The sequence below is a fragment of the Buteo buteo genome, unplaced genomic scaffold (assembly GCF_964188355.1).
Source record: "Buteo buteo unplaced genomic scaffold, bButBut1.hap1.1 HAP1_SCAFFOLD_50, whole genome shotgun sequence".
NCBI lineage: Eukaryota > Metazoa > Chordata > Aves > Accipitriformes > Accipitridae > Buteo > Buteo buteo.
In genome coordinates this window covers 398,864-470,045 of record NW_027439216.1, presented here as the reverse complement: position 1 = coordinate 470,045, position 71,182 = coordinate 398,864, and the positions used below count along the sequence as shown (strand labels likewise).

At 48.7% G+C, this 71,182-nt stretch overlaps 1 protein-coding gene and 1 pseudogene across 1 annotated transcript; both read right to left on the bottom strand.

Moving 5' to 3' along the window:
* Nucleotides 1-19,602: 19,602 nt before the first annotated feature.
* LOC142027666 (olfactory receptor 2A2-like) lies at nt 19,603-20,861 on the bottom strand (annotated as a pseudogene).
* Nucleotides 20,862-25,382: 4,521 nt separating this feature from the next.
* On the bottom strand, nt 25,383-52,336 carry LOC142027656 (electroneutral sodium bicarbonate exchanger 1-like). The gene is made up of 22 exons (XM_075021949.1): nt 52,230-52,336; nt 44,871-44,916; nt 37,296-37,491; nt 36,442-36,588; nt 35,851-35,986; nt 35,475-35,635; nt 34,275-34,540; nt 33,868-34,025; nt 33,402-33,489; nt 32,750-32,896; nt 32,501-32,592; nt 31,994-32,168; nt 31,724-31,857; nt 30,936-31,181; nt 30,726-30,831; nt 29,630-29,791; nt 28,797-28,910; nt 28,297-28,458; nt 27,427-27,678; nt 26,552-26,620; nt 25,836-26,009; nt 25,383-25,736 (listed from the first exon to the last, which is right to left on the bottom strand). The coding sequence occupies exons 1-22, from the start codon at nt 52,334-52,336 to the stop codon at nt 25,551-25,553; spliced, it is 3,324 nt and encodes a 1,107-aa protein (XP_074878050.1). The 3' UTR covers nt 25,383-25,550.
* Between the last annotated feature and the right edge of the window lie 18,846 nt (nt 52,337-71,182).

Below are 71,182 nucleotides of genomic sequence, written 5' to 3'. Positions count from 1 at the left end.
GGCTCCCCTCGGCTGGGCTGGGCTCGGCTCCCTTCGGCTGGGCTGGGCTCGGCTCCCTTCGGCTGGGGTGGGCTCGGCTCCCCTCGGCTGGGCTCGGCTCCCTTCGGCTGGGCTGGGCTCGGCTCCCTTCGGCTGGGCTCGGCTCGGCTCATCTCGGCTGGGCTCGGCTCCCTTCGGCTGGGCTGGGCTCGGCTCCCCTCGGCTGGGCTGGGGGCTGGGCTCGGCTCCCTTCGGCTGGGCTGGGCTCGGCTCCCTTCGGCTGGGCTGGGCTCGGCTCGGCTCCCTTCGGCTGGGCTGGGCTCGGCTCCCTTCGGCTGGGCTGGGCTCGGCTCCCCTCGGCTGGGCTGGGCTCGGCTCATCTCGGCTGGGCTGGGCTCGGCTCGGCTCCCTTCGGCTGGGCTGGGCTCGGCTCATCTCGGCTGGGCTCGGCTCGGCTCATCTCGCTTGGGCTCGGCTCCCCTCGGCTGGGCTGGGCTCGGCTCCCCTCGGCTGGGCTGGGCTCGGCTCCCCTCGGCTGGGCTGGGCTCGGCTCCCTTCGGCTGGGCTGGGCTGGGCTCCCTTCGGCTGGGCTGGGCTCGGCTCCCCTCGGCTGGGCTGGGCTCGGCTCCCTTCGGCTGGGTGGGCTCGGCTCCCTTCGGCTGGGCTCGGCTCCCTTCGGCTGGGCTGGGCTCGGCTCATCTCGGCTGGGCTCGGCTCCCTTCGGCTGGGCTGGGCTCGGCTCATCTCGGCTGGGCTCGGCTCCCTTCGGCTGGGCTGGGCTCGGCTCATCTCGGCTGGGCTCGGCTCCCCTCGGCTCGGTTCGGCTCATGTCGTTTCGGCGGCGCTCGCCTCCCCTCGGCTTCCCTCGGCTCGGTTCGGCTCATGTCGTTTCGGCGGCGCTCGCCTCCCCTCGGCTCCCCTCGGCTCGGTTCGGCTCATGTCGTTTCGGCGGCGCTCGCCTCCCCTCGGCTTCCCTCGGCTCGGTTCGGCTCATGTCGTTTCGGCGGCGCTCGCCTCCCCTCGGCTTCCCTCGGCTCGTTTCGGCTCATGTCGTTGCGGCGGCGCTCGCCTCCCCTCGGCTCCGCTCGGCTCGGTTCGGCTCATCTCGTTTGGGCTCGGCTGCCCTCGGCTCCGCTCCGGCCGCAGCCCCGGCCCGGCCCCGCCTGAGGCAAGGGCGGGCGGCGGGCGCGGCGGGGCCGGTGGCCGTGGCGGGGGCTCCTCCCCGTCCGTGGAGCGGTGGGCTGCCCGGCGGTCGCCAGCGCCGGGGCTGCCCGGGGGCCTCGCAGGCCGGCAGCGGGGCTGAGGCGGCGGCGGCGGCGGCGGCGGCGGTGGCGGCATCTCCCCTCGCGGCAGGCCGGGGCGCCGGGACCCGGCCTTCCCCCCGCAGGCCCGGCCAGCCCCGGCCCCTCCCTGCCGCCCCCGGGGCTGCGGGGGCAGCAGGGGACTGCCTGCCGCTGGTGGCTGTCCGGCGGAGGCCGGCGGGCACCGCGGAGACGTGCGGCTGTGGAGAGAAAGGGGTTTCTGCCGGCTGTCCCCGCGGGGACCCGCAGCCGGCGGGGGTGTCCGTCCCTCCCTCACAGCCTGGCGTCGGTGGCGGGCTGCGACGCAGTCCTGCCCGGGCGTTCTTGGCAGCCCCCGGGGCAAGAGGCCTGTCAAGCTTCAGGGAGGTCGGCAGCGGCGTTTCCAGAGCAGTCGCGTCCCGTTGGCTCTCCTGCTTCCTTCCCTAGGCCGGGAGAAAGGAGGACGTCCTCGAAAGCAGGTACCTGTCGGTCGCCTGAAACCAGGTTTCTTCATGCAGGCAGGCGTGTGTACGGACTTAAAATCGGCAGGTGAGCGTGTTGAAGCTACAGCCTGCGGTTTGGTGCCTGCCGGTAGCAGTGAGTTCCTAGGAGACCCTAAATTCGGACGGGGGGGGCTGCTCTTTTCCTGCCTTCTTTCACTGACCGTGAAAGCGGTCACTTCCGAGGGGCTACTGCGCTTGCACGGGCTGAGCATCGAGTAATGGGAGCTGTAAAAAGCGCTCCTGTTTCACTGCCGCGCGTGGATTTCGTGCTTCAGTGGGAAAAGAGGCTGGTTTTACTGACGGTAGTTTGAAATTTTGCTTCAAGCGTTCAGCTGAGAAGCTCTAGAGCCTTTGTGTGTGAAGCCAGGACTGTTTTTCCCCACGTGCGCCACTTTGTACCTCTCTGCCATTTTATTGCTCCACGACCGAGTCTTGTAAGACCTTTCTATGGTTCTTTGCTACCTGCCCTTCTCCCTGTGTCAGTAATCTTGTAGGATTTGCAAGCTTTCTCACCTTGCTGCTCATGCCCCTTTCCCTGTCACGTCACGCTGTTTTTCTCTTTAACTGCTTGTTGGGCTTCCTAGAAAAGCAGAAAGCCTAATACTGGAGTGAGTGCCTATTGTCATTTTTTAGATGAGACTTTGAAACGTGAGTACAAATACAGATTAAGGGTACCTGTCTTGTTGGCTTAGAGGGAGGTACTAAAACCCTGCTTTCTAATGAAATACTTGAGCAGCCATTTACAAGATTGCTTCCTTTTTGTGACTTTTGGTAAACTCAGTTCTTACCCGTTTGACTTATTTTCAGAACTGGAGCCGAGCGCGTTTGCCATACGAGTAAAGCAAAGCATGGATTTGAAACGATAAGCTACAGAATATTCAGAGACAACAGCATCTGTTTAGTCCTAGGTTCTTAAAGTGGCAAGCATAAAAATGCCTTCAGGTAACTTTTTTTCCCTTTTCACCTGCATCACCTGCATGGAGACATTTGTGATTCCTGCTCATCAAACTTAGCCACGGGATGAGTTTTACCGGGAACCAACACAGGCTTTTCTGACTGTGAAGCTACAAGCTCTAGGGGTGAACTTAGCCTCTCGCAGCTGAACCTGAAGGTTGCCCTGCCTTGTCCTCAAGAGACTCCAGTCCTCTTTTACCTCACATGCTCCTTTGTGCAGAACTCCATGAAGGGCCAACAGTGGGTGCTGACAGCTTGACGCTGGCTTCGGTGCGAGTACTTGCCACTCCTCAGCAGTGTCCTTTCTCTGTGCAGATGGCCTTGCAGGCATCTCCCTCTTCTTGAAACAGTGTCATGTTTTTTTCTCGCTATGTCCTCAGAAGGCAGATTTACGACAGGATTGTCCCAGAGGGATTGGCAGTTGCTTTCTAAACCCACTGTTCTCCAGAGCCCTTGTCAGGAGGGCAAGATTCTTTCTCTTGTAGCCCACAAGCTAAAAGGCTGCTCTGACAGAGCTGCTGTTAGGCACACCCTTTAGGTAAGAGGGTCTTCCCTCACCCCCCTGTTCTCCTCCTCTTGGCTGTTGCCCATCCTCCCAGTGCATTTCATCCATTTTCTGGATCCTGATAGCCATTCTGCATTTAATTCAAACCCCTGCCACACTATTGCCTTCCTGGCCACCTTACCTCTCCAGCTCTTTGGAGAGAGTCTTCTCAAAGGAGGCAAACTCATTCCTCTTGGGGTTGTCCACAAAGGAAGTTGCCTGGTGGTATAAAAGGAACAGCTTCTTCTCCCACTGTTCCTTGGGAGGGGAAGAGTTGCATCAGATGCCCAGGTTTCTGCGTGTTTCTGCATGATGACGTGCTGCCCCCATTTCAGAAACCTTTTGGACCTCTCCACAACTGGCTGAGCCTTTACGCAAATATCGTCTGTGGGCTTGGTGCCTGCTGGCCAGGGCATGCTGCCTGCTTGCTGCTGTAGGACTAGTTTCAAAGGGCCAATCTTTGGGGCATAATTGCTCAGCAGGGATCCCCTGCATGTACAGTGGCCTGCAATTTCAGGTGCTGCTAGCTGCATGGTTACCTTCAGCCTGCCCAGGTAAACTCCTGTATTGAAAGAGCCCTCACCTTGTTGTAAGCCCAAAACTTTCTTTCAGAAGAGGGGTTTTTGACAGGTTTGTTGGATTTTCAAGATAGGAAGGAGACTGTCTGGTAACTCCTCAGGAGCCTTCAGTACAGAACTTCTCTAAAACAAGTAGGCTGATTTGTCTCCAAAACCTGTATCCCTTTTTTTCCCTTCAGCTTACCTTTGCAGGATTAGCGACAGGTCTCTCTACGCGTGCCCTTTCTGGCTTCTTTCCTCAGGTGCTCCAAACACTCTGTTGGTGGGATAAGGGTCATCCTCTGAAAGATGCTTTTTTTTATTCCCCGCTTTGCCATAACTGCTGTCCCCAGAATGCCTCCGCTCCTTGTACAGTGGCTGAATTTCCCAAACATTAGGGTCCTTGGAAGCTGGAGCTCCGGGTTAGCATGTTGGACCCTGAGAAATGATGTGGTAGGTGGCAGACATCACCGTAACCTCCTGTTATGTTAACTGATGTGGGAGGACATGTCCTGAGCTCTTTCCAGGTAATCTGGAACTATGATGAGTGAATCATCAAGTCGGCAAATACCAGTTCAGGTGAGAAGAACCTTCTCCAGAAGAGATGCTTGTGCCACCATGACTCGTACCTGCAATTTGCAGTAGTCAGGGCACTGTTACACTGAGAGGGAGCTCCAGACACAAACTGGTGTCTTTATGAATACCAGACCAGATGTCAGGAGCACCGCATGGAATCCTGAGCAGATGACCTCTCCCTCGTGTGCTTTCTTAGGAGATCAGGGCCAGGTGCTTCTGTGACACGCCTTCCGTTTGGTTTGCTTTCCATTTGTTTTCTTTTGGTATTCAGGATGAGAAGAAAGATCAGGTTTAGGAAAAACCATCTCAGTAGCGCCTGTGCTTTCTCAGGATTCTTCTGGTCATTCCTCCAGGGCTCTTGTTCAGTTTATGAGCAGTGTATGACTTTGGATCCAAATCCAGCTGGTGTTTTAGAGTGCATCTCGAAAAGGGAAGGCTCTCGTTAAAACATGAAGGAAATCTGTCTGCTTAGTACGCGTAGGACTGACTTTACAGCATCGGCAGTCGATTCAGAAGGAGGAGCGTGGGAGTGCTGCAGTTGCATGGCTTTTAAACAGATTGCGTTTTCAGCTCTCATCCCAATGCCTTCCAGGCCTGTGATTTTGACAGGAGGCTGTCTGGTCAGGGTGACTGGAGTTGAGCCTGTGCATCTTTCTGCTTACCAAGAGCACCAGTAGAAGTCCAAGGAAGAAAGAACTGGGAGACGCTCAGCCTGTCACTGCAGATAATTTTCCTACCTTAGTTAATGCTCTGAGACTAAACTGCAAAGATCTCTGGCCATCTAAAGTCTGGAATTTCAGGTGAACCTGAGCTTAGTGCAAGAGAAGCACCATCAGGGAGGGATCTATTCTTTGCTTATCTTATCTCTGTGACAGAGTTGTTTCACTTTCTCCTAAAGAAGCTTACGGGGTGGTTTTGTTGTTTGTGGTCCTTTGTATTGCTGACAGCCTTGTGAATGGGTATTCCTGGCTCACCTCTTGCTTCTGGCACTTTTCACTTTTGTCCCTGCCCTGTTACTCTGCTTCCTATGAGTGTGTCTTAGCAGGGCTGATGTCTAGGGGCCTGTATTGTCCAGCGGCTTTTATTTCCCACAGCACCTCTGTCGATGTTTTTTAAAATGTCTGTCTGTGCCGTAGCTGGTGTCCCGCTTTCACTATCTGCTATATTAAAGTCTAGTCAATGAATTCCAGCTTTATGTTAGGCCTGGGAACGTCCTGAGGAGGGAGGGGCAGAAAGATATTGGTGAAGAAGGTCCTCATAGTAGCAGGAAAGAAAATACAGTCACAGAACAAGAGAGCAGACCCTGCCTTTTAGTTCTTCAAGCAAGCAAGCAAAGAAACAAAGATCTCCTGTAGAATAGAATTTTACATGGTGTGAAAGTTCTTGGGTTCCTTTTCCTTTCAGAATTCCTCCAAAGAAGATGAGCGTGAGTTTAGTCCAGCATCCCTTACTGTGGGCTGTAACCGGGTGAGTTTGTGTAAGTAAGGAATTCCTGGCTTGTTTCATTCGAATTGGTCATATGAAGTCAAAAGCCGCAAGGATGACATTGGTAATAGTTTTCCTTTAAAAGTGGTGTTTGGTATTTTCCAGCACGTGAGACTAGGAATTAGAACCACCAAAGAGCAGTAGGTCAGCAATGATTTTGGCTGTAAGCAATTCCCACCCACAGAGCCAGGCTACGTAGCTCTTTCAGAGCCGGGCTGTGAGATGGGAGCCTACCTCCAACCAGTCTGCACTGTGATTGCTTTGAAAGCTCCCAGGCGTGATGTCAGTCAGAGTCTGGACCGACCTCTCGGTTTCAGGGTCTGCCGTTGGGTGTGCAGGGAGTGTGGAGAGAGCGAGCTTGTGTTTTTGTTCTTGCTGCTGTTTCTGACAGGGGCGCCTGTGGGATCGAACCTTGAACAAAGAACAGGAACCGGTCAGGCTGAGGGTGCGGTGCAGCTACTGCAGCAACTGGACCAAACGGTAAACAAAGGAAACGTGGAGTCAGAAGGAAGGGGTCTGTCCAGGTTCTGGAGAAGGTACGAATACTGCAGCTACGAGCAGATGCAGTCCTGGCTCTGTCCGAGGCTGTGCCTGATTCTGGCAGTTCAGGTGATTCTACGTTCTCTTGAAGAGTGGGTCCCTCTTTTCTGTGGTTAAACAAAAAAGTCTGCCAAGGCAAAGGAGCATTCAGGGGTGTCCTTTTGTCTTGTGGTAAGGTGCAGCATTCCCAGGAAACGTTCCTCTTCTGGGCTGTCTTTGGGGAAAAAACTCCTCATGGGGGGTTGGGGTTGGGGAGATGGGGGGGTGTTACTGACCTCAGTCACAGCCCTCATAGGATGTGGCTTTTATCAGCTGCGGAGTGCCGTCTCCAGCCCGGTTTCTAAAGGACTTTTACACACTGCCCCTTCTCGAGGGGCCTTCCTGGGAGGGACCTTCAGTCCCCTTAAGGCAAGTATGGCCTTTATTTGCCCGCTTAGCAACTGTGGCCTTTGTAACTGACTCCCAAAGACACCATTTTAAACTGAAATGAAAGTAGCCCCGCCAGCAGTTGCTGGGCATTGCTGACTAAAGGAGTGCTCTAAAGCTGTCGAAACAAGAGTGGTCTGTTCACTGCACAGCCCGTGTTGAACGTTGGCAGTAACTGTTTGATAGGTGGGTTGGTTTTGGAAGGAATAAAACTCCTTGTTAATCATAATGTATGCCAGTCCCCTTAACTATTGAGACTAGACCGTTATGGCACAGGTTGTTCTCTATGTTTCCTCTACTTTTTTGGTCTTCCTCTGTATTATTTTGTGCTGGGGATGTGTCTTTCTGGTGGACAGAAATTACCTTGTTGTTACAATTGTCAGAGAAGTATTTTAGGTACAGCATGGTGGGGTTTTGTTGTTGTTGTTTCCCCAGCATAATCTTCTCGCCACTACAGTATCTCTTTGTTGGAAAGAACTGACCTGGAAGTACTACTGGTTGTGGAAAGGTAAACTTGTAGCATGAATGTCGGGTTGTATTGTTTCTTTTGTAATTCAGCTTTACACATGGCTTGTCTCCGCTATTAAATGCTTTAAAATGAAATTCTACTTTGTTTACGTTTTCAAATTAACATACTGAAGATGTTGGGTTAGAATGTCTTTTTCTTCACAACCTAGAGGTTTTGGAAAAAAGAGCGACAAGCTTTACGATGTTGATCCTTGAGTGTCATAAATGGGGAATTTTACATTTGAAAATCATTGTATGAGACTCTAATAAAACAAGCATCGGCTTGGCACTGTGTGTTACTTTAATCAGTCTTACCCTGGCAGAAAGCACTCCTTCCCTCCAAGAAGAAGAAGTAGAGGTTTCTCGTCTTGGATGGACTGCTGCCCTATGCTTCACAGCATTAAAAAGGTCAAAATTGGTGAAAATGTTTTGGATTAGCTTTTACCACTCTGCTACAAGTTGTGTAATTATTTATGCCTTTGATAGGTAGTGGGATGAGGCTGGGAGTTAAGATTTCAGACGCGCCTAGGGCATGCTGAGGCAGCTTTTTGCCATCACGCTAGCGCATTTGCAATAAACCGTCATTCTTCAGCCCTCTCCCGAGCTGAGGCACCGTCAGCACCTACACGCACAATGCTGGTCTAACACATAACACCGTGTTACTGGTGGTTACTTTAGCAGTAGCGACGTGTGGCCGTCTGATGGGGTAACGTGTCTGGCAGAATGAGGCGATGTTCTAAAAGAGTCAGATGATAACGCAACACGGGGTCTGTTTGGCTTGTTCCCACCATGATGCACGGATTATCCACCCTATATGCCTCTGTATTCATTCCCGGGCTCCCATCAGCAGTGAAAGAATGCTTTCCCTCCAAGAAGAAATGGGGTTGAGAAACTGGTTCCATTTACGGCGTTCTCCTCAGTCCTGTCCCACAAACCGTGGTACAGGCGGAGTGCACCAGGTTTCGGTCCCTTCTGCTGGGGGGCTGTACAATGAGATGGACAGCGGTGAGGACCAGGGAATGGCTAGAGAGTTGACCAGATGGAGAACAAGCCATAAATAAGGGAAGATATCCATGAGTTGATCTTCTTTAGCACTGGTTCTGTCAGGCGCAGGAGGATGTCCCACTTCCCTGATCTTAGATGCAGCTGCATAAGAAAGGGCCTTTACCCTGCAAGAGCTGGGCTGGCTGAGGCTACAACCTACACACAAAGACATTTTGATGTCTCAGTCCGGAAAATGCCATTACAGAATTACGGGCAAGATGCGCATCCATTTTGGAAAATCATTTTAGACGATAAAGAACATGGGTTAATGAAATCTAAACAAAGATGGTTTTTATTTTAACTGGGATAGGCATTCTTTTAACTTTGAGAAAGCACCTTGTTCTTTAAAGCAGTGGCCGCCTTCTAAAAGGAAAGGGAAAGGTACTTAAAGAAGAACAAGCAGAAACAAGCAAGCTCTTCCCTCTCTTCCCCTTGGCATCCCATAAACCCTGGAAAAAGCCACACGCTTGCTTCTGTTGTCCTAAAAGCGGATTTGGTACACGGTGTGCAAGAGAGCAATCTCACACAGGCGGAAGAGATACTGTTTTATTCTGCGCAGGGTGCTCCGTGGACTTTGCACAAATCAAGCAGGGCGGATTCATCAGTTGTGTCCCTTTTATACGGTAACAATTGCATCTAATTTATTAAACTACTCCTACCTAATACATATTCAAACTATCTGGTGCATGTGCCTAGCATTGTGTAACCCTGACGCATCAGACGCCCTCTCTGCACGCGCGGGGGTCTCGGCTGGCCTTCGGTGGTCTTTTGAGGAGGTGTCCCCTCCTCGCTTTGACCGCTCAGTCGCTCTGTATCGGGTCAGCGGTCCGTTTTCCTGCCAAGAGGGACGCGCCATCCATGAGGAAGAGCAGAAGGGATCGGCACTGGTGCTCCAGGTGAGGCACCGTTAAACAGGAAGACTAGAACCGATCGGACTGGTCTTGGCTAACTGACTGAATTTAAACCAGGACTTTCTCACCTACCACAGGGTTTTCTGTATCTGACATCACTTCCAGCGGTACCTGGGCTGGTGGCACCGGTCCCGTATTGCTGGCACTGGTGACTGTGGACCTTGATGCTCCTAGCTGCTGAAGTCAGCGTGATCAGGCCGGAGAGCTCGTGGGTGAGGAGGGAAGTCGGAACTGGGAAAGGCTTCTCCGTTTTTCCTCCTCCCGCAGGACATTTTTGTGCTACTTACCCGCTCCCTGCCCAAAAGGGGGATCTCCTCTGCCCCGGTGCTCCTCGTCCTGCTGCTGGCTTTGCTTTATTAGCGATTTACTTTCTTGGGGAGGATAAGTTTGTATGAAAATACTACACAGACACCCGGTGCTCCTCCGATTGATGGTTGCTGTTACGGCTTGTTGGCAATTACAGTTGCACTAGAGAGAGGGCGAGAGCTACCTCGCTAGATGCACAGCGTCCGTGTCCCCCCGGTCCCCCCCCCCGCACACACACACAGACACACAGACACACAGACACACACACACACACACCCCTGAGGCAATCCGTGGCAGAGCGGAGCGGTGCAGGGGAGGAAGCCCCCATGGCCGTGTGTCGCAGGGGAGGCGAGGGACCCCCCTTTGTCTGCCGCCTCGCCCCCCCCCCCCGCCGGGGCAGCTCCCCAGGGCTTTGTGCAGCGTGACGCCGCTGTCAGTCAGTCCCCCCCCGCTGTGAGGGCAGCGCTGTCAGTCAGTCCCGGGGCGGACCAAAGGGGGTCCTCCCGTGCCCCCGCCACAGGGGGGTCGCCGCCAGGACAGAGCCGGCCCCGGCCCCGGCCCCGGCCCCGGCCCCGGCCCCGGCCCAGCCCTGGGGCTCTCCCGCTGCCCTTCCCGGGCACCAGCGCAGCCTGCCGGGACAAGGGGACCCGAGGACGGACGGACGGACGGACGGACGGACGGAGCGGCGGGTGGCTCCCGGCGGAGAGAGCTTCCTCCAGAGGAGAGCCCTCGTCTCCGGGAGCTTCCTTGGAGCAGCCTGGGGCCGCTGCCCGGCTGTCACTGCGGCTGGCAGTCGGTCGCCGAGGCGAGCTGCCCCGGAGCCGGCCCGGCCCGCAGCGGAGCGGAGCGGAGCGGAGCGGAGCGGCAGGTCTCGGCCCGGGGGCCGCGCTGTTGCCGAAATCCGGAATAAAACTCCTTGACGGCAATGAGAAGTTAAGAAGCAGGCACTCCTTTATTGCAGCGCTGGGCACACAGGGGATCACTGCACCTCGTGTGTGCACCTGTCTGGTTTGACCATGCAGGTTAAATACACACCTGTTATACATATTCGCTAGATGCCTGGGAAATGTCATACATAATCATCAACTGTCCGACAAATCATTAGCATATGTAAACGTCCCTTTACACAGGCGTGGTGAAGTCTCTGGTGGTCTTCAGGAGCCCTCTGGTGGTCTTCCGTAGTCGTCTTCACTTTGTCCGAGAGTTGACCTCTCTTATGGGATTCTGCGCAGTACGATTTTCGCCATCATGTGTTAGATTGACATAAAAAGGACATTCAATGTTAATTCTTGACTTTAACGTTTCTAGTGATTGGCCCTCAGTCACACCACCTTATCAATATTCTTATACTAAAACATTCATTGGTTAATCTTACTTAATGCCACTAACTGGAACCTTGATCAAAGTGGGGCTTCTAAGCAACAGAACTAAGGTCCACAACGATCTCTCTTAGTTTCTTAGGACAAAACACTACAAACTAACCAATCGGTCGAAGTTTCTATGGTTAACCAATCTTAGACACTACTTACTTCTTATGACTGTATACAGCACATTTTGTACGTTCCTAAGTTTCGACGAGTACATTGCGAGCTTCAAACCCCTATATTCTACAGTCTTCACCTTTTGATCGAACCCACTTTATATAAAATTTTAACTTACCAGATTATTTGTAACAGCGCCACCCCCACCCCTTTCCGAAGCGGCCTGGGGAGCGCCGCGGCCAGAGCGGGCAAAGAGAGCCGGGGGCGGCAGTTGGCGGGGAAGGGCGGCGTGGCCCTGCCCGCTCCAGAGGGGAGTTCGGCCGGGGGAAGGAGCCAGGCGACGGTAGCAGAAAGCCACGTCCTCTGCGCTCGCCAGCAGGGATGTGGCGACCCAGAGAGAGCTCCCACGCAGCCTCAGGGCGTGCCAGAGCCTGGCCCTGGGAAGGGCTGGCAGGAGCGGGACCAGCCCTGAGAGGTGGGACCGAGGGGACGACCTGCTCAGCTCAGCTCAGCCCAGCTCAGCCCAGCTCAGCTCAGCTCAGCTCAGCTCAGCTCAGCCCAGCTCAGCCCAGCTCAGCTCAGCCCAGCTCAGCTCAGCCCAGCTCAGCTCAGCTCAGCCCAGCTCAGCCCAGCTCAGCCCAGCTCAGCTCAGCCCAGCTCAGCCCAGCTCAGCCCAGCTCAGCTCAGCTCAGCCCAGCCCGCCGGCAGAGCTCCGGGAGGCAGCAGGAAGGGGAAGGCGCACCCGGGACTCTGAGAGCCTCTGGCTGCTGGAACCGTGCTCTGCCCTCCCCGAGGCAGAAACGGGCGCCAGAAAGCACCCGAGAGCCGGGGGACCCTGGATCCTCCCGCCGCCGGGGGAAAGGAAAGGGAAGGGGAAAGGGAAAGGGAAAAGGAAAAAAGGGAAAGGGAAAGGAAAAAGGAAAAGGAAAGGGAAAGGGAAAGGGAAAAGGAAAGGAAAAAGGAAAGGGAAATTGAAAGGGGAAAGGGAAAAGGAAAGGGAAAAGGAAAGGGAAAAAAGGGAAAAGGAAAGGGAAAGGAAAAAGGAAAGGGAAAAGGAAAGGGAAAAAAGGGAAAAGGAAAGGGAAAAAAGGGAAAAGGAAAGGAAAGGAAAAAAGAAAAAGGAAAAAGAAAAAGGAGACCAGGCTGGGGGCAGCAGGCAAACCCCCTCCTCACCTTCCCAGGTGCCTCTCAACAAGAGCTGTGAGGCTCCGGAGGTGGAAGGCCAGTCCAGGGAGGATGTGGAGCTCGGGCCAGCTGCGCCAGAGGTGTTGCCACGGTCAGAAAGGCCTACCCCCGTATCACGACCGCCTCCCCGAGGAAGCCAAGACAGCTTAGGGGTGTGGGTGACTCCCTTCTGAGGGGAACAGAGGGGCCGAGATGCCGGACAGAGCCTCCTCTTAGGGAAGCCTGCTGCCTCCCAGGGGCCCAGGTTCAGGGCAGCACTGGGAAACTTCCCAGCCTGGGACAGCCCACGGGCTATTGCCCACTACTGCTCTTCCGCCTGGGTGGTGACGAAGCTGCAATGCGTGGTCCAAGGGCGATCGAAAGAGACTTCGGGGCCTTGGGATGGTTGGGAGGGGAATCTGGAACACGGCTTATTTTTCCCTCTCTCCTTCCAGCTGCAGGCAGCAACACTGGAAGAAAGAGACGGACCCGGTCTGTTAATACGTGGGTCGCGGCTGGTGTCACTGCCAGAGTTTTGGGTTTTTCAATAATGGGGTGGCCGGCACGGCCCCAGGCCTGCTGGTGTCAGATGGGATTCGCCTTTCTCAAAGGGGGAAGGGGGTCTTGGCTCACGAGCTAACGGGGCTCATTGGCAGAGCTTTAACCTACACTCGAAGGGATGTTATGGAGGCACACACAGTCAAATCCAACAGGTGTTAAAGCTCAGCTTTATTCTTTCGTAAAAAGTTAGTTAGAACTCCAGTAACATTTTGTAAACCACAGGCTCAGTGATGTAAGGGGAATTAATACTACACAGCCGACTTAAGAATTTAAAATGATGACTCAAAATGCGCGTATCACTCACCTAAAAGTTGAGGGCTCTCTACCTTGAGGAGTTACCTCGGGCGGCGTCCCGACCCAAGGGGGAGTCCCTGACTGCAGATCCGCTGCTCTTGGGAGGACTGATTCCAAAATGTCCTCCGGCGGGACCCTCTTTACACCCTTGTTGAATCTGATCTGTGATCTCCGGTACTGAAAGCAGAGGTCAAAAGACTGGGAGATGCCTGGGAGTCACAGGTGGATCCCGGAGGGGAGAGCTTCCTCCAAAAAAGAAAAAAACCTCAAGGGTAGCTTACTTGGAGGATTCTGGGGCTGATACCAGAGATCTTAGGTAGGTAAAGCAGAGGACAAAAGCCTCTGGGAGATGACTGGGAGGAGGCTCAGGCAGCTGCCGGAGTTGATGTGTATCTAAAGGAGAAAAAAAATACCTGGAGTAACTTACTTGGAGGAGTCTGGGGCTGCTACCTGGGATCTCTGGTCCTGAAAGCAGAGGTCAAAAGACTCTGGGAGATACCTGGGAGAAGTCTCAGGTGGCTGGCAGAGTTGAGAGATTTATCTAAAGGAGAAAAAAATATTTCGAGTAACTTACTTGGAGGAGTCTGAGGCAGGTAGCTGCAATCTCCGGTACTGAAAGCAGAGGTCGGAAGACTCTGAGAGATAACTGGGAGGAGTCTTGGGTTGATCCCAGAGGAGACAGTTTCCTGCAAAAGAGAAAAATCATCTTGTGTACCTGCCTTGGAGAATCCAGGGCTGCTACCTGGGATCTGAGGTCCCTATAAGAAAAGGCCAAAAGACTCTGGGAGATGCCTCCGGGGAGCCTCAGGTGGACCCTGGAGGAAAGAGCTTCCTCCAAAGGAGAAAAATCATCTTGGGTGGGTGCCTTGGGGAAGTCTGGGGCTGCTACCCGGGATCTCAGGTGCCTAAAAGGGAGGTTAAAAGCCTCTCGTGGTTGCTGGGAGGAGTCACAGGTGGATCCTGGAGGGGAGAGCTTCCTCCGAAAAAGAAAAAAAAATCTCAAGGATATCTTCCTTGGAGGAGGCTGCGGCTGCTACCTAGGATCTGATGTCCCTGTAAGAAAAGGAGAAGGGTGAATGTTAAATTTCCCTGAGCAGAACTAGCACAACAGTTTAGGGGGAAAAAAAAAAAATCAAAACTGGGACTATAATGGTGTAGGAGACTGAGCTGTTTGTCAGACAGGGCTCTGAAATTTAATAGAAGCCATTAGGGCATGTGGAGAACTAGGGGTAAATTGGTAAACTGAACTAAAAGTACAAGAATGCAGGCAGAGACCTGATGAGTGTCCCAGTGATTTTGGGGGACTCAGACAAGCTCTGCTAACAAAATTTTAATGATGCACTTGCAATTAGTGTCCTTGTGGGTCAAATGGCCCCTGATAGCAGAAACAAAACAAACAAAAAAAACAAAAAAAAAAAAACCAAAAAAAAGAAAAAGAAAGAGAGAAAAAAGAAGAGGAGCAAAGCAACAAGAGGCTGATTTATTGGCAGTCGCTTTTGCAAAGAGTTTACAAGTGAGATAAGGATTAGGAAGAAAGATGATCAGGTGCAGGGTCTGAACTAAGACCTAGAAAAAGAGAAGGAGAATGTGAAGGAACACTAGAAGAAAATGTTACTCTTGTGGAAATCTGGGATATGTGCACCAATAAAAATATTTTTCTAAACATGTCCCTGAATGACCAGGGAAGTTAATGGATGAGGTAGTGTGTTTGGCTACAGTGGTCAAGAAGAGGAAAGGGTTAAGGAAGAGGGATGTTAAAGGAAAGAGGAATCAAGTGTATTTGTGGCTGTGCTGAGAGAAGCCTTTGGAGTAAGCAGGGGGAGAGGACTGATGGGGACCAGAGCAACCTCTCCCAGCAGAACCTCTGGTTAAAGCAAAGCTGGGAGATGAGGAAACAGAATTTTTAGTCAACACTGGGGCTACGTATTCAGTCTTAAATACACTAGAAGGAAATTTAAGTAACAAAAGCATAAATGTCATTGGTGCGACAGGGACTCATGAGACCTGGCCATTTTTCAAATCCCTGAAATTTAAACTTGGAAAACAATGGGTTACTCACCAGTTTTTATATTTGCCAAATTCTCTGAAAACTTTACTGGGTAGAGATTTACTTGAAAAGGTAGAAGCTGAAATCAGATTCAAGGATGGGGAAGTTGAAATTTTAATCCCAGAATCTAAATATGTCGAAGCCATAGCCTTGTTGTTACAGGATACAAACCCCAAAAGGGACAAGATACCTTGAGAAATAGAAGATGCAGCAATCCCCATCGTTTGGGCAGGAGAAGTTCCAAGAAGGTCTAAGAGAGCATAACCAGTAAGAATTGATCTAAATCTAGGATCGTCACCTAAGAAGAATTAAACAATACCCTTTAAAATTAGAAGCGAGAACTGGCTTGGTACCAATAGTTCAAAAATTCTGAAAATATAAGTTGCTAACAGAATGTGAGTCAAAATATAATACACCTATCTCACCAGTAAAGAAAGCTAACGGAAAAGATTACCGTTTAGTCCAGGATCTTAGAGCAATAAATCAGAGAGTACAAGATATACATCCAGTTGCTGCAAACCTGTGTACGTTACTAACTACCGCCACCAGTGAACAAAGCTTTTTGCTTTTGAGTGGGAAAATCCTGAACCAGGGTGAAAGACACAATATACTTGGACAGTTCTACCACAAGGCTTCAAGAATAGCCCAACTATTTTTGGAAATCAGCTGGTGAATGAATTAGAGATTTGGAGAAAAGACAATGGACGGGGAACTGTATTACAATATGTAGATGACATCTTAATTGCAGCGGGATCTCGGGAAATTACTGTGTGTGTACCACATACGGTAGTCACAGTTTCGGAACAAAAAGGGGGGCATTGGTTGTCCCTCAGCCGTACGCTGAAATACCAAGTGGTACTACTAGAACAAGATGACATCGATCTGAAGACCACTTCAGTTACAAATCCTGCAGTGTTCCTCTCCACTGATTGAGCGGAGAGTTCACCAGAACACAATTGCTTACAAACTGTAGAGGAAATATATGCTAGCCGTCCGGATCTTAAAGAGGTTCTGTTAGAAAATCCAGACTGGGAGTTATATACTGACGGCGGTGGTTTTGTTCACGATGGGAAGAGACTGTCAGGATACGCTGTGATGACCTTAGATGGCATAGTAGAGGCACGAGCCTTACCTCCCAAAACATCAGCCCGAAAGGCAGAACTAATAGCCTTAACTCGAGCATTGGAACTGAGTGAAGGGAGAAAGGTTAATATCTGGACAGAGTCTAAGTATGCTTTTGGAGTTGTACATGCCCATGGAGCCATCTGGAAAGAGAGAGGACTACTATCAGCACAAGGAACTGAAATCAAGCATGCTGCACAAATTCAAGAACTATTACAGAGCATTCAAAAGCCGATGGCGGTAGCAATAATGCATTGCAAAGCCCACCAAACAGGAAAAAAACCACCAGAAATAGGTAACCAATTGGCACATGAAGCTGCCAAAGAGGCTGCAGAAACAGGCATCGTGGCATTATTACTAGAAAAAGAAATAACTTTACCGGAAACACCACCTAAATATGATAGTAAAGATGCTAACTTAATAAAGGCCTTACAGGCACAAGAACAAACAGATGGGTGGGCTGTCACACCCACAGGGCAAACAATAATGCCACCCTCATTAATGAGAGAAATTGCTAAACAAGAACATTGCTAAATAAAGAACATTGGGGAACTGAAAATTTAGTAAAACATCTTCAAAAGATAGTTATAAGCCTAGCAATGACAGAAATTATCCAATCTATCATGGAAAAATGTGAAATTTGTTGTAAAAATAACCCAAATACCAGTAATAAATTAATATTGGGAGTTACAAAAGGAGGAAATTCCCCAGGAGACTATTGGCAAATTGATTTTACAGAACTGCCTAGAAAAGGGGATATAGATACATGCTTCTTCTAGTTGATACTTTTACTGGATGGCCAGAAGCTTTTCCCTGTCACACCAATTAAGCTAGAGAAGTAACTAAAATCTTGTTGAAAGAAATTATCCTGAGGTTCAGTATCCCTTTAGGAATGTCCTCAGGCAGAGGACCACATTTTGTTGCTGAAGTTATAAAACAGTTGAGTAAAAACTTAGCCATAACATGAGATCTCCATACCCCTTATAGGCCACAATGAAGTGGAAAAGTAGAAAGAATGAACTATACACTTACATTGCAGATCGGGAAAATATGTCAGGAAGCATCAATGACTTGGATACAAGCGCTACCTTGAGCGCTGTTAAGAATTAGAATACAACCTCGTGGTAAAACCAGCTTGAGCCCTTGCAACTTACTTTCTGGAAGGCCTTACCAGGCCCCACATATACCAGGAACAATTCACATTAAAGGAGAAATGGACTTGAATAATTACTTAATGTCCTTGGGAAAGACTGTACAGGAATTGCACAAGTACGTGACGACAAGCAGGCCCTTGGAACTGGATACACCAGCCCATCCATTTCAACCTGGAAACTTGGTCTACATCAAGTCGTGGAATTTGGAGCAGCTAACTGAGAAGTGGAAGGGGCCATTCCAGGTGCTCCTGACTACTCATACAGCTGTCAAGGTCCAAGGGAAAGGCCCGTGGATTCATTATTCCAAGATTAAAAGGGCTCCAACCTCATGGACAGTTGAACAAGAGTCTCCCCTTAAACTGAAATTGATAAAGTTACGACTGATTTTTATGATTTGTTTGTAACAATTACGGTAGCAATGAGTCAAGTGTGCCAGATACCATCTTCGGATCGGAACCTCCATTTAATCTTAACACAGAATATAGCTCGAATATTCCGCAAAAGTGATTGTTGGATTTCTACCCAAATGCCAGCCTCTGGACAAAGCTAAGTCCTACCCTTGATAGGGGTGCCACTGCCAATAAATGTATCATTATTTAACAATCCACAATATGGTAAAGGACATCCAGACAATGCATGGTGGCCAGGTCTCTCTGGGAAAAGACAAGAAGGAAGGTTACAAGTTACCATCACAAAAGATAACCTATAAAAGATAAGCCCTTCCCTGCAGCCCAGGCACCCCAGGCCCCACCAGCAGGTATGGCACCCCAGTCTGCTCTGGCACCTTCGCCATCCCCATCACACCCGTTCCCCCGGCACTTTTCGCATGGGGGTTCAGCAAGCCCGCGGGAGCATCCCCCCAGGGCCGAGTCACCACCAGCGGGGCAGGCAACGGTGGGCGGGACGTGGACTACTCCCCTCTCCCCTTCCCCAGGGGGAGCAGCCCTTTGGTGGGGAAGCCAGGACAGACAGGTCCCTGCAGGACTCACGGGCACGGCCCCAGGCAGAAAGCAGCACAGAGCCCCTGCGACAACGACAGACCTTGGGGGCCGGGGGGGACGCGGGCACACACGACAGCAAGGGCTGCAAGGCCTTCGTCTTGAACCCCACCAGCGTCCCCTCCAGCGGGGACGGGGCTCGGTGCAAAGCCCTTCAAAGCCTCAAGACCGTCACGGCCTTCCTCGGGTCCCACTGACCTCAGCCCCGGAGAGCCCAGCTTTGCCTCACTGACACAGCAAAATAACCCCAAATCACCCCAAGAATGGCGAGGGAGGGAGCTGCAGGCCAGGCAGGGACCCTCCTCCCCTTCTCTGGCTGCACCTTGGGCAGCCACAAGACCGGGAAGTGGCGGGGGGAGCGGAAATCAGAAGGAAAAAAACCCCAACCAACCCCCCAAAAAACCCCAAATCACTGCACCGGCCAGAAAGTGCCTGGAAACTTCATCCCTCTTTATTGCCCATTTCCCAAGCGAGCTCCACGACCTGGGAGCAACGCAGCCAACGGCATCTTTGAGAACCAGACTCACAACCTGCTGCAGCTGACCCTGCTTGAGCAGCCGAGGTGGGCTGGATGATCTCTAGAGGTCCCTTTCAGCATCCATTCTGTGCTGCTGTGACTCTGTCTCCGTCGTGGTTTAACCCCAGCCAGCAACTAAGCACCACGCAGCCGCTCACTCACTCCCCCGCCTCCAGTGGGATGGGGGAGAAAATCGGGAAAAAGAAGTAAAACTCCTGGGTTGAGATAAGAACGGTTTAATAGAACAGAAAAGGAGAAACTAATAATGATAATGATAACACTACTAAAATGACAACAGCAATAATAAAAGGATTGGAATGTACAAATGATGCGCAGTGCAATTGCTCACCACCCGCCCATCGACACCCAGCTAGTCCCCGAGCAGCGATTTCCCGCCCCCCACTCCCCAGTTCCTATAGTAGATGGGACGTCGCATGGTATGGAATACCCTGTTGGCCAGTTTGGGTCAGCTGCCCTGGCTGTGTCCTGTGCCAACTTCTTGTGCCCTGGCTGGGCAGGAGAAGCTGAAAAATCCTTGACTTTAGTCTAAACGCTACTTAGCAACAACTGCAAACATCAGTGTTATCAAGGTTCTTTGCAAACTGAACTCAAAACATAGCACTGTACCAGCTACTAGGAAGACAGTGAACTCTATCCCAGCTGAAACCAGGACACTTTTAACCACTTAACATTCCCTGAGAAATTCCCCAAGAGCTCAAGAAGAAAGAGCAGAAAGACAGGAGACAGGTGAAAGCCTAGAGCGCCAGCTAGACGGAATGAAAGACCCTCTTCCTTCTCTGAAGCTTCAGCAAGGCTTCCTTCACCTGCTTGTTCCTCCGACTGTAAATGACGGGCTTCAAACTGGGGCTGACGAGAGTGTAGAAAAGGGAAAGAACTGTCTCCCTCCCAGAGGACTTACCGCTCCCGGGCCCCGCGTACATGAAGATGGCGTTTCCATAAAAGACACCCACCACGGTCGGGTGAGAGCCACATGTGGACAAGGTTTCGTGCCATCCTGGCACAGAGCGGATGCGCAGATCGGTGGCTGGATGTCCAGGGAGGAAATCAGGATTAAGGCTAAAGGGAAGAGGAAGAAGCACACACAAACAGCAAAGATCAGGACTTTATTGGCAGGAGCGGCAGTGCAGGCCAGCTTTAAGACAGCAAGAATTTCACAGGAGAAGTGGACAGCCTCGCAGGGGCCACAGAAAGGCAGGTGTAAAGCCAGAGAGGCTTGCAGTGTACCAAATACGAACGCCAAAGCCCACAAAACTGTGGCAAGGGTGAGGCGCAGCCTCCAGATCATGATGAGGGCACAGCAGAGGGGACGGCAGATTGCCACGTAGCGAACATGAGACATCACTGCCAGCAGCACGCACGCTGTAAGTGCAAAGATTAAATAAAGATGGATCTGTGCCCCACACCCAGCAACGGAGAGGGTTCTGCCTTGTCCAAGGAGGCTCCTTAGCATACGGGGACATTGCTGGAGGCGTAGCAGATGTCCGCGATGGAGAGGTGGCAGAGGAAGAAGTACCTGGGGCTGTGGAGGCAGTAGTCCAGGCAGATACGCAGAAAGACAAGTGTGTTTCCCATCCGAGTGGCAGAGCAGAGGGCAGAGAAAAGGCCAAAGAGGCAGCGCTGCAGGGCTGGGGTGCTGCAGAACCCCAGGAAGACGAATTCTGTGACAGTCTTTTCATTCTGCACGCTGTGCTGGAGGTGAGGCAGCACAAACTGCGACCACGGAGATCTGGAAGCGAAGGAGCAAGGAAAAGGAAAGAAAAAGGAGAGTTTTCCTAAGAATGTTGTGTCCTTTACTCTTTACGCTGCAGCTCCCTTCTCCCTGTTTTTCCCTCTGACTCCAGTGAAAGGTGCGTACTACCCTCCCCACGCTGAGTGACGTACATCTGAATTGCAAGCTCCAATCTCCCTGCAAACTTTGAGCAGTTTGACCAATCTCGCACAACTTTGCTGCCTAGCTTGCCCTTGAAGTCTTTCTTTTCCTGGGTTGGTTTTGGTTTTTTTTTGCAGGGGGTGGGGAGGGGCAGGGTGTGGTGTCGCTGTTGGAGAAGATAAGATGAGGAAGATTGCAGGTGTCGATTAAGGTGAAGCCAGAACAACTTCAAAGCAGCCGTTTTAAATTAAGTCCATATTAAAAGGAATGCACAGTTCACAGAATAATTCCAGTTTTACCATTAAACCAACCAGCATTTCCAAGCCACTGCTGTGTCCTCTTTACCTTGGTGAAATGCATTCCTATTGAATCCTGCAGTTGCTTGAGCCAACTCCCCTATCCCAGCAGGGAGGCTACTGCAGGTCCAGGAAGGTCAGGCAGAACATCACCTTGGTTCCTGCTGTGCAGCTGCTCGCTGTTACCAGTTTCGCAGGGTGCTGGTCAAGGTCCCTGGGCATCCCCTGGCACTTGTCTCCACGCAGCTCTCTGGTCTCCAAGATCTTCCGCCACTTCCAGGATACTTCCTCCAGCCAGGATCTTCACCTTTTCCTTCCTGGGTCCCCTCCTTCTCTTCAAGATCCCTTCTTCTTTCTGGGAACCCTTCTTTTTGCCACCACCTCTTCTTTCTGGAACCCCACGCCCCCAGTGTTCCCAATCTAAGTTGTCTATGGGAGCAGTACAATGCCTGATCAGCCTCCGAATTAAGGCTTCTCTCTCCTAGCTCGTTATTAACTGTAGGATTCGGGACATGCCACTTTTGCTTATTCCAGGTGTTACCCAAATTTACAACCAGCCCACGCTGGCTGCGTGTAGCGAGAAGCAGGCTTCTGCTTGACAGCTCAGAATCCAGTTTCAGACATTCACATGCACAGACCTTGCCACACACGTGCACCCAGTCACGTCTCGCCTGGTAACCTTCACAGTTTGAGCCAGTTTTTTGTCTACGGCCGGGCTTCAGAGGCAGGGCATGGCCACAGAAGCGCATTCCCCCCGTCAGTCTGTGAGGTGAGCAAGGGAGAGTCAATACTTGTCTGGTGAGCCTCATACCCAGACAAGCTGGGCGATCCCTCTCCTGCGACAGCCCTGGGAAAAGCCACAGCAGGGTGCTCCCTTGCCTCTGCCTAGGTCCCTGGGGTTCCCCTGCCTGCCATTGCTCCTTTGTCCTCCTCTGTGTTTGTGGAGATGAACCTTTAACCACACAACCTAACACCTACAACATCGGGAAAAAGAGAGGCTGCAGAGGGTCCAGCGGGGAAGGTCGCCGATGTCAAATGCTCTTTGTGAGAGGCAGCACACCCAGCTCACCTCCTTGCTCCTGAGCTGCTCTATCGGAAGCACTGCGTGCAGGACGCTCTGTTCAACAGGCTGTGTCTGTATCTGACTGCCTTGTCCTCGCTACAGCACCGTGTGCTGGGGGAATGCCACGGAGAGCAAGGAGGACGCTCTTTCCCCAGGAGCAACGGAGGGTGCTCAGCTGAGTGCTGCTGCAGGGGCCACAGTGGGGCAGGCAGGCAGGGAGGGGAAGGCAGGAACGAGGGAGCTGGGAGTCACCGGCCAGTCTGGGAGATGCCCCCCGAGAGGCTCGAGAACCCTGGAAGCACAGGACGAGCTTAGAGGAGGTTCAACGTGAGGCCCTGTGGTTAACCATCCCCTCCAGATCTGGATCTTCTCTGGTTCCCAAGTTACCGTGCAGTTTAACAGCCTGCTGCAGAGATCCTGACTGGGAGATCACTGTACCTCCAGGAGTTGGGGATCCACCTAACAGTTCACCGGAGCGGGTGCAGGTCTGTGCTGCACCGTACGTACGGCGTGGCCTTCAGGCTGTGTCCCTACACATGGCCCTTGGCCGCAGGATAAACGGAGCTGGTTGACTGTGACAGAGGAGCCTCCAGGCAGCTCCTGCTTGGTACCAGCGATTACGCCACCTGCGCGGCCCTGCCGTTATCTAAAGTGCAGCAAGAAGTCCGCGCGTGAACATCCTTTACGCATAGAGTTGTTTTCTTCTAAGAAAAGTTGTATAACACCGTGAATGACCAAAAGGAGGAACTTCTCCACAGGCAGGATCTGTACAGTGTGCCAAGGGAAAATCCATCTGGGGTCTGCCCAATGCTGCATGAACGCAGGGTCCCCAGCATCTGAAGGGACCTAAGATTTACTTGCTACCGAGATGCCTCTTCTTGCTGCCTGTATGCCTTCTTCCTGGCTACGTTGCCTCCCAAGATCTTGCCCACCCCCAGCCTACTGGGGAGGGGGGGAATGTTAGAGAGACAGCCTTGATGCTGTGCCAGCACTGCTCAGCCATGGCCAAAACACTGCTGTGTTATCAACAGCTTTCTAGCTACCAGTACAGAGCACAGCACTACGAGGGCTGCTATGGGGTAAAAGAACTCCAACTCAGCCAGACCCAATACAGAAGGAAAGTGGAGGAACAACAGAGGGGGCAGCCCAGGGACACAGAGCCCCCCCCAGGTCTCATCTGGCCGCTCCTGTGACCATACGGTGTACTCAAAATCAAATACCTGAAGTGCTCCCTTAGATGCAGTGTACAGCCAGGGGACAAGAAGGTGGCAGTTCTGCATTTTGCAGCTCCCAGGCTGATGGCAGAGCCAAAGCAAAAAAACCAAAACCAAAACCAAACCAAGCAAGAGAGGTAAAACTGAAGCGCAGGGAGCAAATGCTTCTCTTTCACCTTAGGCCAACTGCTCGGACGCTCTCTATGCTGCCCTGCCACAGAGGGCATCCCTCTCGTACCAGTAAGAGACAGAAGAGTGAATTAAAGCCAGGACCCCAAACCAGACAAAAAACCCGGTCGTGATGAAGAAGAAAGTGGAGAATGCATCAAATATAACAGAAAATTATTTTGGACATTCCCAGTTTACATTTGGAAAAAAGAGGAAAAAAAAAAAAAGCGGAGGAATTAGGTATTAAAAGAAGAGCACTGAATGATAAAGCAGTAGCAGTCCCTCTACCACTACAAACCCACACCCCCACACGCACACGTACGCACACAGACTTAACACCACCAAACTCCCATTGACTGTGACGTTCACCTCAGCTTGCTGGTCTAGAGACACTGAATGCCTGAAGCACACCAAGGATAACTGAAAACATCTGCATGGCTTTAATGGGAATCCTCCAACTGAAACAAAGCGCTTTCTCCCTCTGTCTGCGTTGGCACATCCCCGAGTCACGCTCTCGCTCCTCTCCTTCCAAGTCAAGATTCCTAAACGTGAAAAGCGGGAGTGGGGAAAGGCAAAGGGAAGAGAAAAAGAGGGAGAGCATCATCAGTGGAAGACCTGCCAGCTGCTGCTGATTCAGCCCTGTTTGGGGGACCACCCCAGCAGAGAGGAGCTGGTTTGCATGCCACGGTCCTCACTGCCTGTTCCCAGGGACAGGCTGTTTGCTCAGCCTTGCCGGCCAAAGCGTGGGAAAAGCGTAGGCGTGCACCGTCGCTTGCAGAGGAGCACGGACACGTTCGTGTGCAATCCTTTACCTTTTTCCTCCCTGGATTCAAAGGGTTTCTGTCTTCAGAGTGAGAGCCTTCCATACAGTCGTTTGTGACATTTCATCCAGGATAATAATCTCAGAAGGATCAGTCCTGCAATAAATATTTTACACAGCAATCCGTGATTATGGGAACTGATGCCACCAAGGGCATTAGCATCAGCAAGAGGAACAGCGGAGCCCTGAGAATCAAAGCTGCGCATAAGCATGGGAGGTTTTGCTGGATGAGGAGTTTTGGGAGGCAAGCTGGGGAGCTGCAGAGCAACAGCTCTGTGCAAAGGCTCTTGCTGGGGTTTAGCCCTGGTCCGGGTTCCTAAGCCACTGCTGGTACAGATCACGCCTGCAACTCCTCATGTGTAAGTATGAGGAACTCCAGCTACCGTAAAGGCGCTGATGATGCAAGGTTTGGGGGTCAAACGCGAGTGCTGCAGCCACTCTGCTTGGGGTCAGAGCCCTGCGATCACCTCCTGCAGCCCTGCCCCCGAATTTGATTTTCCCACCAAGCTGCCTGCTGGTTTCTGTGGGATGCCCCACAAAGAGGCAAGTGGAGAAAACTCTGCCAAACCCCTTCAAGCTAATCTTGCCGGGGGTCCTGGCGCTTGGTGGGGCTTTACCTGTCACTGCCTTGCTTTGGGATATCCATGTCACTGGTCTTCCCCACGTTCAGCTGAACTGAACTTGCAGCAGCAGCAGCTTCCATCGCCCTCCTGGACTCCTGAGGTAAAAAAGGGACAAATCACGTTCTCTGTCTTTGGCCAAAGTGGAGATAAGCTGAATGCCCAGCACAAACTTAGCAGTCTGCCCTCCCCTTCTGCCCCTTGGCAGCTATAGGTATTAGTGCAGCAGGGTAGAAACCGTTCACTCCAAAGGTTTTGGGGCAGGGGGACTGGGTGTTCAAAACACGATTATGAGCAAATCTTGCCAGCAGCAGCAGCAGCACCTTCTAATAATAATCATCGTAATGATAATGACCTTTGTGAAAAACGACTCGTTTTAAAAATTACACCTGTATTCAAGCGTTCAGCTCACTGCTACTTGAGGAAACAAAGGTTACAACGTGGGATCCAGGCTATTGGGATCTATTTCGATTGAGTGCTGATCTTCCCCCAACGTTTCCAGACAAGCTGTAAGAGAAACAGGCAACCTCACAGCCCGACGGAGATGTCCAGCCCCGAGGACCCAGCAAGCCTTACCTCTTCTTCTTCTCTGGCTTCATTTCTGGCATCGTCCAACTTCTTCTTCCTTTCTGGCATAAGGTCATCCAGAAAGCTGAGCTCGCGCTTTGAGAAGCAGAAATCCATCGCTTTCCGGACAAAGACGAGAGCCAAAACCTTCACGAATAAGAGGGAAGATGCGGTGAGCTCAGAGACGATGCCACCTCTCACTCCAACGCTGCAAACACCCCGCTGCTGAGCGGCGGCAGCTCTTACCATCATGGGAAAGATGATGGCGGCACGGGACACCTTGATGGTCCAGAGCAGGACGAGGCAGGTCAGCTGGATCACCGTGAACAAATGCACCTTTTGCAAGGGCACGTGCCGCAGGTAGATGAAATCCGGCTGGTGTTTCGCTGGCATCCAAAACAGCTTCAAGCGATCAAAGAACTGCAAAATAAAAGGGAAAGGTTGCCGCCTTGGGACTGCGGCAAGTTTCTGGCCCTCTCGAGACGTGGAGGCGGTTTGCAGCATCTCGCTTGCCGTCAGAAATCCTGGATCCCACCGCGTTCCTCCTGGGAGCAGCACCCATTTTCCCTTCGCTCCATCTATCAACCGGCTTGCCCCTGAGAGCTGCCCACCAAACGGCAACTATTCCGTGCCATTCCATTATTAGCATTTCTCGGCCCACTGAATCCCCCAGCGAGGATTTCCACCAGTGGCAGAAACTGCCTTCCCTTTGCACTGAATTCCCCCGCTTTCACGTAACCAAACACTGACCTGCCCTAAACCCTGAAACAGAGAGCGCTGAACTTGCCTGGTCCTCCCAGCCCTATATACCTCCTGTGCCTCCACCAATCTTTTTCTTACACAAAAGAGTTTCATTGCTTGCTCTGCAAGAAGTTTTTCCCATGCCACTGCTTTTTTCCCTGCTGCTACGGAGACAAAATACCAGGGAAACGACATGCTGCACGCTGTAAAAGAGTCCGTACCTGAATTCCTCTGAGCGACGACACACCCATGTAGAGAAAGACGCCATAGAGCACAGGCATTGGTATAAACTGGGGGGGAAAAGAGAAAAAAAAAAAAGAATGCAATCGTTTCTTTCTCCATATTGCATTTTCAGTATTACCACCCTCTTCCACAGGCACTGCCTAAAATTGCTTGAAGCCTTCCAGCTTCCATTCAGGCTTACAGATGGGTCAGGTTTTAACCATTAAAGATTTTGTGCGCACGAGTGAGCTAAGGCTCTGCTTTAGGCTGAACTTTGGAGTTACCTCTCCTCAGAATACTCCTATTTTCCAGAAAGGTTGGAGGAAAATAGGCGATTTCACCCGTGCTACCCTATGCCGCATTCTGTGGCGGTAGAAAAACACTTCTGCCTAATCTTGGGGCAACAGGCAAAGGCCACAGGCCTCCTTTTAGCCTAGAGACGAGATTACTTTGTGGGAGGAACGTGCAAGGAAGCCCACGGGGATGACCTCAGTGTGTTTAGCTCCTGGGAACAGCTGCTCCGGGGCATTTGGGGAGCAAATTGCAGCCAGTAAAGGGCTGCCTGTTTGAAAGAGAGCAGACGTGCTGGTCTGAATATGCTCAGCTGTAACCCATAAACATGGGCGGGCCTGAAAGACACCCGAAAATTCAAGCAGTTGCGTTGCTCGCTTGCCTCGAGCACACCAAACGGGGGCCCGAAGGGCTGCAAAGCCTAACCGAGGCTGGTTCCCACCGTGGGTCAAGCCCCAAGGGTTGGGATCACCCCCTCCTCCTCCGCTCCACAACTAACTACTCAGGCCTGCAGAGAGGGGACTGTTTTTCTGTAACCTCCAACAAGCTCGCGGTTGTCGGGTGGTTTGCATTTTCCTCTCACCTTTAACACGGAAGTGAAGAAGACGGAGCAGCCCATGAGCCCAAAGATCAGCAAGCCAGTGACTCTCTGCTCTCGTATCCCCAGAAACTTGGGTTGTTCTCCTGGAGCTGAGCAGTCAGACTCTACTTTGAGGCTATTCACGTGGGTGATGGACAGGACGGTCGCAGCCACAAACCAGGGCAGCCCCATCACCGAGCACACCCCCAGCATCACGGCCACCACGAAAAGGTCCAGGTGGTACCCGCATCCTTTCTGCAGGCAGGAAAACAAGAAACAGAGCATCCCATAGCACAAGAGCAAGGATAACGTCGCAAGTCAGACTCAAACCCTGCTCGAGCACAGGTCAACTTCTTCAGAATTTAAAACAAGAAATGGAAACAAGTAAGGGTGTACGCAGGCTTTGCACAAGCACCTGGCATGAAAATCTGGCAGGAGTTCAGACACAAGGGATATGGGGAGCTTGTGCGATACATACTTCTCCAAAAAAACCCCACCCACAACCCAAAACCACCAAACCGTTGTTTTCACTCACAAAGAAAATTCTACCACTTGCGAGGAAGGTGTGACTCTGAGTTATCCCTGGCAGCGCATCAAAACAATGCATTCCCCGCACCTGCTGCCGCTGCCGTTTCAAAACAAAAACGCGCTTCCATATTGCTCCAAGATTAATTTGCTCCTCCAAAAGGTTGCTCATCTGAACTGCCCTGTCACTTGCTCCCTGCATCATCGTTAATCCAGGAGAGCATCCTGCCACGCAGCCTGACCTTGTCCCAAACCAATGCCTTCAGAAAGCATCGGCAATAAGAGCTTCTCCCCAGACCTGCAGCCCAGAAGGGGCTGGGGCCGGGGTCATCTCTCGCAGGCCCTTACCTTCAGCTTGTGCTCCTTCCTGTTCACAATAACGGCACTGATCTGCTGGTCCATGAATATCAAGATGGTGCAGAGCAGAGCTGGGACGAGCGCAGCCAACACCGTCCACCAAGGGTTGGGTCCTATGGGGTTGATGAACCACCCGCGGTCGTCTCTGGTAGGCTGCAACAAAGCCCACACATCAGCATCGTCTCCCAGCCCAGGCACTCCACTGGCTTTCCTTTTCCCCTCCCTCCCTGTGTCAGAGCACCTCCCAGCCCTGGCTTCATGTCCCCCTCTCCCGTGGGCTTCAGCAGTGCCAGTCTCCTCTTTGCAAGCACCTCTAGGTACTTCTCCTGTAGGTATCTAGTTTTGGGGCCATCTTCTCGTTGCCAGGAGGAAGCAAGGCACTTGGAGGTGGAAGAGGAGATGGTCACACCACCAGCATCTCCTCCAGACTCAGCCCTGCCCTGCCCCGGCATCACCTTGTGGCACCCCCACGTGCCAAAACACCCCATTACCTTGAACGTGTGGGGGACCTGGAGCTTTGGCGATGGGATCCCAACCACAAAGTCAAGGAGCACCATGATGGCGATGGCGAGGAAAACAGCAAAGTCGCTCACCGTGGACCGTACCTGGGGCGAGAAACCAGAGGTGAAAGGGGCATGGCAAACAGGGCCGTAACGTGAGATGCAAGAGTTGCGGACATCCACAACATTCAGGCTGGTTAACCAAATCCCACCACCCCTCTGAGCACATGCAGCCTGATCCCTTGCTTAGATACTGTTGCTGTTTGTCCCCGTGAGATCTGGTGTCAGATAATAAAAAAAGCTTAATTAGGCGGACAAGGGTTGGTTTAAGTCAAAACCTAAAAATAATAATATTAAAAATAAGAAAAGAGATGTCTGCCACTACAGCTACACTCACAGCTACAACGGCAACAAGGCACTGAGGCATCCTTTAGTCCTCAAAAGGAACCTCCTCATTCGAATCTACTTTCCGCTCGAGCACATAATGCGCAGAAGGTAGGGAAAAAAAACCACAACCCCAACCCCCAAAACTTTGGGAAACCTGACTTCCTACTACCTGAGGAGGGGGGAAAAAAAAAAAATTAAAAAAAATCAAACCCCAAAAATCTTCAATCTGGGGCAGATCGCGAGGCAGGTGGGAAATGCTACGATGATTTTGCACTCACGGAAATGAGTGCGGGACATCCAAGCTCTTGGAGAGCTTGGCCTGCAAGGCCAACGTTTCCCAGCTTGACCATGGCGGGGCTAATACTGCTTAGTGCTCCAGGAAAGCCATTTTGGGAAACGAGTGTGGAGATGGACGCTGGCCACCATCTTCTACTTACTCTGGTTGGAAAGTAGCGGCTGGTTTTAAACTTCTTCAAGAAGCTTGACAGGGCAAAGGTGGCGAAGAAGAGGATGCAGCACCAGAGGAACACATCAGGCGTGTAGGGGCCGTCGCGTCCACAGGCAGGTCCTTGAAACTCCCCACGCAAATGCCGACATTCCTGGAGAAACAGAGCGTCAGGACACAAAGGCAGTGCACGTGCGGCAGGGAAACCTCGCGTAGCTAGGGGGTTTTGAGGATCTTGGTCCAAGATCCACGACCCTCTAACTGCTCCTGCCAATGGAGATTTATATGTAATGAGCAGCAGCAGCTGAACAAGTGACACATCGAACTATAGAGCGGAGAAACGAGATGTGAGGGGACACCATACCACGCACCCTCGGCACATCCTCTGCCTGCCATTCGAGCAATCGTGGCTAAAGAAGACACCAGAGGGGAAGGAAACACTGGAAACTCTTGGGGAGAGAGAGAGAGGGAAGAGGGAAGGAGGGCTAAAGACAACCATGGTAGGAAAGGAGGAGAAGAGACAAATCGTCCCTTCCCAGGGGAGGGCTCGCAGAACCTGGCCAAGAGGGGATGAAGGCCACCATAAGAGCCTGCCGCCCTAGGCCCGGGCTCTGCTTCCAGCAACAACAGCCTGAGAGGCTGCTCAGACATGCAAATTTATGCATGTACCTACAGACAGCACTGAACGAGAAAGCAAGGCCCAGAGTTACTAGGAACCCATTAAGGAGGCCAATTACTACCTTTCAAGCATGAACTTAAGTCCTACCCACAACTTCTACAATAATCAAACCACCCACTACTTAACCTTCCTCCCAGTCAGAAATACTGTCCGGCAACAGGCTTGAGGGGGACACTTGCTACCTACCCACAACGTTGGGGACCAGGTAGACTGGGACAAGGTGGACTCTCCTCCCGAGGACCAAGCGGTTTTAACAAACCACACGCTAGATTTAAGCAAGGACTTTTCCGAGCAGCACTAGCACAGTTTGAAGCCCATCATTCCCTGAAGGGCTCTGACTTTTGCACCATGCAAATGCCCCTGGACCCCGTGGCCGCGGCGCGAGGAAGCAGTGGCTCGGGGCACTTACGGTCACCGTGAGGTTTTCCCAGGCGATGCCAGACACGTTGATCCCGTTGCTCGCCCAGAAACGCAGCGTTTCGTTGCTGGGATGGGTCGGTGCCTCACACTTACAGCTGGGAGGAGAGAAGCCAAGACAGGGGTAAGGGAAAGGCGATGGAGGTGCAGCCCGCAGCTCCTGCCAAGGGGCAGCAGCTTTCTCAGGGGGAAAAAAACCCACTAGTAGCTGGTGAGGAAGTCCAACTTGCTGTGCATGTGCACAGGGTAGGTGTCTCGCAGGTGACTCAGCTTCTCCAGAGCCTCGTAGATGAAGATGATGCAGATGAGGGAGGCAAAGGCTTCTTCCGTGAAGCGGGTGACGTAGCACACCAAACAGCTGGCATCGGTGGCCACCAGCACTATGCACAAGAAGGCGGTCCACAGCCCAATGCACGCCCGCAGAGACAGATAGGAGAGCGTGTACTCCCTGGGAAAGCAAAATGAAACAAAGGCTGCAAAGGCCAGCAAGAGGCCCTGAGACATGCCTGCCTTCGGGGAAAACAGGGAGCAATTCTGGAGCGTGTCAAGGCTGCGGATGGGAAATGCAGTTTCCATGTACTACTACAGAGAGCCTCGGGGCTGTGGTGCAGGGTGTAGACCCACAGGAGGAGAGGCCAATTATTTAGTTACCACTGTTGAACAAGGATCTTGTGTTAACACCTTGGAGGCTGCTTGAGGTCAGGTCCCTCTTGGGCCAGGTGGTGTTCTCCCACATCACCCTGATGCCCTGACACTGAAACCAGCTGGGTTTGCACCCAGTCACCTGCTGCCAGCAAGCTGGGGCTTAATGATAAACCTTATGGCAATAAGGGTGGTTTATCTCCCATCAAAGCCATAGCAACAAAAGGACTGTCACTAAAATCTAGCAACTACCCCTAAGAAACAGAAAAGCAAAGCAAAGCATCTTTTCTCCATCACTGCCCCCTTCTGAAGGCTCTCGCAGCACCCAGCTGCGGCAGCCAGCCTTACTTGCAGAATTTGTAGAGGATCTTCTCAAACACGAGGACGGGTCCGGTGCTGCCGAGGATGGTGAGAGGTTGGCCGGCAAAGAGGCAATACACCACGCCGGCCATGGACGCGCCCAGCAGCGACTCCATGGCACTCTGTCCGGGGAAGAGAGGCAGCCGTGAGTAAATAAATCGTTAGGGAGAAACAAAAAACAAAGCCGATTCACTGCAGCGAGGACTTTGGCCTGACTTTTATCCTCCCCCATGCCCCCCAACAGAGAGAGGTGCTCACTATCTGGCCATTGGTCGCCTCCCCCAGCAGTCCCCCAAAGGTGACGACAGGGGACATGCAGGCACAGTAGAGGAAGAGGAAGGACGCCAGGCACTGCAGGCTCAGACCATCCCGGAAGTCGCTCCAGAACCACGGGGCTTTCCGCTTCACGTCCAGGGTCAAACCTCCAAAGAGCCTGCAGGAAGGAAAAAGAAGAGAGTCTGTTCTCTTGGAGGAACACGGTGACTTTGCTTTGCTGCAGAAGGGCAATCAGAAGCACGGAGTCACTTTCGTGGCTAAAAAGAAGCACTCTCCTTCCTCCCAAATCAAGGAAACCTGCGTGCAATGGTGATGGCTGGGGCTGAGCCCAGCTGCCCAGATCTCCCCCCTGCCCAGCCCAGGGGACCAAGCTGGCAATGCGGAGCCCCTTCGTTGAACCAGCTAACCCCAAAGACCTGCTAGAAGGGAGGGTGCATGCTCAGATTTGAGAAGCAAACAGAAAAAAACCCAAACTATTAAAGCTCCCACCTTCCCGTCCGCTGCAGTTCAGGGCCACTGTGTTTCTCCAGCGTGCTGTCAGAAGCACTGTCGTCAAGAGCTCCTGGCATCTTCCTTTTTTCCTGTTAAAATGGAAGTAAGATAAAGCTATGGACTTGTAACCGCTGGCTTGTTTTGCTTCTGGTCTGGCTCTGTGACTGTGTCAGAGTGGGACCTTGTGAATTTGGGCCCCTGAACAGCATCCCCAGCCGTCCCGCCCGTCCCCCTCGCGCCTCCCACCTGCGAAGGGACGTTTTTCGGGGGCTCGATTCGGATCGATGGATCCCACTCTCCTGGCGGCAAGACCGTGACCTGATCCAGAAACTCGTCGATGCCAGCCACGAGGTCAGCCCCGTTCTTGGCTTTATAGGCAACGTCACGGAAAACCTGCCAATGGAAGACAACCTGGTGAGAGGACAACCCAGCTCGGAGGTCCTAACCAGTGCAATAAGCTCTTGGCTAAACGCAAGGCTTTTTCCCCAAAATTTCCTGCTGGAAAGGGCAGGAAATATTCCCCCAAAAGGAAAAATCTGTGCATCAGGGCATTTGTAATCATCTCCCCCACGAGGCCCCCGTCCCCCATGGCACACCATACCCTTCTGTTTAAAGAGCAAGAGAAGTTTGACTGGCCCTGGCAATGCCACCACTGGGGACAGCGTGCTGGGGACCCCGGCGAGAAGGATGAGGTGCAGGATGCACCCCGGGTGGGATTTCAGCCTCCAGGATGTGGGGTGATGCAAATCTGCGTGTTCGCTTCGGGGTGAGAAAGAGGGCTGGGCTATTTGGAGAGCTGCGGGCAGCTGGGACAGCAAATCCTCTTCCTCACTACTTCAGAGACAGGGAGAGCTGAAGAAAGGCAAAAATGACCGGGAGCTATCTCATCTTGTCGCACCTCATCTGTCATGATAGTGGCCATGGACCTGCCGATCTCATGGTACTGATGGGCTTTTCCTTCTGGTCCAAGCAAAACAAACAGGAACCTGGGCAAGAAAAACAAAATGAGAGAGAGAAGAAGGTGTCCTTGCTCCAAGAGCACCCAAGGAAAGCCCTGGCAGCTCCCAGCCCGGAGCGTGGCTCAAGACGGGACACGTAGGCTCAGCGACGCCGTGATGAATTTGAAATTCTTCAAAACCGACGGCAAATTTCATTTGGGGGCCAACTTTCATTACAATTGGCCGATGGGTTTAAAAGCTACAGCAGGGAATGGAGAAACGAAGGCGAGGAGATGTGGGTGGGGGAAACGTGCTTGCTCCCCCTCCCACTCGCCTTGTTCCCTTGGGACACCAAACTGATGCCTGCAACTCGATCTTTGGTTGGGTGTCTTTTTTACGGAAAAAATTTGCGCTTCTCATTCGCACCTTGTTGGGATGGGAACTTCCGTCATGCCCGAGAGGAGGACAGCCGGGCTCAGGCGGACAAATGCCATGATGGGCTGGTGAAGGAAATCCAGCTCTCCTACGAGCACGTTGGATGCTTCAGCCCCGGTGGGAATTTTCTTCATGAAGTGCAGCTGCGCCTGGGCACGACAAGCGATTTTCAGGCAATTACCCCAAAAGCAAAGCCCACAGCGCTCTGCAGCACACTCTCCAGCCAAGTTTGCAAGAGCAAATCTGGCCCTAAAGGCGTGAGAAAGCTACGAGTGTCTCACCTTGCTTAAATCCGTTGCTCTGCTCTCAGGGTTCACCCCATCTTTAGCTTCTGCAGCGGTGGGAGAAGGACAAGAGGTGATTGTTTGGGCTGGTAGGAAAAAGAAAGACACTCAGAAAGATGGACGAGGAGCAACTGGGACGCTTCTCCTTTGCCCGGACAAGTCTAATGGGGCCACAGCCCTGCAGAAAGCCTCACCTGGCTTGTAGAGGAGGTGCAGGTCTGACTGCCTCTTGCTCACATCAGCAAACGAGCAGACAGCGGGCAGAAGGTTGGTTGTCTTCTCGTTCTGATGGTGGTGCTTCCTCAAAAGGACTTCTCGAACTTGCGCCCGCACGTGCTCGTCAAACTCCGTGGACTGTTCTTGCTGGGCCAGGATCGTATCTGAGGATGGCAAAGGGAAACAAAGCCATCAGAGCAGAAACCCCAACAAGTCCCGACCCCCAAAGCCCCCAGGGAAGGCTGTGCCACACAGGCTGCACCCTAATGCCGGCTCAGCCTTGCATAGCAAGGCCTTTTAATAATGTTCAGCCTTTGCAGCCAAAACGAGAATTTTCTTCTGCTAAGAAACATGGCATCCAAGTGCTTATTCATCATTCCGCTAAGATAAATATTTCCCATTCTAAATGACGCAATTTTCTTGCCCGACCTGGCCTTTCTGACTCTACACGTTCACCCAAATTATAAGCGATCTATAGCACAGACGTTCCCAGAGCTTCCCGTGCTGATCGAGTGCAATTTGCCGAGCCCAGGGAGAAACGTGCTAAGAACGGCTCCGACTTCTCCAGCCCTTGAAAGGGCTGAATGGAGACCTGCCGCCAGTCAAAGATAACTTCTCCAAAGCGGCTTTTGCAATTAACTTCAAGTATCTTCCCCACAGAAATACACTGCTTGGTCATCGCCAGATAAACTCTGCCTTAAAACTCTTACATGCTGGATCTTAAGGCAAAAGCAAAAAAAAGAATGCGAGGAAACAGCTTGTAAGAAATAGTTCCTTTAAGGAGGTTCAGCTCTTACGCAGACTCTGTATTTCTAAGAGCAGCCTGCTAAGCCCTGACACACGCTCCTTTTTGGCTGCAGAATATTCTCTAGTGGCTTCTCCAACCCCACAAACTGCTTTCAAAAGGACCCCGCATTGGAATAAAAAAACGGTGCGACTGTTGCATGCCCAGTCTACATCCAAAAACAGCTCATGAGAAAAACACAGTGGCACTTCTGGAAAAGGACGTGCCATTGGGGCAGGGTTTGATTTGGGAGTGAAGAGCACCGTGGCGAGCTGAGCTCGGCCGTTCCCGGAGGGATGCAGCGCCCATGGTACCTGCAATCTCTTCGATGCTGTTGGCACAAATGTCCAGCAGCACCGACCCGTTGCTGATGCAGCTCCTCAGCTCGGAGAGGCTGTGCAAGGACAGCGTGCCAACGTAGGGCTTGCTCCAGCGCTCGCCGCCATCTTCCACGTCCTCCTCAAACTTCAGCCACCTGCGGACATCGGGTGCGATCAGCCCCATTGCAAGAAAACAGCCCCAGCTCTGCAACCCCTTTGACAGAGCCACGGGGTGGCAAGAGGAGAAGGCTCCTCGTGCCGCCACCTGCAGCTGCAAAAGCTTCGCATCCTGGAGAGGAGAAAGCAGAGCCCACGGGCGCTGCCGGTGCAGGGACTCCTCTCCCACCGCAGCCAAGCAGCAGGGATTTACCTTGCCGTTTCCTTCCACTCGCCATCTCGGCCCTCTTTTACACAGATCTCATCCAGCTCGGAGAACAAGTGGTGAGGGAGGTGCTGCTCGTCCTCCTTGCTCCTGAGAATGAACTGCACCCGCTGGGACGGGGAGCCTGGGGGCAGAAGGCAAAGACCCATCCCGTTACCGCGCCTGAACACAGCTCGTCACGCTCACGTGCAAAGTGGCCATCAGCACCAGTGCAGCCATAAACACTGGGCTGGCCCCTCTCTTCTGCGTCTGTCTGGGCTTGCACAGAGCCGTGGAGAAGGAGAAGCATCTAGTCCACCTCTGCATGAAGATGGGCTGCTTTCCTTCCCCGCATTGCCATTTTTAAAGCCAGGATCCCTCTAAGGAAGACGAGCCTAAATCCATTATGCATTTAACTGCATTAAAAAAAACACAAACAAAAAAAAACAACAAAAAAAAGAAAACTTGGGGAAAAGAGGGTGTTGCTCAATAAGGCCACTTTCCCTCGGAAGAACAGCAACTCACTCAAACTAGCCACGGGGACCTGCTTGCAGAAGGCCCCAGCGCCCACGTTGCCCCCAGGAGTTTAGCGAATGCCGCGGTGGGACTTACAGTGGTAGCCCTGCTCCATCGGGGCAGAGTCCTTCTCCCGTTCCCCTTCCCGATGCTTCTGGCTGTGGCGTCGGTGATGCCAGTGGCTCTGCCTAACCAGTGGCATCCGCGCGCCCACGTACAGGGTCCGGTGGCCTGCGAAAAAGCAGCGGTTTTTGCAGCACTCTCGGCATTGCGGCAATGGTTGAGGTGGCCGGTGCCTTGCTAAGCCACAGTTATATATCCCAGGAGCAACGCCAGCTTCCCTGAATGTTATTTTCACTGGACCTCCTTTTTTCCAAGCCTATTTTACTCGAGCTTTGCAACAACACAGCAACAACAAGTGTTGGCTCTGGGTCATCTAAAAGTGCCCCCAAAGTATTGGACCTCTTCTCAAATTCCAGCTTCGGCTGGACAACACTCAGACTTGCTCATTAAGCAGCAACACAAGCTAATTATTTTCAAAATCTCTGTATGGCACGAGGCGACAAGAGACGATCAAATCAGTCCCATCGTAATGAACACCAGAACAAAAAAAGAAAATCACAGCCCCGCGTCTGCAGCCCTGAAATGATTCTCCTGACCTCTCCAAGCCAGGAGCAGCCTCTGCGAGAAAAAAAGCCGTGAATTATCGAGCCCTGTGGCTACAACTCACACCGTGGCCTCCCGGGGGGCTTTTTCCCTCCGTTTAAAAAGCCGTAATAGTAAAAAACGTGACAATAACTGTGCTGCTTCATTGAGAAGCGCGGCACGTTTTGCTGCACATGATGTGACACCCGACAAGGCACACAGGAGAGACTTTGTGCAATGGGAAAACGCGCTGGGCTGGTGGCTCCTCTACCAGGATCTCAGCAGAGACTCACCTTCCAACTCCTCCTCCTCATAGTGAACACTGACAGTGTTGCTCCTTCTTCCCCGGTCAATCACTGCCTCCTCGTCATGTCTCTGTTTAGCAACGACAAGAAGGGAAAAGTTGGGGCTGGGGGTGGAGAGCTCCCTTACGTCCTCCCAGCCATCACCCACCCCTGCGTCCACGCGAGTCCACGAGCCATCACGCCTCTACGTGCCGCCTCCTCCTCCTTCAGGCACAGCCCTAAAACCACGGACTTGTAGGAGGTTTTCCTTCCCATACGCAAATAAAACAGCCCATAACATCACCTCTACTGTATACCACGAGAGTCTGGACGTCTTTAATACAGCAGGAGAGGGATGAGTGTTTCAGACCAAAAAAACCCACCTCCTGCTTTGTTCTTGAGGTTCCTGTCTAAAAAAGTGATTTCCAAACTGGAAAAAAACCAACCCCAACCCACAAAACTGCACTTTTGAGCCCCGGCCGTGCTACCTGTAACTCTTCCAGAAGTGTCATTTTGTAACCCCCGTTTGGGTTCATCCTCACGTCAGTCACTGGGTTTTGGGGACAACTGAACCTCCAGGTCAGTCAGGGGGCCCGATTCCCCAGGGACTGATGGAGTAGCCCTCACGGGAGGAGCTAAGTGGCACCCAGTGTGCACCAACTCCAGAGACACAATAGGGACCATTGTGAAATCACAAGCTATGATGCGGATCCAGGCAGCTACTTAAAGCCATGCACCCCTAGAGCCTTCCCGCTTGGAAAACTTAGTGCCTGGGGAGAAGCCAGCTCTGCTTTGAGCAAAAACTCTCCAGAACAGAGAAACTTCCTGCATGAGAGGTGTCAGGCTCAAAAGTGTGCAGAAGGAAAACCCTTCACAGGCTCGTTCACCCTCCTGAGAAGCAAAGCCCACTAGCAGCATCATGTTTTCTCTCTTTTTCTTTCTAACAGTAGAGCTGAAGCTCTAGCATCCTGAGGATAACAGGAGGCACAAATACGGTAGGGAAAAAGAATATCTTATTGGATCAATGGGTAGATTCAGAAAAAAACCCTGCTACACAGTAGTTTATCCTGGCTGCTAGCTAGAACCGAGAAGACTGTTTTTTCCACCTGGGTCAACAGTTCCGGTGAAACATACTACCCGCCTAGGACAGCTGCATCTGAGGAACAAGAATTAGTTATCTGCAATACAAGGAATAACAATGAGTCATTTAGTGCCATGATATTCATCAGGCTGCACAGAGAAACAAGAGACAAATGCATTTGAATAACCATGTCTTGTGTTACGTTTTAACCACTTAACATTCCGTGAGAAATACCCCAAGAGCTCAAGAAGAAAGAGCAGCAAGGCAGGAGACAGGTGAAAGCCTAGAGCGCCAGCTAGACGGAATGAAAGACCCTTCCAGCAACAACAGCCTGAGAGGCTGCTCAGACATGCAAATTTATGCATGTACCTACAGACAGCACTGAATGAGAAAGCAAGGCCTGGGGGGATCATTTCCCCTCTGCTCAGGGCTGCTGGGGCCAGTCTGTGTGCTCTGTCCAGACTGGGCTCCCCAGGACAAGACTGGGACTCACTGGGGCGAGCCCAGCAAAGGGCCACAAAGGTGACGAAGGGACTGGAGCACTTTTCATATGCGGAGAGGCTGGGAGAGCTGGGACCCTTCAGCCTGGAGAAGGCTCAGGGAGCTCTTATCCATGTACATCTGATGGGAGGGAATGAAGAAGAGGGAACCGGGCTCTTCTCAGCAGCGCCTTCTGGCAGGACAAGAGGCAAAGGGCACAAACTGCAAAACATGAAATTAAAGCTGAACACAAGAAAAACTTTCTGACTGCAACTGTGGTCGAGCACTGCAACCGGTTGCCCACAGAAGTTGTGGTGTCTCCACCCTTGGAGTCCACTCAAAACCTGAGGGGACACGTCCTGGGCAACCTGCTCTGGGTGACCCTGCTTGAGCAGGAGGGCTTGGACTCGATGATATCAAAGGTCCCGAAAACCTCAACGGTTCTGTGAAAGCCACAGAGAGAGATCTCTGCCTCAAGCCGAGAGGCAGCAGTCATCAGCCGACTCAGAGGAGCAGGCTGGGAGGCAGCTAGAAAACTCTTCCCAGTTCCTCCCTTGTCATCCCTGCCTCAGGTGTGCAAGCCAGTGCACCGCTTTGTTGAGCCACCCAGTTCTCATCCCGCTGTGATTCTGCAGGTAACGTTAACACAAAGGAGTGAGAGGGGAAGAGCTTTAGTTAACGGCATGGGAACCTGAAAGCACAGGACAACTTTTCCCCAAACGTGGGCAATGCTGCTTAGATTCTGTCACCTAGGGAAGAGAAGGAAGACGACAAATGGGCCAAAGGGTTACACAGGAATGAAATACGAGGAAGGTGCAAGAGACATCAAAAACATCGATATGTGCCCCAGAAGACTATTTTGTAGTCAACTGACCTGCCCACACCCGACTGTGGGCATGAGGCCTCCGCTCCGACTTCCACTCTTCTCCTCTTCACCATTTCTTCCACTGCAGCACTATCTGACACTTCTTTTCTTCTCTTGACCTTCAAAACATTGCAAACTTGGTATTGATAAAATTTGATTTTGACTTTTCTATTTTAGAACAAAAGTCAGACTTAATATACATCTGTGTTTCGCAACATTGTCCAGGCTTATACAACAAAAACCAAAAAATGACTCAGGAATAAAAGATTAGCTGCCTTATTCAAACAGAAGGTAAGCACTGAGAGGCCATCCAGAGAATTATGCTCAACAGTTTTAAAGAAGAACTACTGCTTCCCAGGACATCCTATTGGCTCCATTTTTAGAGGAGGGCCTAGGAACATCATTAGCAGGAACGTAATGCTAGCAGAGAGAGCGGGATTTCCTCGGGGGGAATTTGGACAGGACACCTTCACTAATTCACTCCATCTTCAGACACTTACCTGTATTGAAAACAAACCCACCCTGAGATCTCACTAAACAACTACTTTCCAAAGAAGCTTAACTTGGTTGTTTTCGACACATGCAGCACTTAGGAAACTACTTCATTATTCAGCACTATTGACCTCATACAGACTCTCACAGCGAAGAAACCATTTGACAGCTCAGCTCAGACTTGGCGAAAACACATTTAACTGAAGCCAGCATGGCTCTCACGTCCTCAGGCAGGACTTCATTCAAAGTCCGCTGGAATTGACAGGAAGGTTTCCCTCAACTTGGATGGTTCTAGGTGAGAATTCACTCCCACCTGACACTGCCTGACTGACACCCAGAAACAGGACAACTACAGCATTGCCTAGATATATCTTCTGCTTCTCCAGACTACTTGGAATATCACTTTTTTTTAAAAAAAAAACAACACACAAAAGAGAACCACACACGCAACTTAAAAGCTCATCACTGCCCTTGTTTACTTCTTTACCTGTAACAGAGGTATTGTAAAATCTGGTGAATATTTGGTGACTGGACTTTCTTTAACCAACTTTATAGTACTTTTTTGCATTGCACCACACGTCCTGAGAACAAGATAAATGACTTAGAAACAATGCTGGACTTGCATATGATATCTTGAAACCGAAGAACTGCAAATACAGCTCTTTCAGAATTCCTGGCTGTGAATAACACAAGCCAGTGGGATGGGGACAATTGCTTTGGACTACTTGTCCATTTGATAAGGGAGACCAGAATATCTACTAAGTGCTCACAAGACAGACCAGCTGCAGCCTTTCCCAGGGACCAATCATCAGAACAGGAAACAGTAAGAAAAAAACCTCAGTTTTCACAACAGAGGAGGTTCAATGCAGAGTCCCACAGAGGTCTCAGCTGGGGCCTGAGGCTCTTCAGGGAATTCATAGAAAACCTGGAAAATGAGACACTAGGGAGGTGACAACATTTGCTAATTATACAAAAGACATTATTACCATTATTACTATCATTATTTAGAAAAACAAATGCATTCTTTCTTTAGGAAAACAGAAACAAAGAGCGTGAAATTCAACGTCAACAAATGTAGTCAAGCATAAGGAAGAAAAACACATGTTCCATATATATATGTGCTGGCTCCAGCCTAGTTACCGACATTCAAGAATGAAGGCTGGGAGCCACTGGGCATTGCTTCATAAAAATACTAGCTGAAGAGTCAGCAGTGGGTGAAAAGGCAAAGAGAAATTCCAGACATTTTCAAAAAAAGCAATACAGGACAAAAGAGAACACATTGCTATGCTCTATTTCAAATCCATGGTACAGCCATACCGCACGCAGTTTTGCTCCCTCTCATTCAAAGACACAGTGGAGGAAGGGAAAGAGAAAAGCAAGACATAGATCATAGATGTTTCCAGACATTATCCAAACATAACCATAGTGAATTACCACAAGATACGCCGTGCTGAAATAGAGCCGAGTTCTAGATACATCGTGCAAATGTAGGGATAAGGCACGAGGTGGACATTCTCATGTTTGAATCTCATCTTCGATACTCTCTCCCATTTACTGACATCTGAGAACAACAATAAGACTTAAGAACATAGCACTAACATTTCAAAGGAGCAGGAGTCCTCTTGTAAAGCTTCAAAAGTCATACCACACTGAACGTATATGCAGAAGGGAGCACCTACAATCTGTCCGTATGAACTTGGTGAAAAAGCGCTAGTAACACATTACAAGAAACACTCACCCAGGTGACACTCTCCCATCAGTTGCTTGCATTAATAGTATTGTGTTTCCTTAACTGTATCTGGCTTCAGTCCTGACATCTTCCCGCAAGAAACAACATGCCAGGCGCTCCCAACCCTGTGAATAAAACCTCATCAGCTTTCCTAACTAAAAAGTAATTTTTTAAAAAACTGAAAAGGACTAGGATTCACAGGAGTAGCGTCATTACATTCACTTCACAGTTCAAAATGGGAGGACAAAAGATAATTGACATGACAAACGCCACAGTTACAGACGTTCCTTCCTGGGGGTGCAGTTCGCACACCTAGGAGCTCATGCGTGCAAGAATGGGTGACGCCAGGCAGCAGTCTCCTTACGTGCCTCTGATCTCAGGAAGAAACAGGTAACATGAATACTTTTACTCCATTTGCTAGCAGAAACTAACATCCTGAGGACCAGAGATGGAGCCCAAGATTTGCCTAGATGAAACGCTGACGCAATCAGTTCCTTTAAGGGATGAAATTGTTCGTTTGAGTTTGGCTTCAAGGACTCCCACAGCTGGTGATTAACTAAGAGGTATGCTACAGCGAGGAGCCCGACACACAGATTGCAGGACAACTCATCACGCCAGGCCTCTGAGCTTGCAGTTCTCCGCAGGGCCCGGTGCTGGCTGAGCAGGTGGATGGACTTCCCAGTTCTAGAAATACAAGCTCGGGAATCAAACCCTCCTCAAGCACGCAGGCAAAACTGGCTGCGCTTTAGCGAAGCAAACCAACAACGAGGCTTCGTTTGTTTGGGTGCCTCCTCTCTGACAATGCTCTGGGCTACTTTCTCTTCCTGGCAGTAAGAGGAATAAGTTGCTCTCATACATACCAGCTTCTGACAGGGAAAGAGGATGACCTCGTTCTTGCCTGCTAGGACCAGGGGTGGCAATAACGCAGTCTGCCGAGACTGGAAGGGAATGCCTTGGAGGCGGAAACACGTGGGTGTTCATTACTCCTGGGCACTCGGAATCACGGGAGGTGATGATGCCAAAGGGCCTGATCCGATTCACAAACTGACACACCTTAGGACTGAAAAGGCTTCTCCTTCAACTAACTTACTTTTCTCTGCAACAACAGCCTCAGGAGAGTAACTTCTTCTTAACCCTTTACACTACAGCAACTACAATGTTTAATCCTAATGTACCTTACAAGAAAACTACTGCGGTCTTCTCTACTAGTGGGCCAACACTGCTGCGCCTGTAAGGAGCGCTTTACGTTTTATTAACCTTTTGAAACAACGCACTAGCTTTCCTTGCAATCGCATTACGTGGGCTTCCTGGGACTTTACATATACACGTTTGTTTTCTCTGGCTAAATCAGATTTGGAACGCAGGGGTGGCCATCTGAAAACACTGCAAAACATTCTTTTTACGTACATCAGTTCTCTGGTGAAGGCAACAACTGAGGAGGATCTTCAGCTAGTGTAAAACTGCAAAGCTCAAAGGACTCGTACTCCAGCTAAAGATCTGCGCACTACTAGGCAGGAATGTCAAATTAAGCAATGCCCAACAGATACAAGTCATTGGATCTTTTCTTTTACAAGTAGGAAAGAAAGGGTACACAGAAAGATAGTGAAGTGGTCTGTAGAAAATGGATGTAAATCATCAAGATTTCCGAGGATTACTCGAATTGCTTCCTGGAGAGGCCAAAATAAGAAAGGAAGGAAGAATATTAACAAGATAGCCACAATTCCACTGTCAAGTACAGTTTTCAGGCTTGGGAAAAAAATAACATTGCAGTTTGCAGGAGTCATGGAAGAGCAGGTTCCAGATATTTTGCTTTTCCTCTTCCCCTTCTTCCCCCTGCTCCCTCCCATCACCTCAGAGCATGCTGCCCTAACAGATTCACAGAAACTGAAGTGAATTAATATCTTAACCCTGAATTAACATGGAAGCATTACTATGGAGAGTGGAGGTGTGCTTTTAAATTTAAGAAGTTCTACATTTAAGAAGCCTCCTCCTTGCCAGCACAACACATGCAGTATTGACCTGTTTCAAAAATAAACATATTCCCCTTTTTCGGAATATTGACCCAATTCAGTTACAAAGGAACTGTAATTCAGCTCCAACAAACTCCTGCTTTATAAAGGGGAAACTTTTTCTAGGAATACCTTTCAGTATTTTCAAAAGTGAAAAAGAAAAAAAAAAAAGAACCAATAATTTTCTGTATCAGTTAAGATCAGCACACTTTCTTCAATACTATTTACAATGCTACTACTGTACTCTGAAGATTTGTTTAAACTTAACTAACAGGAGCATTTTTAAGCAGGCAGTATATTGGTCTCATTTCCTCGGGAATGGCAGGGGCTTTCTTCTGTCTCAGGAAGAAGATGACAACAACAGAACTCATCAGCTGTCACCAAGCTTGGCCACAAAGTAATGGCGTCATTAAAAGAACGTCCCCTGGCTCCCACAGCTATGAGGAAAGCACATGCAATTGAGCATTAGATTAGCTGCTATCAAGCTAGCTCACCAGTACTGCCACAGCTCCTGAAAAACTAGGAGGGTCTGACAGCTAGTCAAGCCTGAGAAGTTCAAAGCAGTGGTCAGGTCTGGGGCTGAGAGCGAAACCACGGGAAAGTGCTACTGCAGAACGAATCTGAACAGGAACCAGCAAGGCACGGAGTGCAACGAGCTCCACAAATAGGAGTTTTCATTTGTCCAATTTCAACAGGCAGTAGCTTCTTTGAAGTATTTCTGATAAAAGCATTACTCGCGCTCATGCTGCCTGTTGATGACACTTTTCATTTACGTCATTTTTTTCACCCTCGTACTCTCTAGAGAAGTTCCCCATTACTCGCACTTGAAATGCTGCATTTGACAAAACGTCCTCCGTCCCATAACAAACAAAAGATTTGCTCAGCCTAACATTCAGCTAAGCTCCCGTGGACCTGCTTCATCTCCTACCTCTAACTCCTTGACAGCACTTTCAGTGGTGTCGAGATCCAGACCGCTGTGAAACAAACAGAGAGTTAGTCCCACCCCAGCCAAAAAGCAACAGAGCTACGTTCCTTGTAAGAGTTTAAACAACAACAAAACATCATTCCCATTGCACAGAGAAAATACTTAGCAGGCAGATGAATTCCCAGTTTATTGTTCTTAAAAAACATCCAGTCTTCCACAAGGACTGTTCCTTTTCAATTTTCTGCCCATTTGTATTTTGTGCATCTGAGGATACAAAGGATGAGAGATCAGATCTTTTCAGTCAATCCTCACTAACCTTTAGGACTGGGGTTTTTGACAAGGTGCCCTCAAACCAGCACCTCTCTCTTCCAGCCTATCGCAATGCCATTCTGCTCAAGGGACTAAAAGAAGGAACCGGCAGGACGTGTCTCTCAATCCCCTCCACAGTGCAAACCTGCAGAGGAACGGGCCTTCACAGCATTGGAGCTAGGCCCTGTGATGCTGGGAGTTGTGTACTGCCTGCATCAAACTGTGTTCGCACCTATTAACGACATCTTTTGTAAGCCAGCTTCTCAAAAGTTGGGTGAGGACAAACACTCTCAATTTGACTCACAACATCATAAAAAGTCAGGGTAGTAAGTCAAGCACATGCCAAATAATTTACTTTTTACATATATGACTTCATTCTCCACAAGGGTGAATCAGCTCAGCAGCAATCTCTTACTAGTGGCAAAATACAAGACTAATACATAGCAGTAGGTATCTTGCAAGTGCCACCAAAATGGGAAACGCAAATATAGGCAACTTGCTGTATACAACTGATCACAGACTCTGGCATCTGAATAACAGGAAGGTGAGCTAGAAGCTCTATGTGTTACACCACCCGCACAATTCTCCCACCAACAGGGCTCCTCTCTTGCCTGAGAACAGTAAATTGACACTGGGCTACAGCAAAACTATTGCCAACAATTGAAATGAGAAAAGGTTGCGGTATTTAATTAGGAATTTTAAAAAATGCCATCCATTTAATATAAACTGACAGGACTTCATTCTTTCTGTCTCAGTGTTGTTCATTGAACCCTTCTTTGCTTTCTTGAATAATAGCCATGAATTTTGGGAAGGGTGCAGAGAGGATTACTTGAAGTATAGTGAGGGCTGTGTCCTGTGCCAGAAGCTTTAACAAAAAAAAATAAAAACAAAAAAGAAAAGAGAACTGTGGCAAATGGAAAGAATGACAACTTCAAATCTGCAAGCGCACAAGTGATCAACAAATGCTGGTTGATAGCCTAACGTGGTGAGTAAAGCAATCACAGTACGCCTGCTTCTGCCATGACAAGGGCCAAATGAGAGAACAACCATCAGCCAGGTGTCATGGGCAAGCCATCACTTCTGCACAAAATTAAAGTACAATGGAAACAGGCTGAAGAAAGAGAAATTCACAGAATGACAGTGTGGAAAGATGCCCCTCTGCCTTACTTCAGATGTTCATCTAGAAGAAGTGAAGGAAGAAAACAACAGCTATTCTACTTGCTGCTGCATGAGTGCCTGAACTGGCATGATAACATCTTCCTCCACCCAGGTGTGCTAGAAAGGGAATGCTGCACACATCAGTTACTGAATGAAATTAAATAGATGCAAGTCATAAGTTCATAAGCTGATCTCTAAATCACTGCTATTTTGTGGATAGGCAAGGTCAGAGTCTCCATCCCTGTATTTCGTTTCATCTACAGGCTTGGAGTCCATTTGACTCTCACTTAAAGTTACTCCTGATTTCACTCTTGAACTGAACAACGGGGAAACAAAAACGGACTTCTTGCATCCCTAGCCCCATGGTTACTTGCAACGAACGGTAAAAGGATGGTCACAGTGCATGTTTTTAGGGTTTTATCTGCCATTTGACAACACTTCCAGTTACCCACTGGCCAGATAAACACTAACATTAGACACTGCGTAGAGGTCTGGCTTATCAGAGCTATCGCTCCTCTGTCATTGGGTCTTCTTGTCCACAGCTTTTGTAGAGCCACAGCAAAACAGCCCTCTTCTCTCCCGTTGCATATACATAATGGGCAGCTACACTCATCAGCTAGTCACAGACCTGTGGCACATGAAAGAGGAGCTGGGCATGACCTTCAGCATCAAAATCACCCGCCTCCAAGTTCAGAGCAGCGTGGCAGCCCGCCGCCCTCAGTGAGGAGCGAGGCTCTGCAAGCCAACACAGAGAGAGGGGAATGCGCTGCCTCCTGTCATGGAGGCTACCCTCACACCGTCATCAGTTTTAATTGTGATTCTCCTGTAGCAGCATGAACTACTCCTATCAAAGAGGTAATGACAACAACAAAACTTTTGAAACCAACTTCCTGGATTCTACATGAGAGTGAAAAATACGTGCTTTCCTCCAAACGATACTGCTTGGTTTTTTCTTCCTCCTCCTTTTTTCCCCCTTTTTGCTTAGTATTCAGCTGTGGGTTTTGCATCTCCTCAGAGATGAGCACAACATAGCGGGTTCCTCACTGGACCTGTTCATGACAAACTTCACTGCCAGTTTCTAATGCTTCTTCTAGCAGCTAAGTTTTGTCCCTCACTATGGTTTCAGGCTTCCCACCTGGCCGAGTTGTTGCACTGTGTTCATAGGTCTCAACCTACCATATTGCCCTGGAAGGAGCAAAATTCCCACTTGCTGACACTAGAGAGGAAACTTGCAGTCTGTGACAGGCCACAAATCCTCCTCTCCTATCAGGGTAAAAAAAAAGCAGGTACTTGGTACCACACGCCCTGCTTTTCCAACATAGGCCACCTTTTTCAGGCTTCTCACAGACAGAGCACTTGAAGAAGGAAGACAATCCGGGGCTGAGTTATCCTGCAGGACCACCAGCATCTCTCAGCAGGATCCTGGCCTGACATTCATGAAATGGGCCAGGGCTCTCCCTACCTACACATGCACACACACAGAAAACCATCCATCTACTCTCATGCCTCATTTTCCTTTCCATGGCATTCCCATTTTTGCTGTCACAAACTAGGTATCCCAAGGAGAGTGTTGCAAGGAAGGTCCTTGGCAAAGCTGGTTCCTTACACGACTGTTTGGTAAGGACTATGACAAACCACTAAACAGGCATGTAAAAACCACAAAGCACGTGATTCTGAAAATCATGCATTACCATTTTTCTATGCATTTTTTCATGCTGCTTTGCAGTGTACATTTTCCTATTGTGTTTTAACAGTGAGATTGATTTAATTGGCAATTGTTTATCTAATATTGCTAGTCTCCTATGTTATTACTATTTTTACAGGCATCAAAAAATTCTGATGAAAATGTTTTAAAGTTGAAAGAACACCCACAATAGAAGAAAGTTCCAAAATCACCTGAGAAATTTCCAAGGCTTACTTTCTTCCTCAGAAATACAACAAAATAATTATGATTTTCATTGCAGTTTCATTTAACTGAAGTCTGTTTTCCACCTTGTGAAATGGGAAATAAATACACTGTTATTCTCAGTGTTAACATACTACTTCCAATTAGCTGTACCTTTATATTAACTTCAGCTACGAGACATTTACTTGCATGCTTCTAAATATACAGTTGGGTTATTTCATTTTATAATCCAGGCTGCCTGGAAACTATAGAGCCAGAATTTTTTTTCTTTCTTTTTCGTAAAGAAGAGTTTCATTTTAAGAATATATGACCAAGAAGAAAAAGCTGAGAAGAAGAAATTTCAGGAAATGGGTATAAAATGAACTCAGCAATCCTCTCTCAACTCTCCATTGGTTCTATTGAGACGATCTTCTCAAAGCCGCTTTGCAGGCTAAGTTGGCCATATGTCCACACTGCCTAGGCTGCAGCAAGGCACCAGCCTTTGTTCAACAAGCAGTAACGCTTTGAAAATAGTGGGCTTTTGACGCACTTTCCAGTCGGCACTCATATGTAGTTTGGATGCATCTTCTGGACGCAAGCCACCTGAAGCATCACTAGTCAACGCACACCTGGAGAAGAGGCATAGCCCAAACCACTGTAGTTACATGGCCAGGTCAGCACGATGCTATAGCCAGTGTGACCCAGAAAACTAGATGCAACGATGCCTCACCGTGACCAGTCATGGTGTCATCTCAACACGGGCACCAAGCAAGGAGGTTGCTGATCAGGTAACTGCCACTGGGCTTCACAAGACTAAACTAACACCTGGGTCTTGACTGCTTACAAGTTTGGGACAGACAAAAGCCCTAAAACACGCAGAAATCGTAGACTTGATCAGCGACACTAGCATAAATGGAATGCTTATGGCAGTCATCCCAGGAAAATGCTAAGTGCCACACAAATGGACACTATCCTCCAGTAGATGCTACGCAACAGGGAACCCGTGGACATGCCCAGCCCAGCCAAGGATGGCCTTCTGTCAGAAAGCAACTGTTAGTTTCATCACTAAGTCGAGGACAAGCCAGATGGCTGTAGTTTCACACACCTGCACGCTCCAGTGCTGACACTGAACAGGCTGGTGCCAAGCGAGGAAGGCCACAAGGTAATGCGAGTTTAGTGCAGGCAGAGGATGATGACCACCACCCTCTCTCTCCTCCTGGACTGGGCAGCTCATCCCAGACCTGGCACTACTCCAGGCTTTCTGCCAGCTCATTTACCCACAGCTCAGTCCTGCAAATCCAGTCCTGCCAAGGGATGCTGGTGTCACTCTGCCAGAAACAGCCTGGGGTGACAGGCCTTGGTTCAGTAAGAATCGCAAAAAAAAACCAAACCTAAAAACAACAACAAAAACAAAATCACACAAAATCCCACACACAACATAAAACTGGCACAGGAGCTAGACCCCCCCTGCATGTGAACCAGCTGGTTATCCATGGCCACGAGGAGGTCACCGCAGGTCACCTCAGCTCTCTTACCTGCAGCTCTGGCTGTCCCTCACAAAACAGCTGAACCCCTCCTGCCTTTCCTGTCCTGCTAGTAACATCCCACTGAAAAACAATCCCTCCGTGGTCACCAGAGAACAGCCAAGGAGGACACGGGGCAGAGCCACTTACAAAGGGAACAGTGAGGTGGCCCTGGGGTCCGCATGGTTACAGAGAAGTCAAGTATGGCACAAATGCTCTCCAAGACTAGGCAGACCGTAGTCAGGTGCTGTGGAATAGCAAGGATCCCTCGCAGCACTCAGCCTTTCTGTACTGGGGATGTCAAACAGCATGAACACAGGTGCAGTTGTCTAGCCAGAGCTACAGCCATGGGGACTTACTCTACAAATTGCGCATACTTGGCCCTCAAAAGCCAGCATTTTGTCTCGGAGTTCAACAAAGCCAGTGTTTATCTCAATGTGGTCACATAGCAAACCTGTTTCTTTCACCTCCTCTCCAGAAAATATCTCCTGTTCAAAAAAAACCCAAAACCACAGATGGTCGCTGTTCATGCTACCCATCTGAAATTTTGAGTCAAGTTAGCTTTTGGTGCTTTGTTGCTATCACCAGAGTCCTTGAAATTCCCACAGAAGTATGAAGGCACTCAGAAGAGAACAGAGAACTGGTTGATTGATTACCTTGCTCTCCATCTGAATTGCACTCCATTAGCTAATGCCATTCAGCTTGTGACATCTTAGTTGCCTTAGGCATATACTGGTACAGCCCTGCTAAAGGCAGGTACTCTGATAAAACTGCAGGGATAAAACTGGCAGAGAATCTGCTCTCACATCTGAGGCCATGCCTGGGCCAACAAAACCAAACAAAAATAGAGAAGTTTAGAAGCCAGCTACTGAAAGTATTGAACAGGTAGTTCCCAAGAAAGTGTCTGTGGACAGGAGGAGTGTCACTAAGATGACTTCACCTTTGACAAGACAAAGGAAAAGTATAATCACATTTTGCACATCAATAGACACACAAATTCAGCAACTGAAAGATTAATGAGAGAATGGGCTTATTTGCTTTCCTATCACTTTGTCTTATCTCAGGGCTGGAGGAAATACACTAGAAAATTGCCCAGGTAGTATTTTAGGCCAAGTTCTCTGTTGACATCAACATTAGGAGAGAGTACTGGTTAAAAAGAGATGCCACCTTAGTCCAGTATCTCTGCAAAGATCAACATTTAAGCAGTATTTTTTAAGACCTAGAGAAAGCTCAGCAGGACCCCCAGAAATGCTTCTGCAGAAGCAACAAGCAGCAACCTCTGCGACCAGGCTTCGATTCAAAACAGATCAAAGCATTTGGCTGACCCTGGAAATGAACTAATGCTTTCTAAGGCTACAGATAATCTCACTAAGACCATTACCCAACTCACAATGAACTGATAAAAACGTTTTCACTGCTTCTCTATGGAAGTTGTCTCTGTCATTTGCACTTCCCCTCCCTCCTTAGAGGAAACTCCTTCAGACAAATTTAGATTACACTTGCGGACCTGTATTAGTATCTCGTCACATGAGTTTCTTCTTTCCTATCATCTGAGCTGTGAACTCAGCGCCGCTTTTTTTCCAGGACTGGGAGATGAAGCTTGCCTTTTAAGAAACCTCTCTATGGAACACTCAACTCACAAAACACTCCGTTTACAGAGGAAAAAAAAGTTAAAATATGTTATCCTGGTTTGTCTCAAACACAGATGGGGAAACACTCCAGAGAAAAATCCCAGCTGTCAATCTGCACTGCAGACCTCTACTTCATACTGATGTTACAGGGAGTTCCACCCAGCAGACGTGTGCAGACAATGCAACAAAAATCTGCAATGCAGACAACAGATCCGCAATGCGGATCAGACGCTAGGATTTTACTCACAGGGTGATAATTCAGCTTCGCTGTTCCCACTACAGAATCACAGAGAAATGCTGAGGCTGGAGGGGGCCTCTGGAGATCATCTACTCCAACCCCCTTGCTCAAAGCAGCGTCAGCAACAGCAGGTTGCCCAGGACTCTGTCCCATCATGTTCTGAATATCTCCAAGGATGGAGATTCCACAACTTCTCTGGACAACCTCTGCCAGTGTCTGGCTACCCCTCCCAGTAAAAAAAAACCCAAAGCCAAAAAAAATCCAACCCAAAAACCATTTCAGAAAAAAAAAAAAGAGCTGCTTCTTATGTTTGAATGGTATTTCCTGAATTTCCATTTTTGCCCTCCGCCTCTTGTCCTGTCACTGGGCACTACGGCAAAGAGCCTGACCCCATCTTGTGTGCTCCCTTCCGTCAGGTATTTACATTGATAAGCTTCCCCCAAGCCTTCTCACCTCCAGGCTGAGCAGTCCCAGCTCTCCTGGCCTCCCCTTCTATGTCAGATGCTCCAGTCTCGTCATCTTCTTCATGATCCTTTGCTGGACTCTTTCCAGTATGCCCCTGTCTCTCTTGCACTGCGGAATCCAGAACTGGACCCAGCGCTCCACATGTGGCCTCACCAGTGCTGAGCAGAGCGGAAGATGGACCTGCTGGTGACGCTCTTCCTAATGCCACCCAGGATGCTGTTGGCCGCCGCCCTTGCTGCAAGGTCACGTTGCCGGCTCATGGTCTAAGTTGTTGTCCACCAGGACCCCAAGCTTCTTCTCAGCAAAGCTGCTTTCCAGTCAGTCAGCCCCCAGCACATACTGGGGCATGGGGTTTTACCCTGCCGCGGAGCAGGACTTTGTGCCTCCCCTTGCTGAACTGCATGAGGTTCCTGTCAGCCCAGTTCTCCAGCCTGTGGAGGTCCCTCTGGATGGCAACACACCCACCAGGTCTACCAACCACAGCCCCTCTTTTGGGGGCGGGGGGGTGTTCATCTACAAACTTGCTGAGGGTGCGCTGTGCCCCATCATCCAGGTCATTCATGTTAAACAGCACAAACCACAGTTGTGTAGGCCATAACACAGCCATGCTGGGGCACGGGCGACCGGGGCGGAAACCGATCTGTGTAAAATAGATTGAATCAGTTTCTGCTATTATAAAATTTTCACTCATTATTGTACCACTGCTTCAAAAAGAATGACATATAGAAGATGACAAATCTGAGTTTAACCTCAATTCAGAAAAAAATGAGTTTGGAAAAAAGAGAGCAACACGGCTGATATTCTGCTGCAGCACAAAACTAAGGAGCCTGTATTCTGTTGATACCAAACAGCAGCTTCTGTAAGAAATTAAGACAGTTTTGCTAGCAGAAGAGCTGATGTATCAGGATAACACAATTATTTATATGACATAATGAATTAGAAAGCAGAAAAGCACTAAGCACTTTTTTTTTTCTGAGAACTAATGCAATGAGCAAACACGCAAAGCCCAAGCAACACAAAGAAAACCTACGTGTCAGCTCATGGCTTGCCAACACCATCTTCAGGTGCTCAGAAAGTGCCTTGGCTACATTAGAATCAGCATTAAAGCAGTGGAGAAAAAAGGTCAACAGTTAAAGGCCATACTGATTCCAAGTCTGCAAGCTTCACAGAGTTTTTGTGAAAGCCAGTGGGCACTCCACAGACGGGAATTTGCTGTATCTAGCCCAGGCCACTTTGACTAACACATCATTCAACAGCATCGCTCATGATTCAGCAAAAACACTCTGCCAAGTTTAGCAGATTTCTAACATTAATCAACACAGAGGCACGTTTCAGTGCACGAGCACCGCTTTGAAATACCAAGCCACACGCTCACCTGCAGTAAATCAGTAGAACTCCACAGAAGTCAACTGAGTTTTATGCCAATTTACACCAATTTTGGCCCACCCCATTTACACTACTACACTCTCTCATTCTTTTACTCAAGTACTGCAGGCATTGCAGGTAATCACATTAGAAGCAACTTTAAAACTATTTAGGAAGCGAAGAAACTCTCACAAGGAGCTACAGTGCCAGAAGAGGAATCCAACTTTCTCAACATCTTCAGAATGAATCTGAGTATTACTTTATCATGAGTAATACTGTCTGGAATTAGGGCAGGCTTAATTGTAACTGCTACAAGCAGCCGGAAGGATAACAAGCATCTTTTTGATTCAGGAGCAGATACTATTGGTGACAATTACATGACAAAAATCAGTCTTGAGGTTCCAAGTACTGGAAAGAGAAATGTTACCTTCTTCTTAGAAACTCCAACTACAGATGCTCACGCTGATCTAAATGCTGCTTGCGCACATCATTTAAGAGGAAGCAAAAGAAGCTTCTGAGAGTTTTCCTTTTTACAAGAAATGCTCTTCAGTAGCTCTCATTTACAAGAAACACAACTTCAGGTCTAGCCCTTTCTCAGCTGAGCTGAGAGAAAATTTGCTCTGACAAGGAACTGCAAGAGCTCACATGAAAGAAGAGACAGATCAAAGCTACAGACATAACAGAAGGAAGCCCTGGGCACAAATGGGGACCCAAAGCCCACATTCCTGGGTCAATTGCCACACCTCAGAATAAAGGCCTTTCCACCAAAAGAAGATACAAGATTGCTCTTTGCCAGAGTACTGGTGCTGCACTGACAGCAAAGTTAAACTACAGGCCTGGTTTCAAAACAACCAGAGTCAATTTATAAAGTTTAGATCCATTTATAAAGTTCACGTGGAAACCAGCTAACACATGATAGCTTTAGCAGTCTTGCTGAGAACACTTCAGTAGATTCAGATCCAAAAATTATTACAACTACAAATAATTGTCCCAATCTGCAAACTACAGGCACAGCGGCTCTGACATCAGCATGTGCTGAGTACTCAGATGGATAGTGTGATAATTTCCAAATGAGACCTTTCTATTACATAAGAGAGTTTCCAGAAGTTGCCAGTTGGCAGCCTAACAGGCAAAAACCAGATAAAAGAACAGCCATTAGCAAGTTAGGGGGGTAAGGAGTGTTGACAGTTCACGGCAGCTTACCTACACCTTGCTATCTCTCTGCAAAGGCACTGCTAGGCTGGGCTTTAGAATTTCTGGCAAAGGAATCTCCAGCAAAATACAGCAGTTACCAAAAATCATTCTGCATGGGGAGGCAAACCAGACAAAACCTTCATCAGAAAGCACAGGGTCAAAAGAGAGATACACAGAGCAGGGGGTGCAAACAGGGGACTCCAAGCAACCCATAGCTGGTAGTCAGAGCATTCCTGGGGGAATCAACAACTCAATCCATTGGATGCATGACACCTGCAACAGGTATGGGGATTTCCAATGTGTCCCAGGTGAATGTTTAGCATAGATTCTCTCCTGGGTTTCATCAAAAAAACAAATCTCAAATTGATCTTTCGATGCATAAATGGCTAGTGTTTTCCCAAGACGGAACACAGTTTTCTCTCCAGATCTGATTGTCACACTCAATTAACTGGAGCTAAGTATCCCTTTTTCCTCCTCCTTCAAAGCTCTTCACACTAAGAAGAAACGCAGGACCTTAACAAAGATTAAGCTCTTATCCATCAGCCTTAAGATTATTTTGGGTCATTGCACGATTGCTATTGTTGTTATTCCCTTCAAAATATTCCTGAACTCTTACTTGCAGGTTTTGTGGTCTCAAAACCAAACCAAATCTGTCCTTGATTGGATTGGATCTGGAGAATGTTTTACCACATCCTTTAGGAAAGCATCACAGGACAACGTACCACGTAACTTCATTGCCATCAGCCAGCCATTTAAAAGCAGATGAAACTGTATAGGAATTTCCTTTGGAGTGCCGCCTTAATGCTTCTTGCTTATGCAAATTAAAGAACTCAAGGCTTCAGCAATTCAAAGACACTTAGCTCAGCTCATCACACTCTCTCTGACTGCCAAGACTAAGAAAGCCACTATCCCACTTTCTCATTGGGAATCAATTATACACCATGACAGCCTTAATTCAATAACAGCGTGAGCAACTTATGGACCACAGGACATGCACAGACTGCCAGGACAATAAATCTCTTCCAGAGCCCGCATTCCCCTCCTCCCAAGTGCCCTTCAAGGGCAAGCTGCAGGCTGGAGGAATAGGCCAGGTGGCCACCAGCCCCTTTCCAGGGCTATTCTGCCTGAAAACCCAGCTGCTCCTGCCCATTAGGTGACACGCCAGGACAGCCAGTTCACATCAGGAAACCCTCGACCTCTGCATGTGCACAGAAAGACCACGCTGGGCGTCACCACATGCCAAGAGGCCAGGGGGTCATGGCATAGAATTAACCCGAATAAGATATGTGGTCCCCTCCACCAGGGTGATTAGACACGATTTATAGCATAACAGTAGTGACAAGAGTACCTTTCATTAGCAGCACTTCGAGTACTCAAAGCTGCAGCACAAGCTGTGACTGGTTTCTTAGGCACTTGTGCTTTACATCTTTCCTACCTTCCCCACAGCAACACATTCTCTGATCTGCTGTGTCTCCTGCTGCTCTGCTCTCCTTGGGCTTTTCCTCCAAATAGCGCCCTGCCTGCTTGTGTGGTCACATATGGCGCCTCCTTCACAGCTACAGATGTGCTGATTACACAGAGAGGATGTTAGCACTGCTCAGCCAGACAGCAACTCTGGGAAGTCAGCTTCTCTCTCTCCTATCCATTCTTTCACTGGGACCCTTTCTTATCCTACCAGCAGTTTTCACAAAGCAGAGAGGAACTAAATACCTGTCCTGGTTTCAGCTGGGATAGAGTTAACTGTCTTCCTAGTAGCTATGTTTTGAGTTCAGTGTGCAAAGAACCTTGATCACACTGATGTTTGCAGTTGTTGCTAAGTAGTGTTTAGACTATAGTCAAGGATTTTTCAGCTTCTCCTGCCCAGCCAGCGAGAAAGCTGGAGGGGCACAAGAAGTTGGCACAGGACACAGCCAGGGCACCTGACCCAAACTGGCCAACAGGGTATTCCACACCATGCGACGTCCCATCTACTATAGGAACTGGGGAGTGGGGTGGGGGGGAATCACTGTTCGGGGACTAGCTGGGTGTCGATGGGCGGGTGGTGACCAATTGCACTGCGCATCATTTGTACATTCCAATCCTTTTATTATTGCTGTTGTCATCTTATTAGTGTTATCATTATTAGTTTCTTCTTTTCTGTTCCATTAAACCGTTCTTATCTCAACCCATGAGTTCTACTTCTTGTTCCTGATTTTCTCCCCCATCCCACTGGCGGGGGAGGGGAGCGAGTGAGCGGCTGCGTGGTGCTTAGTTGCTGGCTGGGGTTAAACCACAACAACACCTTTGAGATGTCTACCATTCTGTTAAGCTACTGATCAAGTTCAGCTATGCTTAAGAACTTAACGGCAAGGCTGACTGAGAGATATACAGCAATTTCCTTTGGAAAAGGATAGCCAGTTTTCCTTAGGAAACCAGGCTAAAAATTATGTCAACAGGAATTGCAAGGCATCCCAGTTTGATATTAGTAGGTAGAGGCTTTTAGTCGCTCATGGTGGAGACAACTAAATAGTGCATTATTAAACACTTCCTTATCAGAATAAAGGCTATCCTTAAGTTAGTGTCTTTTCCTATATACAACTCCCTGCCCATATACAGTTTCTTCTGAAAACCTGCAAGGAAGACTGGGCTAGCAACTTCGGTAAGCCAAGCAACTAAGCACAGACCCGGGAACAGCCTTGTATACCCACAGGAGTGCTGCACGGACATTTGAGACTCACGTGGTTGGAGAGGTATACCACCATCCGGATTTAAAAATATGTTTGTCCTCTGTGTGTGGTGGGGGTACCGTAGTCCATGTCAAGGACTGGGGGTGATCTGCATGCTTACAAAGACAGACCTGGAAGCCTTGCACAGCTGCAAAACAAATGCTCAGAGTTTATTATGGTACCAGATTCACGTGACGTACGTCAGGCAGAGAAGGGTGGTCAAGGACAGGCACTGGGCAGTCCTCAAAGCAGGACTTCTTTACTACCAGGACTTTGTTTAGCCATGGAGCTTCAGCTCAAACTCTCATTCCCATTTTGGAAGGGGATTTCTTCCCTGCCTTTCCGAGGCACAGCTCTGTTAGGACACCCACAGTCCATCTGAATTTCTCAACTTGGGTCTCTTCATGTGTCTGATATTTACAGGGACAGAATCTCTGGCTTTGCTTGTCATCAATAATACATCTATCCTATGAAGAACAAGAAGACTGGGACACCAAAAAAAAACCCCAACCCAAAAGACAGAGAAGTCCATTTCTCTTTCAACTGCCTGAAAAAACACCTTCCTCCTGGACCCCTGTGGGTATACGCAAAGAGAGAGAGAATGCAGCCTTTGAACAGTAACTGGGATAAATCTTTCTCCTCTGATCATTTGCCCTCTGACTCATAAATCTCAATCCACCAAGAAAATAGTGCACAGCTCTCACAAAGCATGACATGCACCTAGAAGGGAAGCACAATTAAAAGAAGAGACAAGAGAGACAAATGATATGGGAGCCATTTCCTTAATGAACAGAACACTCTTCCCTTCTTATTTGTCATAATGACTACCAATAAATAACAGGAAGAAGCAACAGGTTTGAATACAACGCTGATGAATTTAAGTTTAATGCAAGTAAAGTGCCTTACAACAAGTCTAGATTGAAAAAGATGTTGAGAAGGGTGGTTTTCAGAGAGACTGCTTACATTTTAATGTTTAGCGAGACCTGAATCTGCAGTAGATGGGTACAAAAAACAATGAGAAAATGTCGTCTTTCTTTTTTTTTTTTAACAAGTTAGGGCAAGTGAGAGTCATCTCTCATTTTTGTGTGTTCTTTAAAAAAAGAAGAAGAAAATCCAAATGAAAAAGGCAATAAACAAATACTGAGACCTGGCAGGGAAGGCGGGCTTTATTCTACCCCACGACTAGCCCTCAACTCCTGTTCTTCTGCGGTCATGGTCACAGCTCTCCCGCATAGCATCACCTCCCTCTCTGATTTTCAGACCTCACATACTAGCTTAGGGAGCTACAGCCAAGCTTCGGTGCTGCCCAGAGAGTGTCAAAACGTGAGAGGTGCTAAAGGAGTCCTGTAGGTCCCTCTCCACCAGCTCACTAGAGATGGGCTCTTGCTAGGACTCAGGCAAGGTAGGGGGAAGGCTGGCTCGTACCCCTTATTCCCACTGATGCCACCTTGACCCACATGATTGAGCCTCGTGGGCTGACTCCCAGCACGCGGTGCTGTGACTGAAGTTTTCGCATTTGGAGCGCTGCAGCATCCTCTCCATCCTGTCGATCAAATGGCCAGTCGCTGGCACGAGCAACAGTTTACATCACCCACAACCGAACCCGAAATACAGGAAGATTAGCTGCCAGGGCCATTTAAGACTCCCAAAGCAGAACAGAAGCAGATAAGGGAAGCAAAGCAAACCCTCCTTGGAAAGATAAAGAAACTTTGCAGCTGACATAGGAAAAGCAGCTATTAAGGTAAGCAGGGGTGTTACCAGTCTCAAGCTAGAAGTATTTTGAAAGGTGACAGCAATTAAGAACCCATGCAAGCCTTGAGCTTAAAAACACTCTGACCTTGAAGGAACTCAATCTGCCTTTCTGGTTCCCAGGACATATGGCCTCAGTAACAGATGATATATATCCCTTCCTAGTTCAGTATAGCTACATAGGTATCCCGTAAGGCTTGTCTGCTACAGGACAGAGGGTCTTTGCCTCACCTGCTGACTCTTCAGCTGCCTGCTACCCTGGCTGATCACTTTGGAATCACTGCTGCCCCAAGCCCCCATGTGCTAGATGGAGCCAGCCAGACTACTCCATGATTCCAGACCAACTTCAGCTGTCACACAGGCCCTGGACCAGGATGGCAGGTTGCACTGAACATTTTGTCTCAGGCGAGCATCTCCACTCCTCCCTGGATGTCACCGTCACCTTGTACCATGGGATCTCTCCTGCCACAAGATCCAGCACAGCCATTACATCCCATAAGCACCACCGCAGTCATATACCCCAATCCAGTGTCCCGGGTCTTCGGACTCAAAAGAACAGCCCGTCTCTCCCGTACATCAAAACCAATCAAGTCTAGCAGAAATGATGACATCTTGGACACATCAAGTTTTCCGCTGGAACAGTGCCACCCTGGTGACTTGGTTCACTCCAGGCAGCAGTCTGGGGACAAACGCAGCAGTTTCTCTCTTACCCTCCAATATAAAGCACTTCCACAAACTTCTAGGTGGTATTGGGAGAACAGCACCCAAACTGTCTCTCATTTCTCTGCTCCCTCTGCTGGGTGCCAGCCCAGCATTATCAAAATGCCTGCTTGGGTAGCGCTGCCAGGCAGCGGCGCACAGAAGCTAAAGCAGGCTGTAAAGTTACTACACAGTCTCCCAAAGAGCTCAGTAATTACCACTGTTAATTCTTACCAAGAACAATACCACCACTACTCTTTACAGGGACCAAGCAGATCAAAAAGCAGATCCGGGAAGAGAGTTTCTGAGTTACAGGCTTCAGTGTCGGCAACCGCTGACATCTCCAGCCAACAACCAGATCACGCAGCCCGGACAAGGCCGTACGCCCACCACCTAATATTCCACACTGGCATCAGTCCACAGCCACTGCCAACCATTGTATGTACATGGATGCTGATCCACGCACAGCTATTCAAAAAGAAAGGCATCACAGCCCCTGTAATTGTGAACTTGCATCTTGGTGCAAAGAAAGACAGTGGATATATCGGGTTTGTTGCATAAAGTGTGGGCCAAGAAGCTAATCACTTCTATGTGTCTCATGATACTTTTTTCCCTTGTCAAAAGGGGATAATCCACCATTCTCCATAGTCCACTGTATTTTCAAATGTAATTCCAGTTGGGGCCTCCCCTGCCTTTACTAGACAAATAGACTAAATGCCAGTGAGAATGGATTTTAAATCTACATTTTAAGCACTGGAGTAGTAGAACTAGTTAAGACACAAAATTACTTACAACTGCTCCCTCACTGCAATATTCCAAACAAGATGATACTACAAACTCTTTCAATTCTCTCTTTAGAAAGGTAATCAGCCTTGCATAGACCAATCTGGGGCTGGTTCTTGGTATCTTCAGAAAAGAGATAGTAAAATAATTGTATAAGACAATCAAGACCCTTCGGAACACTTTTTCATTAGGGAGGGATCATGCACTAGACTTATGCCGGGTATAGAGAGGGGGTCGGTTTCATTTGGGTTTTGCTTTACATCTTAAAGATGGATTATTACCGCAGGAAAAGTACAACCAAAATGATTGAAATAGTCACATTCCTCCTTCCATAAGGTTTAAATGCGCTTCAAGCTCATATCTGGAAGCGGAACAAAATCAAACATAGATCTCCTCCTAATTTTCCAAGCTACAGAACAATAAGTACCGCACAGTAGAAAACAAGATCTAATACAAGAGGTGGCAGCTGGGATTTCATGCTGCTTGTATGTATTCACGTAAACAGATATGCAATCACAAGCAAGCATCACTCCTTTGACACTGGAGAGGCATTCCCTTTCTAGCTGCGCATGGAAGGGATAGTTTCGCCATACACTGCTCCAACAGCACTGAATCAGAACTAGCAAGGGAGTCGCTGCATTTTACAGTTCGTAGCAGTCACGTTTGAAAGCAAGGCCTGGTTTTTCTCTCTGTAAAACCAGTTCATGCAAGCCCAACGTGGCCCCACGCACCCCCTGAGATTCAGCCACCAGATTCCCAATTAAGACATGCTGAACCGGACAACTTGGAAAGTACAGTTCACTCCCCAAAAGGCAACAGGGTAACAAGATCTTCCACTAGCCTCTAGTAAACAAGAAACAAGGAAAGCCCATGCTTGCCAGGCAATCACTTACCCTCAGACACACCAGGCAAACTCTGTCTCGGAAGCACTTGAAGATCACCACCCACAGACGGCCTTGATGAATCAAACATGCAGCCCATCATACAAAAGATGCTACTGCCTCCTAAGCCCCAGTTTGCACCATAATATCAACAAGATCCCAAACTCAGTCAAAACACCACAGTGTTTTTATTTTCTCGTGTCTTTAGACAGTAATTGCAACGTACCCTCTTCTCTTCCACTCCCCTGCACAGCTCAAGCGCACACGGGGCTTCCTTTCTTTATGAAACTAGACAATTAAAATTTACTTTGGAACAACAATTTGTTTGGATTCCCATCTATAAAAGCCTCCAAAAATGCCACACTGTACAGTAATTGCTCTACTGGTGAAATACAAAGGTTCGGTAATGTTTATAAAGCCATTTAAACTGCATGAGCAAAACTATTTTGCTTAATGACATTTTCCAACCCTTCATGCTATGTACAAGCTCACTTCTTCCAAGAGTCACCCCTACTCACATGATCAAATCATGCCACTTGAAACGCTCTGACATTATTTGGGCATATAAAAAGGTTGAAATTATCGTGACGACGGCAACCTAAGGACTGCAGATACCCAGAATCTGGTATCAGAAGTGAAAGCTGAAAAAAAGAGTTAGATCTCTTGAAATTACACATTTTAAATACCAGAGACACAAAGTGTTTAAAAGCCATTCAATACCAGGGCTCACCATAAAACCATAAAACCATAGAAGGTTCTGAAACACTTGTCCTGAATCATTTCAATGGAAATATTAAAGGATGAAAACGCTCCATGGAATTACAGGATTCATTTATATAGACTGACAAACTCACTTTGTGGTAACATGTTTTTAAATGTCAAGCAGCATAAACAAGGTATCTGAAATTACCACCTAATACAATGACTTGAACTTCAGCGCCTTCAAAATCACAATTCTACGAAGACTGAAATAAGTTTGACAGACTGAGGTATAATCAAAATCACTGGAGTCAAGAGAAATTTATCCAAAGCAAAAACCATTTCATGCTTGCACACATGTATGTGTACTAGAAAAGAAAAGTAGAGCATAGGTTTTCAACAACAACCAAAAAAAGGCTCAAAAAACACTTGGAAAAAATAAATTCTGCCACTCACTCCGCTTTTGCTGGGCACGCCAATTTTCACATTTTGGTCAAAGATCACTCGGCTTCTCCAGTTTACCTCACTTTGAGAAAATCATTTTCAGAAAACATGCCTCCAAGAAACATCGGACAACGGTACGTCCACACGATTAAATAAGAGGTAGGAAAACCCAGCAATAGATCTATCACACACTTTACAACAGCAGCGATCGCTTGCTTGCAAGCCCCTGGCCAGAATCCTTCTCCTTGGCAAAATAAATTAATGCTAGACAGTTCTCAAGACATCATATCAACAGGAAAAGGGTTAGCTCTCCCTCGCATCAATAAAGCACATCATCTGACCTAAAGCGCAAGTCTTCACCACTAAACCACTTTCAGAAGAAACAGTGCCAACCTTCAAAGACATCTTCCTAGAGTGAGCTGTCTCTCCTGACCATTTTGACTAGTTACAGACTTTATATCTGTCTAGTTCTTCATCTTTTAGGAAGGCTAACGAGGTCAGAGAAGTAAAGGACAAGTCCAGCCAGTATTACTTATGGACCTCTTTTTTCACTGTTGTTCAGTACAGATACGCAGCATTGCGGAATCCTTCGGGACCGATTTCTCCCACCAAACCCACACTGCAGACTTAATCTTAAAAACATATCCTCTCAAGGATAAACAAAAGTAAGCCCATATCCGCCAGACCTGAAAGATGTTTTCACCAATGCCTCAGGACTGTCCACTGCTGCTAGTTCATCTGCTAAGCTTTCTTCAGGAGGTCTCGGGTCACTGATGATGGTCGGCTTTGGCCTTGCCTTGAGGTTGCCGGTCAGCCCACCGATAATGGGGTTCCACAAGCAGTTCTGCCATTTAAACCCTGCAAAACCAGACAGTCAGCAAAATACATTCATAGGCCTACTGCCCAGCCTCTCAGCAGTCTGCAAAACAAAGATGCTCTCTCATCTTTTTACCTTTGCATCACCACCAGTTTGGGATTAAGCCTGAAAACCCAAAATAAAGCTCCAAGTGGAAATAAGCACTAACTTTCAGCTCATTCCAAGTCCAAGACCACAATGCTTCCCATAAAAAGATTTGGTTACAGAACAGGGAGTTTTCACATCTCAGTAAAAACCATCCTCTCCACATCAACTTAGAGCTTAGCATGTGTTGGCGTACCTGTATTTGAAGCCAAACAACTAACCAGAACACAAAGTACCAAATCAATACAATAGTAATCGTTGCGTTTCTTAGTGCTTAAATTACAGATTTGAGATATCACTGAAGGGCGCCTATCAAAAAAACATACTTCTTTTCTGCTGAAATTGCAACTTTTCCCAGCAGTCATTCAAATGCCAAAATATTTCTATGGATGGCCTTTTTACACTTACTTCCAAGAGTCACCAGGCGCCTCTTGCATGTCATTCAGAGAACCCATCCTCATCTGTAAGCCTAGCTCCACTGACAAAGTACAATTAGCACCCTTCAGTCAGATCTCCTCCCCACCCCTGAAGAACAGAAGACCTGACTTACAGCTCCTCAAATTCAAGGACAGGGAGGGATCACTCCCCGCTTGCGGTCACGGTCACAAGACAGGCTCAACCTGAGGAAGAAACCAAATCAACGTAACCTGCTACCCATCAAATCACAACAAGGCTACGAGGAAGCAAAACCCAGCCTGAGAACAGCTTCCCCCCGGGGAGCCCTCCCGCCTTCCCGCCTCAACTCCACTCACTCCCCGCTCTCTCCACCTCCTCCCCCCGGCGGCGCAGGGGAACAGGGGACGGGGACGGGGGCTGGGGTCGGTTCCTCACCCCTTGTCTCTGCCGCTCCTTCCTCCTCAGGGGGAGGAGGACTCCGCGCTCGGCCCCTGCTCCGCCGGGGGGTCCGTCCCTCCCGCGGGAGACAGCCCTTCACCAACTTCTCCAGCGTGGGTCCTTCCCGCGGGCTGCAGTTCCTCACAGACTCCTCCAGCGCGGGTCCCTTCCACAGGCAGGGTGCAGTCCTTCCGTCACAGACTGCTCCAGCGCGGGAGTCGCGGCCATTTTGGGGGACATCCGCTCCCCCGCTCCCCTCCACGGGCTGGGGGGGACAGCCTGCCGCCCCCCCGCGGGCTGCGGGGGCATCCCCTCCTCCTTCCCTGACCTCGGCATCCGCAGAGGGGTTCCTCTCACGTCCCACTCCCCCGACTCCCTCACGGGGCCTTCCCCTTCTGAAATCTCTTCTCCCCGAGGCGCTACCGCCGTCGCTGAGGGGCTCGGCCTGGGCCAGAGGCGGGTCCGGCTCCGAGCCGGGGGAGCTTCGAGCAGCTTCTCCCAGGAGACGGCCCTGCGGACCCTCCCCCGCCACACAAAAGAAAAAAAAAACAACCCGCCACACACACAAACAACCCCGAAACAGGGAGGGAGCAGATCCCGAGAAGAGCAGCCAAGGGCTGCAGCGGTGCTTACCTCAGTCAAGAGGCTTCTCTCAGCAGAGGGGCAGCAGGCCTCCATCTTACTGGATTCCAAAGGAGTAACTGTTATAAATGAATTTAGTCCCAAACAGGATTCCAATCAAAGTTAACAATTTATTCAATGAATAAAGGCAAGCAAACAGCGCTGGGCGCGCCGGGAGCTTCTGCTCTACCACAACGCGCGCCGCGAAAAACAAGACAGCTTCTTTTGTAGTCCAACGCTCGTTACATATTCATACTAGGAGTGTTCTTCTCCACCTCCTGGTTGTGGGGGTGCAGTAGTTCTCCCAGAAACTGGTCTCACCTTGCACAGCACCGGCTGCGGTCACCAGGACCCAAACAAGTTCACAACAGACACCTCCCCCTCAACAAATGCACACCACAAATGGCCCATCGAGATCCCAAGCACTGCAATCCCTGAGGCCAAACACACATCCAAATGCCTCAGTTCTCCTCCAGGATAGTTAACAACAAAACCGGCTCTGGGCTGGCAAAAAGAGAACGAACTATGCACATATCATCTGTCTCCTCCCGGCCTGCGGTTAGACGAGGATCCACAAAATGGTTAAAGGTTACATAGACAGTGAGGGTCACATTTTATTATGCGGCCCTAGCATTGTTTATAGTGACACGAATCAGATGAACATATTTCACAGTAACAAAAGAGGATGGACTGGAGAGAGAAGCCATGGACTGAAGGAGGGATTTACTTAAGAAGAGGTCTTGTGAAATAAGAGATCCTTTGTCTGTACAAGGCATGCCTTGCTAACGACTGGGCCCCTGAAGGAGAACGAAAAGGCTGAGAAGAAGGGACCATCCTACCCCAGGAGGCGCCGAGAAGCTGAAAAGCTGCTAATAGGCACGAAGTCAGCAAAAATCTTGGATAACCGGAGGAAAGGTAAAGGCAGCAGGGGCAGATCAGACCACCGACTCAATTCACGACCAAAACACTTACACACACACACCCCCCTTGGGCATGTGCTGTAGAAGAAAAGAACACTGGACCTTTAATTCAAAGCGGGGGAACTTCAACCCGATAGAAACTGTGCGAGATAAGCGACTCCCGGTAATAGTTTTGGGGAAGAACTTTGGAAATCGAATGTGTATAACTGAACTTGATAGCATATGTCCATACATTTCATGTGGTTCGTTCAAACTTTTATGTTTTTAATATTTTGTACCTTCTATGAAAACTGGTTTGCTGCTAGATGACTAAGTGAGATTTGATAAATGATCATGCATTAAAATTATGGCTGAAACAAGAGACAAAGGGTAACTGGGGAGATAATTACAAGAGTGTAGTCAAGGGACTAACTAGTAAATCTTCATAAGTTTTGCAGTCCTTTGCTAGGACTAGATGTTCCTGTACACTAGATGAGAACAATGCTGAAACTGACCACATGTGATTGAAGCTGCGTTAAGCTTCAAGATCAAAGAACAAGGACAAGAATAAAGACTTCAAGGACAGCCAGCAAGAACTTCAATGGGTTGGTGGTCGCAAAAGCAGCCCTTCGACTCAAAGGGATCCTTCATTGCGCATGATCGGATGTAGGCAGTACTAAGATAATCAGTTGCGATCGTTTCTATGTATATGTACACTAATTCGATTAATATGCAATTACTTATTCTGTATAACCTGTTTGTGCTAAAGCTGTGGTGTGGACGCTACGTGGAACTATCCCCCGTGCATCCAGCACTGCAATAAAGAATGCCTGCTTTCTAAAACGCCAAAACGAGTCTTTGAGAGTTTCTTCGACCAGCTTTTCGGTGTCATTTTGGTGACCCAGATGGGACGAGGCTTCTGAGACTCGATGGACTTGGGATCGCAGGACCTCCAGCTGGCACTGAGATTTCTTGGGGAGACCCTTGATCCCCGTTCCCTGGGCTCACAAGCCAAGGCCACTGGTAAGATTTTATTTAAAGGCATTCTTTTGATTAACTTGGTTCTGGTATTCTGGTCTGGTACTCTTACCTGTAAGCCCGACTAAGAGAAGTCAGCAAGGAAGAAATATAAAAGGATCCTTAAAAATCTGGTATTCTGGTAGAAGTACTCCTCTGGTAAAGGGTATTCGTCTCGCTGGTTGAAGGCAAAGATACTCATTTGGTTTGGTCTCGGTAATTTGATTAAGGCTTTGGTATTTGACTATTGATTCTGGATATGACATTCGATCTCTGATTGATTCTGTTTGGTATTTTGACTTAGGCTCTGATATTTGACTTTCTGATTTTTGTATACTGAAGGTATTGATAATGGGAACAGGACAGTCAAGTGAACTCCATAAAAAATCACCTCTGCGGTGTGTTTTAAAACACTGGAAACAGCTGGGGGGCGTCCCGGGTGGTAATGTCGCCGAAAACCGGAATAAAACTCCTTAACGGCAATGAGAAGTTAAGAAGCAGGCACTCCTTTATTGCAGCGCTGGGCACACAGGGGATCCCTCCACCTCGTGTGTGCACCTGTCTGGTTTGATCATGCAGGTTAAATACACACCTGTTATAGATATTCACTAGATGCCTGGGAAATGTCATACATAATCATCAACTGTCCGATAAATCATTAGCATATGTAAATGTCCTTTTATGTAGGCGTGTTGAAGTCTCTGGTGGTCTTCAGAAGCCCTCTGGTGGTCTTCCATAGTCTTCCTCACCTTGTCCGATAGTTGACCTCTCTTATGGGATTCTGCGCAGTACGATTTTGCCATCATGTATTAGATTTACATGAAAGTACATTCAATGTTAATTCTTGAATTTAACGTTTCTAGTGATTGGCCCTCAGTCACACCACCTTATCAATATTCTTATACTAAAACATTCATTGGTTAATCTTACTTAATTCCACTAACTGGAATCTTGATCAAAGTGGGGTTTCTAAGCAACGGAACTAAGGTCCATAACAATCTCTCTTAGTTTCTTAAAACAAAACACTACAACCTAACAAATCTGTCAAAATTTCTATGGTTAACCAATCTTAGACAAGACTTATTCTTTTATGATTGCATACTGCACATTTTGTATGTTCCTTAGTTTCTATAGCTATTGTGAGCTTCAAACCCCTATTTTCTACAATTTTTACCTTTTAACCAAACCTGACTTAAGTAAAATTTCAACTTTTATCAAGTATTGGTAACATTTCCCCCCTTTGAAAGTTTTGAAAATCACTTCAGTACTTTCACTGTAATTTATCAATTATTCACTATAAGCTAAAAGAAGCTCTGGGATTGTTTGTCCATTTTGATGTCAATAACTTGGATAATCATAGCTTTATGATTGATTTTCTTCTTCAAAACCCTGAATCAATTGTAAAACTAGATTATCCTGAATCAACATCCCAGGAGTGACTGATATCAAGATTAATAATTTAAGCAATAATCGCCTCATTTTGTTTACCTCACACTACTTATTCCTTTACCATGTCAATTCGTGATTCTACTTTTATAATCTTACATCTGCTTTGTATCTTACGCTTAGAGCAACTTATGAGGAAATATTCACAGCCTATACCACACAAGAGGATCAATGCCCCTGACAGTATCCCTAATAGTAACCCTAATATTATAAGCTTTACACAATTATTTTCCCAAGTACATAGCATGCAACTTATCTATAAAGTTTCAGTTTTAAAGGACCAACTTCCTTAGACCTCCAATTCCCTGTTGGTGCTTTCTTTATTCTTGAATAATGAATCCATGCATCTGATTCAGCAATCTTGACAGCAGTGAAAGTAGTCAACAATATTTGAAAGGGTCCTTTCCAGCGTTCTTGTAGAGGTTCAGAAGCTCATGTCTTCACATAGACATAATCACCTGGTTGGAAGTCATGTACCGGATTTTCCAAAGACAGAGGTCTGCTCTAAACAACCGCACTCCGCAGCGCAGTTAAAGTTTTTCCTAAAGAAAGTAAATAGTCACACACATCTTGTTTTCCTTTTAAATGTATGCTCAAATTTGGTTCAGGAGATTCATAAGGTTTTCCATACAATAACTCATAAGGACTAATCAGTGTCCCACTCTTTGGTTGGACCCGAACTCATAAAAGGGCTAATGGGAGTGCCTGAGGCCATTTCAAATTGGTTTCTTGACATATTTTACTAATTTGTCTTTTCAATGTTTGATTCATTCTTTCCACCTTTCCACTAGATTGTGGTCTCCAAGGTGTATGTAGATCCCATGTAATTCCCAAAATTCTACTAACACCCTGGACCACTTCTGCAACAAAATGGGAACCTCGATCAGAAGAGATTCCAATAGGTACTCCAAATCTCAGGATGATTTCTTGTAATAACCATTTAATGACCTCCTTGGCTTGGTTGGTCTGACAGGGAAAGGCTTCTGGCCATCCTGTAAAAGTATCAACCCCCACCAGAACGTATCGATACCCATTTTGTCGAGGTAACTCTGAAAAATCTATTTGCCAATAGTCCCCTGGTTCCATTCCTGATTTCAATATCCCCATTTGGACCTTTTTCTTTACTACTGGGTTGTTTTTCAAACATATTTCACATGTAGCAGTTGTCATTTTAGCTATTTCTAGCATTTTCACTGATACTACTTGCCTTCTCAAAAAGGTTACTAATGCTTCTGCTCCCCAATGACATTCTTTATGTTTTGTCTGCACTATTTCCCTCATTACAAATGGTGGGACCACTACTTGTCATTTTGATGTCACCCACCATCCTTCCAGATTTTTCCTTGCATTTAATAATTTCCCCAATTTCTCATCCTCTTCTGAATATTTAGGTTTTTCCTTTGGTAATGCAATAGTTCTTGTGGGAATCAATGCCAATTGTAAAGTATTCCTTTTGGCTGCTTCCCTAGCTGTTTTATCTGCTAATCTGTTCCCTACAATCTCTTTTGTGTTCCCTGATTGATGTGCTTTACAGTGCATGATTGCTACTGCAGTAGGTTTCTGTACTGCTTGTAATAAATGCAAAATCTCCTCCTTATATTTAATGTTGGACCCCTGAGAGGATAATAATCCTCTCCCTTTCCATAAGATCCCGTGGACATGGACCACACCAAATGCGTATTTCGAATCAGTCCAGATGTTTACTTTCTTTTCTTTACTCAATTCTAGAGCCCTTGTCAAAGCCACTAATTCCGCCTTCTGAGCTGAAGTTGTGCTCGGCAAGGTATTGGCTTCTATAACTGATTTTTCAGCTGTTACCGCGTATCTTGCATAGCGAATTCCACTTTCAACGAAACTGCTACCATCTGTGTACAATTCCCAGTCTGGGTTGTCCATAGGTACATCCTTCAGATCCTCTTGACTGGAATATACATATTCAACGGTAGTCAAGCAATCATGTTCCAGTTGTCCTTTTTCCTGTACAGAACTCAGAAAGACTGCAGGATTAGTCAAATTAGTAGTTTTTAAAATCACATCATCTTGTGATATTTCATCATTCTGCTCAGGGATAGCCAATGGCCCCCCTTTTGCTCCAACACTGATATCACCATGTGTGGCACATATACCACCATCATTCTTCCCAAAGTCATTTTTCGAGCCTCCTGTATTATCATCACAGTGGCTGCTACCACTCTCAAACAAGCAGGCCAGCCTTTGCTTACAAAGTCCAATTGTTTGGAAAAATATCCAACCGGTCGCTTCCAACTTCCCATCTTCTGAGTCAGCACTCCCACTGCAATGTGTTGTTTTTCATGTACAAATAACTGGAAGTCTTTAGTCAAATCCGGAAGTCCCAAGGCTGGTGCTGTCATCAGGGCCTGTTTTAAACTCTTGAAAGCCCTTTGCTGATCTGGACCCCATTCAAATGGTGGACCTTTAAGAGCTTCATACAATGGCTTAGCCAACAGACCATAGTTCATTATCCACAGCCGACACCACCCAGCCATTCCCAAAAAGGTTCTCAATTCATGGGTATTTCTCGGCTCCGGGATACTGCAAATTGCTTCTTTCCGCTCTGTTCCCAGCTGTCTTTGTCCTTGGGAGATTTCAAAACCCAGATATATTACAGTCTGCTTTGCTATTTGGGCCTTAGTTCTAGAGACTTTGTATCCACTTAGCCCCAAAAAGTTCAAAAGATCAGTTGTTACCTTTATACACGCTGGTCTCTCTTCCGTAGCTATCAGTATGTCGTCTACGTACTGAAGGAGCAAATGTCCAGGTTTGGGACCATCTTGTTTCCACATCTCAA

Bases quoted from the DNA above. Each gene is read 5' to 3' on its own strand.
- LOC142027656 (XM_075021949.1), bottom strand. From the start codon at position 52,336: ATGAGCCGGCAACGTGACCTTGCAGCAAGGGCGGCGGCCAACAGCATC. The intron at 31,182-31,723 runs GTAAGGCTGGCT...TTGCTTTCCCAG, and splicing joins ATCCTCTACAAATTCTGCAA to GGAGTACACGCTCTCCTATC. The intron at 28,459-28,796 runs GTAATGGGGTGT...GCTTTGTTGCAG, and splicing joins AGGTCCCCCACACGTTCAAG to CCTACCAGAGACGACCGCGG.